The sequence below is a fragment of the Haemaphysalis longicornis genome, unplaced genomic scaffold (assembly GCF_048455015.1).
Source record: "Haemaphysalis longicornis isolate Haplotype H1 unplaced genomic scaffold, Haemaphysalis longicornis Haplotype H1 scaffold_30, whole genome shotgun sequence".
Lineage (NCBI taxonomy): Eukaryota > Metazoa > Arthropoda > Arachnida > Ixodida > Ixodidae > Haemaphysalis > Haemaphysalis longicornis.
In genome coordinates, this window is record NW_027526336.1 from 2,294,475 (window position 1) to 2,364,686 (window position 70,212).

The window sequence follows — 70,212 nt, forward strand, 5'->3', positions numbered from 1 at the left end:
GGGGCAACCAGGCTGCACATGATGCAGCACGGGAGCGCCTTGACCTCCCCTGGTTGACAACGCGTCGCCCTCCTCCCCCTGCCCTCGCCTTCAACTTGATCACGCACGCCAGGCACGGAAGTGCCGCCTTGCTTCCGTCACCCCTCCTGGCTACCTCGCTCTGGCTCCCCCGATGCCTCGCTCTGCGGAAGTATTCATGAACAAAGCTAGGGCCAACGCAGCTCTCACACTCCACATCACTAGAAAATGGATTTACCCAATGGGGTCTCCACCTCCTCACTGTCCCCACTGCCGGATGACCGTATTCTCCACCCTTGACCACCTAATCTGACGCTGCTCTGCGTCTTCACTGTATGCCTCCCGATGCCTCCCGACCCTCCATTTGAAGATCCAAATTTTATCAGAACCCTTGGGCTCTTCGGCGTAGAGAGTGGTCTGTCAAGATTAGTGTAGACTGGGGCCTACTCCAGTGTGAAAATCCCCGAATGGTAGATCTTCACCTTAGCCTGACCTCCGCGGTCTGAAGGGAACCCCTGTGCGGTCCTCATGGATGCACAATTTTTTTAACTGGGCTACTCCTCCCTTCCCCTCCATGCACCCCTATTTGGGCTGCATGGTCTTCCCTGGATTAATACAGGACTACAACAACAAGGCTCGAAGGCGTGCGAACAATTTTTATTTTTTGTTGGCACGCAGCGTGCGAACTAAAAATAAAAATTGTTCCCACGTGACATGCGAATAGGGCCACCCTGGTTGGTGACCCTTCTTGGAGGTCAGCTAACGCCCCGCCCCCTTCATAACCTCCCTGAGTCATCAGCACTACCAGTTTTCTGAACCGTGCGAGGCCATTCCCAGTTTCAGGTTACTGCTTACGTTCACCGATTATTCAACATCGTGTACAATATTGATCTCTGTCGGAATGGCAGCTTCGTAGTCTTTCAGGTACTGCTTATGGTTTCTTTATATGCTGTGCACACTTTATGCTTGCAGTATGAAACTTGATTTGCAGCCTTCCAAAAACCACAAAAATGTCTCCCCGGCCACGGGTTGACAAGATTTCACCCTTCCATCCACAGACTTGTGCATCAATGCGAAGTGCTAGGGCAGTATGCAATTGGCATAACACATTCCTGCTCCATTAAAAAAAAAAAAACTGCAACTGTATGTAGCGGCTACATTGCAACTACAACTGGCAGCATTCTGCGTCTTTACTGCACACACAATGTATACACCTCTTGTTGTCAGTCTCGAAGAAGACTTGGCAATATCTCTTTCATTTCGTCAGCCACTTGACCACGTGCTGCCCTGTGCAATGTGGCCGACACCTGAGATTGTTAAGACCGAGTGTCGCGAAATTCATGTCCCTCGACTAGCTCCAACTCCAACGGGCCGGGTGGTTCTGGACAAACTGGGCTACCCCATCCCTGCACCATCTAACGCGCCTACCCGGATCCCTTTAAACATATGAACCAACATCAAAGTAGCCCCCATTCCAAGACACATGCACCCGGAATACAACGAAGGGAGAAGACAGGCGAGAATGAGATACTTAAACGATAAATTCACCGACAACCCGGATGTATATTATACAGACGTCACAAGAAATCCCCACCGCCAGGCCCACGTTGCAGTGGTCGTGGGTTCCGAAGGGACATCAATCTCAGCTGAAGGCGGCCTGGACTGAGGCCACCACCCAATTCCTCCTCCTCCCTGACTGCTTTTTGCCGCTCGCCATTTTTGGGCCGAGAGGAGGTGTACAGCGTATCGAGGGAGTGTTTTCGCCTCCATTGCCGCACCCGGGTCGGCTGGCCATGTGTTTTGGGGGGAGAGGTGGGCGAGAGTGCCGCGGCCAGCAGAAGCCTACGCCCCGCGGATTCTCGGAAGACGCGCGGCCCGAGGGACTGTGCGCACGGAGTAGCGCGGGGTTTGCGGGGAGAATGGGCTGAGAACTGGCGGTGGCCGGACGGACAGCCGGGACGCGGCGTCGGCCTTGAGGGCTGTGCTGGGGAGGCCGAGCAACGACGGTGGTGAACTCCGGGACCCCGAAGAATGCCTCAAGGAGGTGAAAGTGCGCGGCCGAAGTTCGCCCAAATTGCGTCGCTGATGAGCGGCGCCCCACCACAGACGGCCAACAGCCTGCGTCACCCCGGGGAGACCATCAGCCAGACCGCAGCTAAGATGTTCTCCCCTTTTCCACCTTTCTTCGGACTCTTTCTACTCGTCTTCTCTGTTGCACTTCTCCAAGTGGACTGCACGGGCCTCTCTATCCGCCTCCTGCAGTGCACCATGCTGTATGTATTCCTCGTGGGCCTTTCTTAGCAGGTGGGGGAAGCCTCCAACCCCGCCTATTGTACACTTTACTATACTACCCCCTTCTTCGTCTACTGTCACCTCCTTCTTGGGCTTGTAACCGTTTCCTTCATTGTGATCAATGTCGGTTTCTTGGCAGCTTTGACCCCAACGGGGTGTCAACTGCAGTGCGTGTTTGGTCATCATACCCCCCCTGTCACCTGTCCTTGGCTTCCTGTGTATGTGGAAAAAGTAAATGTGCTTTGTTTCGAAACGGCTATGCCATGCCCCGTCTCGTGCCTCGCGCCAGTGGCCAATCAGGCGTGGACCTGTCGCCGCTTAGCAGGTCCGAACCACATCCTCAAATTTGCACCTAGGGGGGAGTTGTTTGTCGCTCCTCCCGTTCGAGACATTGGCCACTAAATTACCTCGCACAATTCTCTGACATCCAGGGATTTATACACACCCCCCTAACACCCCCCCAGAAGGACTTCGACACCCCTCCAAAAAGATTCCACAACCACAAGCATCCTGGCTAGGGATTTATACAACACCCCCCCAAACATCCCACCGACACCCCCCCAAAATCGAAATTCGCATAAACCCCTGCTGACACCGAGACACCACTTTTTTTGTTTCTTGTTTTTTTATTAACGTCAAACAATAAAATTTGTTGCCAGCATGACCAGTTTGTTTGCAAACTTTGGACGGGTTCTCTCTCACCCAGGAAGAAAACAATGCTGGGACACCGTGACAAATGGCGAGAATGTCCCCTTGTTCAAATCCAGTTAGGAAAAAAGAAGAAAGAGTGGCAGCATGCGAGATCATTTCGTCTGATTATTTGATAATGGCTTTGTACAATGACTATACACACTTTGACAAATCCCTAGCCGTAGTAAGAGAAGTACAGGAGAGATTGGGAGAATAGGGTCGATCCAAGGAAGAAAGAAAACGCCCAACTACACGCGCAGTGATGTCCGATGAGAGGGCAAACGTGACACAAAGTGGGTGTGTCTCACCATTCCAAGAAAGTCCGGAAATGCAGCACTGCACAAAGGTGTCTCCTCCCGCACCGGGAAGGGGTCCATGGAGCCACCGCGCAATGACTGTGTGTGTGCAAGCGTGCCAGCCATTCCCACCATGCGCTGTCTTCAGGGTAAGCACGCTGGCATCCAAGCTAGGCGCCAGACATTCCCAGAGCGAGTTTTCATCAGTGACGGGCCACAGGGCAGCAGCAACAGCAGTGAAAGCACAGATGGCCGAAACGCCCCACGGTGGCAGCACTGCTGTGGGGCATCGGGGTGAACTCACCGTGCAAATTCGACCAAGTGCTCAGCTGGCCTTGCGTGGTGCGCACTGGAGGCTCCCGTGTCATTCTTGCTGCTCACCTCTAAGTAGCCGTGTTCCCACAAGGCAAGAGTACAAATCAAGCTGCACTGGGGGTTTGGCAACTAAAACTAACCTCGTCAATGGTGCACTGAATCTCTTGAAACTCGGTGCACGAGGACACTTCACTACAACAAAGTCGGAACTTGTAGCTACCTCGTATAGTTTTCAAGTTACAAAAGCATACCGCTAATTAGTTCATCCCTTAATAAAGAACCAATTCGGCTGAAACTACTTCCGATTCTTGTGCCAGAGTTCTCGCTGCAAAGGTGTGCTGTGCACAATAAAGCTGTTCATTTACTTCTGTGGTCTCAGTAGATACCACCAACAAGACTGGCATCACAGGCCCTATATGCTGAAATGTCTATATGCTGAAAATATGTATATGTTTTTAAAATTTTATTAACGCTACAGAGCCCAGAAAACAAAAACGGCCTTATTGCACGCAATGCTCCTTTGCAAATACAGTGGCCCAAAAATTGTAACAAATTTAAGCATTACTACTTCCCTTTAATTAAGCAACGAACGAAGTAGCAGCATGCATTCATAACTTGAAAGCTATACAAGGTAGCGACAAACTGATTTCTGTTTTGTCTCGGTCCTAGTCGTCTCTACTTGCCCAACAAGTTAAGGGCAGATCAGTTAACATGATTTATTTGCCACGTGCCCCCTTAACAAGGCAAGCGATGAAAGCCCACCAGCTTTGAAATTGTAAACATTTCTGCAGCCTTCAGGAAGGGTGAGAAGCTATCGTGCTTCGACTGAGATGGCAGCAGCAGGCTGCAGGGACAATGAGGCAGAACACCGCTTGAGCCACAGGGTAACTGCACATGCTCTGCGGTGAGGAAACAGCGCCCTGGCTCTGCTCGCATCCAGCCCCGAGAGAGGGCAGGCGTCCTGCCAGCGCTTCCCACAGGTCTGATTGATTGATTGATTGTAGGGTTATAACGCGCCGACGCAATGCAGGCGATGAGGCGCGCCGTAGTGGAGGGCTCCGGATTAATTTTGACCACCTGGGGATCTTTAACGTGCGCCGAAATCTCATACACACGGGCGTTTTTGCTTTTCGCCTCCATCAGAATCCCACAGGTCTGCTCGTCACAATCTAAACTGGGAACCTGTACAGAGTTAAAAACGGAGGCCACAAAGAGGTGGTTTCGCCCAAGGCGAACCTCCCTGCCCAGCATTTCTTCAACATGCGCGCGCGGTGCCAGACATTGAGGACACCGTGACTGAACCAGGTCACATTTCAGGGGTGCCCTGGGCAAACGAGATGAGATCACAAGCAGTGACTATTGCAGACTTCCCGCTTGTCGCCCGCGCTTTGTGGCACTTGCAGAGCAACTGAACACCAAGGTGTGCCCTGTTGCAGTGTAACTACTCCTTCGCCTGGCAGTGGACAAAACTTCCGACAACATGCGTAAAAGGCAGTGCGGCTCACCGCGGATAGTTCGCAGGTGCTACGAGGATGCAATGTGTGCAAAAAACAAACGTCGGATTGCTTCTCAGGGAGTGCATGGTTAGTCTGAGACTGATCTTCCAAGACCGCAGCAGTTGCGGAGCATATCTTCCTCACGGGAGCAGATGCACGGCGGGGTTGCTCAGCCCTTGGCCAGGCTAGCAAGCGGCCCGGGATGTGGGCACAGTCAGGTCGAGGGGACGGTCGGCGGCCGCTGGGCCGGCGGAGCTGGAGGCCCCCGGGGCCCCCTCGTGGCCGGGCCGGCCGCTGGGCTCCTCTTCGGGGCAGCCGCGGCTGGCGAGCTCGATGAGCGCCAGCGCCCCCATCATGCGCTCTTTCCCGGAGTAGTCGTGGCACGCGGGGGACGACGGCTTGCGCCTCTTCTTCTGCAGCAGTTCCTCGGAGTCGAGCCGGGCTTGGGCGTCCAGTTCGCGCCTGAGCTGGCGTGTTTTCGGCATGCCGGCCACGTCGGCAGCCTGGCTCTGCTCGGTGTGGCTGCAGGGGAGAGAGGGGTCGGGAAGTCCAAGTTAAACGCGCTGTTGGAAGCCACAAGTTGACGGGAACAAAGCCTGGGAGCTCTAAGCACCACAGCTGCACCCTAGGGCTACAAAGGCTACAGCCACAGAATAATACACACTACCAGGGCCACTTGGCAATGCATGCCGCCACAAGCTAAGCTTTGCGGTTCATTGCGTTACCAGCGCGTAGTCACTTATCCCGTGTTCCAAGCACTGTGCCTGTTTCACTCTTCTGGGGCGGTATTCTCGTAACTGTCCCTTTTGAAAACGTCCCTTTTATGTCCCTTTCATCGTGACGTACTTCCGGTTAAGCAGTGGGCGTTGGCAGTAGGTTTGCCGCGCTTGCGTTACGTCACTTCCGGTTATTTGCTTTTAGCCAATCAGGGCTCGCCAAAAGGGACACTTTTGAAAGGGACGCAAAAGGGACAAAACTCGAGAATACCGCCCCTGTTCTGCTCGGCAATCAGTGAGCTAGAGTGTTCTCGTTTGATTCTTGGCCTGTTTCGAGGGTTCTGAAAGGAACAGTGCTTTGAAATGTGCGTGTCACTTGGTGGAGTGCCTCTTTGACGGTTCTTGATTGATCGTGAGGTATAACACACCGATGGCAGAGAGGCGCGCCCCAGTGGAGGCCTTGGGATTAATTTTGACCGAAATCTTGAACACACGGGCGCTGAGACCGGGAATCGAACCCGCATCCTCGGGCTCAGCAGCACAATGCCTCAGCCAGTGAGCCACGCGGCAGGTACCTTTAAAGGAGCCATGAAGAGAAAATACAACTTCGTTTAATTTGAAAGAACTAGGATACAGTATCTCACTCAGCTCCATTGCAGCCCCAAAAGATGTTTTTTTAACGAAAAAAAAGCAAGAAGTGTTTAATAAGTTTCAAATTTTGCGCCACAGTGACGTGTTATGAGCGAGAATGACGTCATACGGGCCAACAATAAAACATAATTTTCAGTCCGTTAACTGCACGTTAGCATTCAAGTGATGCGGTAAAATGAAACTAGAGACCCCATTACAGACGTTCAGTCATGTGTCGTCGCGACAGGTCAGTTAGGGAGGCGCCAATTGCACAAACAAGGTTCCGTGACGTCATAGAAAAGTTGCGGGAAATTGGCTAGGGGGTCGCCACGGCTTCACACGTTTTCGTTAATATCTCCGTTATTTTTTCGAAGATCGCGATGATATTGGTATCATTGTTATCGGGACTAAGCAGTCTTTCTAATAAACCCAACTTGTATTTTCTCTTCATGGCTCCTTTAACTATTGTGTTCTCTCCTTGTTTGCAGCAGGGCACAAGTTCGATGCAGTAAACGCCAATTTCAGCAAGAACCTCGCCTCGTCCCTCAGTGCGTGACAGTGTTGCACTTGGGCAAGCTCGCCTGTCCTGCAAGTAGTGTGCATTGGAACGATAGCCGTAAATGCAGCGCAAGGGCTGCCGTACGCCCTGTGGCGGGCCCAGGTGTGGTCGGCAACAAGCGAACGAGAACGTGCCACGCAAGCCAAGGGGCCGCACGAGTGGCGGCAGCGGAGCGTCAACACCGCACGGCCTCCCATCGGCACTCACTTTTTCAGCCAGAGGGCCACAGCTTCGCTCCGGTTCTCGCAGTCAGCCCGCTCGTCGTCTGTGCCCCGAGGCGCCGCCACCGTGGCGTTGGGGTCGTCTCGCCGGAGCACCGAAAACGGGTGGCGGCTGCAGCGCCGGTTCGGATGGGTGTACCGCTGGGTGCACCCTGGGTGCAAGAGTGGGACCCACCGTTGTCAAAAAATTGCCCCTGCCAGTCAAGCCAAACAGTGGGCTGGTGGCCGAACATATTACGCACATGTGGAAGAGTGGGATTCGGACCCCTAAGGCACACAGCAATTAATTGTTAAAAAACCTGACCTAGCCTCTCCAAAGCATACAAGCTGTTTTTGGGTGTTGACAGTAAAGTCCCCAAAGAACGCCCACCCAAATTACAGCGATAAGTTCATCGGCAGTGCTTGAGGCCATGGTACATTTTGCGGAAGGAGCGCCCTGGGCTCTCAAAGGCACCGAAGCCAGCGCGATTTTAGGGTGTGGCCTATGTTTTTTGGGGGGAGCACTCTCTCGGAACTTTAGAGTAACTTTCTATCAATTTGTTGGCTACGCCTAATTCCACATCAGCCTAATTTATTTAGAAACATTGTGTGGTTAATTGAATCAGATTCTTTCCTCAGGTCTGGAAATCATCCGTCAAATTCTTCACTCCAATGTTTTTGATTATTTTATCGTCGTTTTTGGAAGGCATATTGGGCTTTGCTGATAATATTATGCTGTGCAAAGAAATTGGAGAGCCTATTGTGGTACGGGTCTGACTCTGACGATCCTCCTCACGCGACTGCCGTGTAGACGGCGCCAGCTTGAGAGGCAGGCAAGAGACGCCAACCTCCACGGCGGTTTTATTCGCAAAACCCTCCTCTAGCTGGCCCCGTCTCCTCGGTCACTCGCATTGAAACGGCACCGCAATGCACAAAAGTCAATCCCAAACCTCAAGTTACGAAATACGCCAACAAACGTCATCCCCATGCCAGTTGACGCTCCGCTCTCACCCTTCAATGGGAGCGATTCCGATTCCCGAGGAAGTGAGCAGCGGATTTCCACCAACTCCTGTCACTGGCAAGAAAGCCTACTCGGGTGCAGCTCGTCTGACATAACACGGGTGGTGGCTTCGAAGATGCCCTTGTAATGGCTGGTTTTTGCCGCCTTTAATTTTTGTTATGGGCAGTTGGATATTTCTCAAGTTCTCTTAATATATCTAGGTTCCCCAAGCAAACAGGACAGCAGGGTATCACAGCAAACACAGATAACGAGCAAGCAAATGCAGTAGCGCCTTTTCAGAGGGGCCATGAAGTCAAGACACAAGTCTGGTTCATTGGAGAGAAGGAAGAAAAAAAGCTGCTTTGTCTCGATAACAATGGCAGCAATTTTATCACAAACCTCAAACAGGTAATGGAGCTATCAAGGAAAACACACTTTCAGCCAATTTCTCTCTGCTGTCACAGAATGTTTTTTGTGTGTCTAAGCCAGTGCCAAGAAATTTGCGTGGGCAATTGTGGTGTGGCCTCCACTTTCAATGGATAGCATCACTTGAATGCTAACACGCAGCCAACACGCTGGTATCTGCGGCTTTAGTGCTGCCTGGTATGACGTGACTCCTGGCCACATTGTGGAGCTGCAGCGTGAAATCTGAGTTTCTCGATATTTGCCATGTTTTCTCGGTTAAAGGAAGCGTCTCTCACGGCTGGAAAGGAGCTGAGTTGGTTGCCGAAGGCTAGTTCTTATACGCAGGACAAGGTCGTACTTGGTGGGCCTTTCAGGCAGCCCATGCACGGCTTGCTGTGATCATAACATTTGTGGGCGAGCGGAGGGACGGCGCCAAAAGGAACCCGTTCAGCCGACGTGGGCCATCTTACCAGGCTCGGAGCAGACGAACGGTTTCTCCCCTGTATGCAGTCGTTGGTGCGTCTTGAGCTGGCCGCTCTGGGCAAACGCTCGGCAGCAGCTGGGGAAGTCGCACCGGTACGGCTTTTCGCCTGCAATGGCACAACAAAAGCACCAGTCGCAGCTGCCCGGCTGCAGTGCCTGGCTTCCCACCCAAATCTCTGAGGCAGAAAGACTCGTGCACGCTGCCTGGCCATGTTGCCTGCGGTGCTAGCAGACCTCACACAGCCGTCATCCACCAACGTTCTCATGAAATCTGGACACGGGTTGGAGGAGTTCATTATGTTTCTGGTAGCACAAAATCTGATTGTGTTCATTCGTTGCTGTTACGCTGTCTTTCTCAGATTTCCCAGCATGAACACATGGCTTTGTGGTTGAAGGCAATGCCAAAAGAATTGCAGCATACGACCCGCTTAGCTCAAACATTCCAAAGTTGCTCATGTGTTCAAAAAATATAACCTCAGCACACAAGGACCCATGTTCTTTTGCTTATACAGGGTGTCACGACAATAATTGGAACACTTTTGCGTTCAAACTTCACGCAAAGGACGCATTTCGTGGCATATTTTGTTTGGCACCGGGTACAACAACGGTACTTAGAAACTCCACGGGAAAAGGAGCGTGAATCCCCATCTTCCGTTTCGCTCTGCCTACCTCAGGTGGCGCCATTGCTCCAAGATCCGCTTGCACTGGCTCGCACGTCAAAATCGGCCGCCATTTTCTGATAGGCGAAATTCCTTTCCATTTATTTTCAGAATAAACAGTAAGTGCCGTCGTTGTTCCCGGTGTCAAACAAAATAGACCACAAAATGCGTCCTTCGTATGAAGTTTGAGCGTGAACCAGGCAGCGATTCGCCCAGGAAAAAAAATTTAAAGTGTTCCAATTATCGTCGTGACACCCGGTATATCACACGAGCTAACAACTTGCTTCGTCAAGATTCCCATGATTTTTTTTTCGAGTATTCTGGATATGTGGTGATGAATAGTAAGCAGGGCTACTCACTAAGCGAACCAATAGTTAGGTGCGACGTAAAGGCACAACGCGTGCGGCGCGTGGTTACGTGCCGGCAACACTCGGAGCAAAAAATATTGCAATCTGCAGCCAAGCACCAACGACAGCACACTAATTATGGAATAGCTGAATAGCGATACACAGAAATAAAAACGAGCGGACGGCCCTTTATTACTCCGAACACAAAAGAATGCAGTTTATTGCTTCTGTATATAGTTTCCCAAGCCGACGCGTAATCTATCGGGATTTTGTCCGAGGGGGACGAAGTATGGCACACGTTCTGCAGGGTGATATATAGAGGAAAGGAGAAAAACAAGTGGATGAAAAACGAAAAAAAAAAAAAAAAAAGCGAACTAGGTAAATGCGGACTGGTTCAAAGAGTACTCCGACGCGGTACGCTGGAACTAATTCAGAGCGAACAATTCACGCCAAATTAGCGGCACAATCACCGGGCGAACAGTTCGAGAACGCCGAAATATTTCTCTCTCCATGTACAAAACCAAATGCCGCCAATCGGGGGTTTGCCGCCACGTCAAACTAATACGAAGATGATAGACAAAGGCAATACGGTGTTCGCCAGATGTTAATACGGAAACAAACGCATCGAACTGCACAAGAGCCAAACGCAAGAACGACGCGCCGAGTTAAAGAGCGCAAAGCTGTTGCGGAAAAAACAAAACAAAAAAGGCGCGTAGCAGCACCCGCCGGACGAAGGTCATTGCGCTATCGACGATTAGGAAGAATCCGACGAGTGTGACAACAGATCGGGCAACTGTGCGCCAACGAACGCTTCACGTGCAGCCACTAGTGGCTCTAGCTTCACGGGAAAGCGCGCGCTTTCTTTCGCGCTCGTGCAATATGAGGTTTGCGCGCGCGCGCGCTGGTCGCACGACCCGTTTAAAGGGCCCGCGAGGAGAAATGCCCGCACAGCCCCGCGAAGGCGGAATGTTATGCGCCGAGCGCGGGAACAAGGGGGCCAATTGATCGCGCGGATGACAAATTATTAGAAGACGGACAAGTGATACGCTCCAGTTGCTCATCGCCGCCTGATCAAACGTGGCGGCCTTTAAACTTCGCAAGGCATACGCGCATAGTGATTGCACACCCGAGAGCGTGAAACACGAACAGCGCAGACTAGCGTTGCCAATTAAATACCTTGATCGAGCATCTCTGTCAATTATTTGTTCCCAAACATGGAGCGTACGAGCAAGCTTGCTTTCATCGGAATGTGAGCGCGGCAAAACGCAGTTATTCATTCTTACCCGTGTGGGTTCGCATGTGGGCTTGCAGCGACTTCTCGCGCGGGAAGACGCGGTTGCAGACGTTGCACTTGATGCTGCTGGGCGACGACGAGCCCTCGCGGATCAGCGACGTGATGGCATCGAGCCTGGGCCGACCGCGACGCTGCCCGTCCCCGTGCGCAGACGTCGGCGTGTGCGGCGACCTGGCCTCGCCCGCGGCCGTGCCGGCGCGCGGGCTCTGGAGATCGACGGACACCGCCACTTCGTGCCAGTTCCACGGGAAGTAAGTCTGGTCCCGGATCGGGGGGCTGCACGGGGCGACGGACGACATCATAGCGGCACACGGCGCTCACGCTAGCTGAGACGGCACGCGATTAGGTGCGCCGCAAAGTACCGGCGAAAAGCATGGAAATTTCGCGCCAACTCCCGCCGCGCGCAAACCTCCTCGCCGGACCGATGCATCACGGGCAAGCGGGGCAAGCGCGAAGCGGAAGCGGCGGTGCAGCACCAAGTTGGGACGGCACATAGCCCCATACAGTCCTGCACCTTCATCAAAATTAGTTTAATCTGAAAAGGCAATATTTTCTGAAGTCTTTGGCTACGTGAGAGCTGAGCAGTAAAAATTCGGTGTTAAGGTTGTCGGCAAGGGAGAGGCGCAAAAGAGGGAGGGGGCGAAAGTTTGTCTTCCCGGCGTGCCTAGCGGTTCGTTTACCTCGCCATTTTGCATGTATTCGCGGGAAGAGCAGTAAAATTGGTCAAATTTTAATCGAAAGGCATCCTCCGATCGGAGAGGCCATCTGATCATGGAGAGTTCGTACGGAATCGGCGTGAAGAACAGGTATGAACTCTTCTACGATGACGAGGAAGACCCGACAGAGCTGCTGCGGCAGCAAGAGCTGGAGAAGGAGCGGCGAAAGGCCGAGAAAACCACGACGAAGGACAAGAGCAAAGGCACCGCCGGCGCGCCGCAGAAGGGCGTCAAGGCACCCGCCAGCGCAGCCGGCAAGAAAACCGCCAAGGAGATCCCCGTGAACAAAGCCCAGGAGAGGAGCATCGCGCCCAGGGACGGTACGTAGTCGCGCCCGTCGAGTGCGTTCTTTCTCGCGCACCCTTCCCCCGTAGGCCTAAGCGGTCGAGCGCAACACAAGACCAGCGCCGTGTCGTGCCTCGCGAGCACGTTCGCAAGGCCGCCGCGACTTGCGTCTGCCGCTTCGGTTGCCGCCGAGATCACACCGGCAGCGAAGCCGCGTGCACCGTTGTTGGTACCGCCGGCACGCCGTCGCGCCAGCAGGCCCGATGCCGCCCTCTCCAAACATGGCAATGTGCAGCGTATCGGGCGATGTCATAACTGGGTTAGCGCGGTCACGCTCGCCTTCGCTTCGATTAGCGTCTCGCGCGATAGCGGCTGGCCGGGCGTCGTCGGTGTGTGCCTCTGCTCGAAACTTGCGTCCTGGGAGAGCCCAGGGCGCGTCTCTTCGCGAGGTGCGCGCCCGCCATTAGCACTACCGTGCCCGCCGGCGCTGCTGCATTTCGTGAGATCGCTGCTAGCAGCTGCTGGGTGCGAGCACGTGACTGTCTTTTTTGTCAAGCGGCGCGCGGTTATTCGGAGCGCGCCGCGCGCTTTCTTTAGGCCGGCGTTTCACAGGGCCGGGTGCTGTGTCCGCTTCTTTTTACCACGTGCCGGCGCGGTAGCTCGCCTTTCCGATGGTGATCGGCCGCGCTGTCATGGCACGGCCCCTTTCTCCTCGCGTCTCGAGTAAACAGAAGCAAGGTCTTGCGTGACGGGGCCGACGTCCATTCATCGCGGCCAGGCGGCTTTTGTGTTGAGCAGCGCGTGGTGCCGGTTAGGCCTGCGTGATCCCTAGGCCTTTCCCGTGTGGGGCTTTCGCTTTGCCATTCGGCGCGCGTTCGCCGAGTTCAGCAGCAGGGGAGAAAACGGCTGGCCTTGACAGTGCTCTGGGCACGTGACGGCGGTCGCCGTGGACCGTCCCGCCGTCGCGGCCGATCATATTTTTGGTTCATTAGTGCTGGGGTTGACGCTTCCGTAACGGCCCATTCCTGGAGCTTCTGCAGATTGGTCATGCTGCAAGTGGCAGCCAAGCTTTCGTAGTCGCTCGTTGGGACTCGTGCATCTGGTAACCCTGTGGTCGGGATGGGCTGCTGTACCCAGTATTTGCACCAGATTAGTCTCGTGGCCATGGAAGAAGTGCAGTGCGGTCATATGCACGGTATTTGTGCCAAGCATGAGGGATAGTATCCCACCTTGCCTGACTAGCATGTCTGAAGCGTTTACGCAAAATTAAGGCCTACTGCACTGATTATTTTGACCTCTTGAAATTGCTGGTTAGTCGGCTGACTGCAAGGTACCAAATATGACAGGTGAAATATGCTGTTGACAGTGCAGACCAAAATTGAGAGTGCACCTATTACGGCCAGGCCGAAGAAGCGTCTCAGCTGGCGAGTGATCAGACAGCTCGTCGGAGCAAATGTGCGCGCGACGGGCTGGCAGCTGCAGCGTCGTCTGCTACAGAACTTGTTTAAGTGCTACGGATTAGCGAGACGGTTTTTTGCTCTTTTCAAATGCAAGCTGCAGAATGCTGTCAAAATATTTACCCTGGGGTGCAGATACGTTGGTGAAACTTGCAACAATGTTTAACTCTTTCGGGACCGCCGGAAAAAGTGACGAAAAAGAGAGGTCGCGGTACAAATTTTTTATTACATAAAGCAAAGGCACCATCCTGCCTTAGCATATACCAAAATGCAGCTAATTATATGTTCTTTGACATACAGTACCAAGTTTTACTTCAACACTGACGATAGAACCATGAAAAAATCTGAAAGTAAGAACTTCGTAAAAAAACTACAGAAAAAGATAGAAAAAAGTGTAAATATAAAAATATTAAAAAATAATAAAATTATTTCAGGATATACAAAATCTAACACAATGCTTTGTTTCTTCATCGCAAAAGTTTGATGCGGCTAGGTGTAACTGGTTTTTTGTTTTGTGTGTGATCTCTTTGGCACTAAGGCGATGGCTACGTCGTCGCCCAGGTACACGCCGGGCTCTCGTCTCGGCGAAAACTTCATCCGTTTCTGCACTGGTGGCAGGAGATCACCACCATAGGTAGTTAACACCCTAGCGAACAAATATAAACCAGCCAGAACATATTTCGAGCGCACATATTTACTCCAGAGCCAATTGAAACCGAAACCAACACCCACCTTTGAGCGCGATTTGATGTTCCAGGCTGATCGACACCCGAATCCTCACTCGAGCTGAAATCCGATCTCTAAAGCCACATTCCGACTCTTCACTGCCTCTCTCATCGTTAAAATCCACAGTAGAAGGCGAAGATATGCGAGATGAGACGAGGCGGATTTCTTATCGCGCTCGCGCGAGTATGACGCCATGTTTGTTTACATTTGAAACCACTGCCCGTCAGAATAAAATATGATACGTTGCCGCCTGGCGATAAAAAAAGAAACTTCACAAAAGAGAAAACTCCAGTTTTCAAACTATCTCCCAGATGTCGCTAGGTGTTCCATCGAGCGAAAATTTGTATTCTGCAGGCTCGCGAAACCATCGATCATATGGGATCGATGGCCTATGGAGCGGTCCCGAAAGAGTTAAACTTTCAGGAAAAATGAATTGTATGAGACAATTATTCAAAACTGTTTGTGCTCACTCTATAGTCGAAAGCTGTGTGGAGTTAACTCCTTGAAAGTTTCGTGGATGCACTGGGATGAGGGTACAAACCTTTGCTTCACAGATGTGTCCATTCCGTACAACAGTTCAGCTTGAGGCACATTTGAACCGAATAAATTGTCCAAAAAAAGGTGCTGCACATTAATGTTCTCTTGGAAGGCACTCGACGTGCCATTGGAGCACAGGTTTCTGATTTGACTCAGTTGTGGCTTCATGCACCTTATATTGCTTGTGTGTGGGTGGGTTTACCTTTTTTATTTCCATGTTAAGATTTACTTTGACGAGACTTGTAGGCTGGCTGTCAAGGCTGGTTTGGAGTGAGTTCCCAAGAGATTGCGCATTTTTGACAATTCCGTTTTCCTGTGCATAGCTGCTCCAAAACAGCCTGAAAGGCAACGACAGAGTCCGTCAGTGCTTCTCTGGTCGTGAAACTTCGCCGTCACGCTATGGGAGAGCTTCGTACGCTGCTCAGGGAGGCCGCGGCGCTGGCGTTGATCGGAGGGCAGCCGGCGAAGCGGTCGGAGGGGAGTGCAGCGCGTAGCAGACGCTCCTTGCGGTGTTAGCAGGGCTCATGGGGACTTCTAAAAAATCAAGCACAGATAGCAGTTGGCAGTTTTGAGCGTGCGTTCTGCCGCATACGGCTTCCCTGCCAGGGCTCCAATCCTGACGGCTTCGTTTTGTAGCCACAATTGAAGGCACAACTACCAACATTCCGTTTCTATCCAGAAAAGTGCCGCCAAACACGTACGCAAGTTCTGCCGCGCACGGCTGAACGCGCGCTGCAGCGGCGGCGGCCCGATACCCTCCGTAGGTAACCTCGAAAACAGACCGCTGTACAGGGTGGAGACACCCTTTGAACGATCCCGTGCCGCCCCTATTGGGTCGAAGTGCTCAACGCGCTGTTCTTTTCGTTTCCCACGAGACCCAGCAACGCGATACAGATACGATGGTTCAAACTTCACCAGTGAACCGTGTTGTGGAGATAATTACGGTGCGGTTTTGTTACAATGACTTGCTGTGGCGGCGAGCGAGCGAACCAAAATGGCGGCGCAACGCATACGTGTCTCCACTCTGCACGGCGGACGCGCGTCAATGTAGGTACTCTAGCCCAATGATCTGCGGCGGCGCCTCTCGCGGGAGCCTTTGTCCTCAAACAAAACTCGGCCGGGAGTTTCATGACCAGAAAAGCATTGACGGACTCTGGCAACGATTTCGCTGCTCACGCCAGTTTTGGTGGGGAAAAGGGTGCATTTGCGCACGTCTGTACGAGCGGGGAGATGGTGATCACATCGTGGTATCTCTAGATCAGCCGAACCTTCGTCTTCTGCCTTCCTGTCACACACCTTATTGTAGCTCACTCTCACACGCAAGAGTGACGGAAAAAGGTTGTGAAGCGACGCAAACGATAGCGTCTGAAGCGTGCTTCGCTTTCGGGCTGCGTTTTCTGAAACGGCCAGTTGGGCAAAAGTGGCGTCCCGTCTCACAGCTGCTGCTGATTCTCTTTCGTACCCTGGCAGCAGTGATGACTCTCATGTGGATTCTTCAGATTTTAGTTCTGATGAAGGCTCTCCCGTTCAACAGTCTGATTTTGACAGGAGCTGCGAGGGAATGGTCATTTTTGACTTGCACTGTATTTATAAACGTTCCTAATATCTGACGACTACGGCCTCGCTTTCATGTGTAGGGTCTGCACAATGTGTGGCGGGGATATTTTGCCAAATGCACCGTGCTGTATTGTGTTTATGACCTTAAAGGTGTTGTGCCACCAAATTTTAACTCTGTAAAAAGCCTGCTGTAGGCTTCCCCTGCATCCAACGACCCTCAACACGAAGTGCTGGGTACAGCAAGCGCTTAATATATATTTTAATTCGCTTCTAAAAATTACCTAAATGCTCTTCTGGAAATCGGGACCCATCGCTAGCGCCACTAACCATGACGTCAGGGAATTGCCAGCGTAACAAAGTTTGTGACGTCATACAACGTTAGCGACTCGAGCGACGTCAACGTGAACTCCAGTTACCACAGTTTGTTTGGTCGCTTGGTCGTATCAGACACACTATGCCGACACGACGACGACGCGACGCCAACGAGTCGCCAAACCATCGGCCAACTGCCGAATATCCAGACCGCGTTGTCACACTACGCCGACGGCGACAGATACACGTCGACCGAAGGAAAGTCGCCGTAGTGTGACTGACTCGCCGACCGAAGACGCCAACAAAACCGGTCGCCTGACTGGTCGCCCGACGCGTCGTCGGGAATCGACCGAGAGAAACTGCGCCCCGACAACATTCGTGCCGCAATGAACGCGGCTTTATTTTGTTAGTTTCTGGAGTGTAATAAACTCAGTAAGTTCAATGAAGCCCATACAACTCAACACTAGCGCTAATGCGATCCGTATTTTGGCGTTCGACGCTTCGGCCGTGCTCTTCGGCGACGTTGCTACCCCGGAATGCGTGTGCGATCTGCTCGCCTGTAGAAAATAGTTTCGTGCAGAAGAAGAGTTACGTAGGGTAATTTGGGTAATAAGAGATCAGTATCGGAAAAGGTTTTTAACGTAAAACGTAAAACCAAAGTACGGCAAGCACTATCCCAAAATCGCAGTCGCAGCCGGGCACACTTATTTTTGTGAGCGCTTTCGCAAAATAGCAGAGTTGATGGCGATAAGCTGTTGCGGGGGCATCGCAAAACCTTGCTGCGCAAGCGCTATTTAAGAAATTTGAGTTTACAAGTCAGGAATTCTGTAAACTAGCTAGTAAACACCGACGTGCGACTCCAAGGATGGGCCTCCATCTAGTACACCTGCTATATCGCATTGGCAAATCGGTTGTTCGGTGGCTCAGTGGTTTCGCGCGTCGCGCCCGCCTGGTCAACGTTGCGAGTTCGATTCGCGGGGAGGGTGACTTTTTTTTTTGCGTTTTTTTTTTTTTTTTGCATTTGTATGGTTTGCATATCCATGTTTTTCATTTGTCTGCATCCGAAAATGCAGACAAAGAATCTGTGTCGGAGCTGTCGCGGCTTGACGTGACGAGTCGGCGTGTTTACTTCCGTGGTGAAGCACGTATGTGGGGGAGCAGACGCCGCAGTAAAGTCGCAACGTACCGCAGCGCCGCATGGTAGACACGCGTGGCAGAGCGTCCGCGCAACCATAGCCTCCTATGTAACCTACTAAAGGAGGCTATGGCGCAACGCTGTGACGTCACTGCTTGAATCGGCGCCCAGAAACCGAAACCGAATCCTGTTCCCATTAATCGTGCGATAATAAATTTTTTACTCAGAATATGTGCATGTGAGAGCATGTATCATGCTTTCTAATGAAATATGAAACGTTTGCAACAAAGAATGCACAAGCAACAAATTTGGTGGCACAACACCTTTAAAGATAACCTGGCGCTTGTGTCAAATTAGCACTGCGGTGCAATGCTTCTCAAGAGCGCTGGATTTTTTTTTTTTTTTTTTTTGCATTTTACCCCTAAAGTGATAATGATTTTGTCAGAACTCAAACAGCTATATTGGATGCATATTTTATTTAGAGACCAACTGACTCAAGTGACTTCGCGGAGTGGCACAGGCGTCAGGGCTGTCAAGTTGGTGGGGCCTGCAAAAATCTACAACTCTGTGTACTGCATTGACGTATATGTTTGATAGCTTAGGAACATAAGAACGTTTTAAAATTTTGTGTCAGTACCCCTTTAAATCCGAACTGCTCCAAATCAAGGTTCTTCTGCCCGCAAAAGTGCCGCCAAATCTGTTTGGGCTGTCTCATGCTTGTAATACATGCTAGAGGGCAATGTGGCACTGGTGCTTAGGCGAATAGGCATGCTCCACTTGTGCTTGGAACAGGCAAAAAGGTGTCGGGGGGGCTGCTAAAAGCTTACCTAAAGTTCTTTTATCATTAAAAAAATGAAAGATTTTTTTGGTTGCGGATTATTGAGGGGCTTCTTGCAAGAGAAGCATCCCAAAAAAATGGGACCCTTTTTGGCTCCAAGAGCAAGAAGCCACGTGGCTAACCAAGCCAACAGGCGAGCAGTGTCGCCAGTTGCTATGGTAGTGGCCACGACGGCAGCGACAGGTTTCCCTGTAGTGAATGTTAGCACAGAATGGCATGGTTGAGGGCGCGTGCTCTTTTGTCGCCCCCTCCCTGTGCCACAGCGAGGCTTGGGTCCGTGCCAAGACCCGAGCCTTCGGTCTCCAGGGAGCACAGTACCAGGCTGGCGGTCTAAGGGGGTGCCTGGACACATGTGTCCCGCCTCCTAAGCGGTCTGAGCGACACGCAGGCTGCTGCTGGCAGGTTTTCCAGAGCTGTGTTTCTCGCATGTCCACCCTCCTGGCTTTGGGCCAACGCTTGGCAGTCGTAGCTGCCCAGAAACTGAACACCAGGGGCTGCTGCTGCAGGGATGCTTTCTTAAAGGGGCCCTGAAAGGCGTTTTGAGCACACTAAATGAAGTAGCGCAATCGTTAGATTGGGTCGTCAACATCATCTGTGCCAAGTATTACTCTTTTACGCGCAGCGGAAAGCTCACACTTTTGTTGCAAAGTTTGTCGCTTTTTTCTCACCCTTTCCTTCGTGTTTTTGGACGCTGCCATCTTCACATGTCTACATCATCGATTCCCAGATGTTCGTCATGAGCTAGACACCCTGCTATTGGGCGGCTTTTTCACGCACTTCCGGCAAAGAGATGAGTCGTCTGCTTAGCGTCGGCTTGGCGGCTGATCTGCCAGCGGACTGTCGGAGTGCTTGGACATTTTACGACAAACGAAACAAGTGTAAACAAACGCTTAAGGGGACACGCGGGTCGAAAAAACGCGATTTTTTCGAAATATGTCAATTTTTTGTTTTCCCTTGCATTATCATCTTTGACTATCCTTCTTTCATGGGTAAAAAAATGAAAACGAAATACGAACGAGAACTTAGTCAAAAATGTGTCCAAACGACTCGCGGTGACCCAAGAAATCGCGCAATCAAGCCAAATTTCGGCCATGTTTGAGAATTTATTCCGCACGGCAGCGTGGCTCGCCGCCATTTCGGTCACTTGAGAGACGTAGATCAAGCCTTCTTCTCTCGATCGAGCCGCTCGCCAGTTTCGTATCTTCACGTAAAAAATAAAAAAAAAATATTTCTTCCCGCTTGTTTTACGAGCTCCTACTGGGTATTTAAATCACGTGACGCGAAATCGCGACCGCCATTGGCTGTCGCCGTGTGCATCGTTCTGCTTTCAACGCTTCGCACTTCGCTTGAGCCTACAGCTACTTTTTCTATCTCCTTATCGTGACTTTTCTGTCATGAACGGCGAGGACAAGCGTGACTTTCGTCGCCGGAAGTTCCGGACTTCACGCCTGTACAAGGGAAAGAAGCGCAAGCGGCGCAGCATTGCGACGACCACGGCCAACGCCGGCACGGCCGGCACGGCGAGGCCTAACGGCGACGGGCCTTCAAGCGTGGCAAACGCGGCTCAACCAGGCGGGGCTGATTTTATCAGCGACGCTATCGGCTTTGTAAGCGCATCGGAGAAGAAGTTATCAGCCTTCCAAGGTGAGGAGACAGCCAGCAACGGCAGCGGTGCAAGCGCAGTCATCTGTGAAGTCGGCGCTCTGACTGACCTTGTGAGCGGCGCGGTGTGCGCGACGTGTGGGAAGTGCGAACTCGTCGTGGTTGAGGTTGCGAACAGGCGGAAGGGCCTCGCATCGGTACTGGAACTCAAGTGCAAAAACGAGAAGTGCCCTGCGGGAGTGATTTCTTCTGTTTACTCATCGCAGCGCGCTGCCGCCACCGGTCGCGGAGGCCGCGACCCGGAACTCAGCAGGGGAAGTCCCCGTGATAGTTTCGCCATCAATGTGAAAGCGGTACTCGCTGCACGCGCTGTTGGCATCGGACACGATCAGCTGCACAGGTTTTGTGCCATTCTTGGTCTACCGAAACCCCTGCACCAAAAGACGTTCCACAACATTGCCAAGAAAGTTCATGCCGCGGCCACAAAAGTCGTCTCTGACAACCTTGCTGAAGCAAGACAAGTAACTGCGTCGCAAACTGGTCAGACTGACATCGGTGTGATGTTTGATGGTACTTGGCAGAAGCGAGGACACAAGAGCCACAATGGTGTTGGCACTGCCATTTCTCTAGACACTGGTCTCTGCCTGGACTTCGAGGTGCTGTCCAACTACTGTCAAAGCTGCAGCCGCCACCAAAAGCTTGATGAGCAAGAGGAGGAAGTATGGCAAGCTTTTCATTCCCCGGTGTGTGAAAAAAATGTGAACTGCTCATCCCATGCCATGGAGACAGAAGCAGCACTGCGCATCTGGCACAGGACGCTATCGTACAGCCTGCAGTTCACGACATTCCTGAGTGATGGAGACAGCAGCGCCTACACGGCAGTGTGTCAAGCAGGAGTTTACGGGCCAAAGGCAGTGACAAAGGAGGACTGCACAAACCATGTTGCCAAACGTCTTGGTACAGCGATGAGGAAGCTGAAGACTCCATTGCCACGTGGAGAGAAGCTGGGTGACAAGGTCATTGAGAAGCTGCAGCACTACTACCAGATAGCAATAACCAGCAACAGGGGTAGTTTACGTGGTATGTACTGCGCCATCTGGGCATCGTTTTTCCATTCTTGCTCAAGCAATGAAGCAAATGTGCACAAGTTTTGCCCCAGCGGGGATGAGTCGTGGTGCAAGCACAAGAGAGCCGAAGCCTTGGGAGAACCAGCTCCAGACCACACTCCACTCCTAACCAGAGCTCAAGGAAAGGCGCTGCTGCCCATCTACAAGCGCTTGACAGATGCCCAGCTGCTTACCCGCTGTCTGCAAGGAAAAACGCAGAATGCTGCCGAGTCCCTCAACAGCAAGATTTGGATGCTGTGCCCAAAGACCCGCTTTGCCTCCCGGACTGTAGTGGAGACGGCCACCGCTCTCGCAGTGTTGTGGTTCAACAGGGGCCACACTAGCTTTGAGCAAGTTCTCCAAGAACTGGGAATCTTCCCTTCAGAAGAACTGGTCAGACTAGGCAGTGCAAGTGACCAGCAAAGGATCAGGCAGATGTCTGCTAAGCTCACTGCCGAGGCTAGGTCCCATCGCCGCAGCCTGGAGAACCGGGCCCGTACCGAGGACTCCGCCCGCAAGAACCGTGAGGGTGAAACTTATGCAGCAGGAGCGTTCTAGTTTTAGCACCTCAGTGTGGACATTTCAGACTATATCCCCACCAAGTTTCATGTTGTTTGAGCAAGAATTTTTGAATCTGCCAAAGAAATAAACTTTCAATTGCGTTTTTCTCAGTTTGTTGTTTTTGTCCATTTTCTGAGTTTGTGCACACTTATTTTACCACTTAAAGTTGTCGTATCAGGATGAAATTTTGCACAGATGTTCATTATAACACGTAGAGTGCACAAATCTTGTTCATTATGCAATTTGTGTCCTTAGATATTTCTGACGGTCATAAAACAAAAATATACAGAACAAAAAAAGGCACACTACCAGTCTTTTTTTTTTCGTGGTGAGGAAAATGATGATGAGGCTTTTTCAGGTAGATTTGTGCACTCTGCAGTTCATAAGGAACCACCTAGGCTATTTTAAAAGTTTCAGAAAAAATTTTTACTATAAAAAAAAGTGTGCACAAAAAAGCCATTTTTCTGCAAGTCATGCTGCGTAACATTTTATCCGGAGCAGCTATTCAAAATCTGATTGCATATATGACCAGAGGAGCTCAATCTCTACAAGCTGTGAAAATTTCAGCCTCCTAACTTCATTATTAAAAAAAAAGTTGTTTGGAGGAGCACGTCCCCTTAACCGTTCGTATTCAGTGCAACACGGCCATAACACGACATGAATATTCTTACCTGAGTACGTTTCATAAAGAAAGCGTTGAAGCCCCGTGGCACTTCTTTCGTGCAATCGCAGAGAACTCCCTGAGCCGCATGTACGGGTTATACGGATACATTTTATTCCACTTCAAAACAATCCAGAGATGCGTTTCTAACGAACACAACGTCACAACATGCGTTGCAAGTCTGAACCGTGATTGACAGACGACGGGTTGCCCCCTCCTGCCCGTCGTAAATTCGGCACTCACCTCGTGTGCGGTTGTGGGGACGAACAGCAAGTCACTTAACTCTGGCGCACAAGCCGAGATGGCTTTTAGCCACGCACACTGCACATACCCCATGCGAAGTTGAGTCGTACGTCGCTCGAGAAAGATAATCCAGACCATGGGAAGCACTATCCACCCGCAGAAGCACAACGTCGCATTTCATCGCGAAACAAAGGCGTCCACAACACGCGCACCATCGCCTCTTGTAATGCCAAACGCATCTCACACTTCCCAATGGGAGTGAGTGGTACGCCTGCAGTGCCCACATGTCGCGAGGTGCGGCCCCGAGCTGAACCGGGATCACGCGACCGTAACTGACTTCTGGGGCGGTTTGTGCCTTGTTACCAAGGCAACCGATGTTTGAGATTGTCAAAGAAATGGCGCTCACTCCAGCGCTAGAAAACTCAGAGCCGCGCCGGAGCATGTTTTGGCAATGTTGCCGCTCTCCACCACGCGTCGCCCCAAGCTGAACTGGTCACATGATTGAAGCGTTTTGTACACGGGTTCTGTATCGGTTTAAAATGTCTTTTTCACATGCCGCCGGCAGGAATTACCACCACCGCAAAATAAGACCCGACACCAGCGGGGCCACATCTGATACGGCGCTTTTTGGATAAACAGTGCGCGGTGCATGAGGGGCATGAGGGACCGAGCGCACGATCGTCCCCGAGCGGCTGCGAGTTCGCCGCCGATTAAAAGTCACGTGCTGCCCTGCAGCAACGCACACTGCGAAAGGGCAAGGCCAAGCCGCCGCACAAATGCGGCCAGATTTTTCGTTCGCTTTTCCAGCTTTGAGTGGAGTGAGGGATTCAAGGTGTCAACAAAGCTTGCCCGTAGCAGACGGCAGTATGAGCAGCGCGATAGCGAAAGTACGTCACCGCCGAAGAGCGCAGCATCACGGGAGGGAAGGCTGGTGCGCCGTCAACAGCGGAGAGTAAGTCGAAAGGAGGAGGAAACGCGGAGCGACGATAATGAGCGGTTTTTGATTTACGATTTCTCAGCTAATACCGTATTTACTCGCATAGTCCTCGCACTTTTTTTTTTCGGAATAGTCAATGCAAAGTTAGGGGTGCGAGAATTATGCGGGGAAAAAAAATTTTCGGTGCACAGTGTTGTCAATTTGCCTTATGCCAATCCCGCTAAATGTAGCGGTCGTTTTTTGTATATGTAAGCTCAGTGTTGCCAACAGCAGCTATTTCTTTTTATTTATTATTTACAACGTAAACAGTCTCCCGTCGATCAGCGATCATGAAATTGCCGCCTTTGCTTTCTGGCGCCCGCCTTTGCTTTCAATTTGAAAGCGGCAGTGTAGCTGGTGTTCCTCCCCATGGCGAAGCGGCACCAAGCACAAAACAAAGAGATCAAAAAGTTCTCAAAATGGCAGCGAGCTATCCACCACTGACGCGAGTGACTCACTGACTGCTGCCGCTCAACGACGGGACCACGACGGCGACACGACGACATGACAGAGGGCTGCGCGAACACCGTCTAGTTAGGGCGCCTGTTAGGGAGTAGCCATGTAGGTTGTTAGGGCGCCTGGATGGCCTTGGATACACAGCGCTCCCCGCCGAACGGAGAGGCGGCGGGGGAGGGCGCACGTTGGAGAGCGCGTGTGCCATGCGGGTTTCGCGAGCAGGCAACTTTCGCCGCTGCAAAGTTGGGGGTGCGAGGATTATGTGAGGAACCAAAAAATCCAAGTTTTGGTGGCTCACATTAGGGGTGCGAGGATTATGCGAGTAAATACAGTGCTCATCGCTTTAACAAAATTCTTGCGGGAGGAGATTGCTAATACATTGTCTTATTTGGTTACATGTACATCCATGCATCGGCGGAAGGTATTTCAGGACCCCTTTAACAACCCGCCATGGTGGTGCTTCTGAGCCCAAGGACAGTTTCCAACCACAGTGGAGGCAGCAAGCAAAGGCTGGGAAGATGCGAGTGTGGGGCGCGGTGCGCAGTTGAATTGGATCCTCGGATTCATTGCGGTGTCATAAAACGCTGAGTTATTGCTGCCTTTGACAGCGAGCTTGCGAGCAGTGGGAATGGGACGATCGACACCGCAAAAGTGGCGGCGCAAGCTACATCTCCGCAGAATGTTCAAGCAGTGTCCGAAAGCGGGACTATTGCACGCTAGTAATAATGGTTCACTTATCTGAAGTGAAATTCAAGGCCAAAAAGGAGGTGGCTAAACATAACGTTACTCAAATTGCGATCGTAGTGAACGTGCACCGTGGGGATTGAAATGGGAGGGCTGGTGGGGGGCTTGGCACAACTTCTGCCGTGGCTCTACACTAGTGCATAAAGCCTAGTCTGGGATTTCAAAAATAATAATTTCGGTATTCAGATGATAATAAAACTGCCTTATGATTGCTTAGGTTTTCAATTCGATATTCTTACTAGAACTCTACGCTATCTTCAGCCTAAGAATTGAAGAAAAATGGTTTGTAAAAAGGTAGTGCAGTTTGTACCTTGTGATACTATGGTAGAAAAACTATGGAAGGGCTGTTTCATTGTTATGTACATTCAAAACAGATTAAAATGTGCACTTTTCCCCTTGTGAGTTAGCCAAAATTTTGATTTTTTAAGGCTCCTTAGATGACATAATAAATGTCGTTCTTCTGCTCCAAATAAAGGTTCTGCTCCAAAATCTGATTCAGCAGTCTCACCCCTGCGTTTTCAATCTTTTCGTGGCCGTGTTTTGCTCACACTCGCTATGCGCCCTTTTCACCTGGGATTACTCTTGAAATAAACCGTTTAGAGGGTTGCCCAGAGCAAATTGACTGCGCAATTTTATTGGCGCGGATAGTGCGCTTCGAGATAGGAATACATACCTGCCAGGTTTCCCAAATTTTCCGGGAGACTTCCGAATTTTCATGGTTTTGTACGATTGTACGACTGAAACAAAAATCTCCCGAAAACGCACCCGTCTTCGGCTTAATATTTTTCCCAGTCTGGCCACAATGCGTTGGAGGTATACCTGACAATCCCAGTTAGTGAGAAACTTTGTGACAAGCCAACCCGACACCATTTGGCATCGTTATCAGTGAAGTGCTTAAAAAGCGTAGTCGGCCATGTACAGACGGTAAACCTGTTCGTCCTATTTTTAGTTTACTGTTTATAGAAACGCAGCGCCGCTGCTGCTTTCATTTACGCACGAGCACGGCCGTTCTGAAGATTTAGCTAGTCTCCAGTGGTGTAGCTTGTTGTTAGTTTAGACAAAACAACGGAACAGTTCAGTTCCTGCTGTTTTGTATTTTGCTTGCATGCAGTACTATTTCCAGGACTTTCGGAAAAGGGCGGCATTAGCAATGTCGAACATTTAAGTGGTGTAGCTTGTTGGTAGTTTGGACAAAGAAACAGTTCATTTCTTGCTGTTGTAAGTAAATAAAGAAATGTGCGTCGTAAAGTTGCCCATTCTGTGGCTGCTACTACCCCCCCGGTCAGATCTCCCTAATGCCATCCCGGCAAACCTGGCAGGTATGGGAATATTTGCTCACGCTAGCCAGTATTTTGACAAATGGCAACGGTTTTTTAAGCTTTTCTTTCAAACTGGACTATTTTATTTATGTTTGCAACTGCTGTCAACATTTTCAGTGTTTCTTTTCTTTTGTAGAATCTGAGCAAAATAGCATAGACACTAATAAAAAGTTATGAATGGCTTCAGGCAAATTTGCGAGAATTTGTTCATTTCGTAAAAGAGTCCAGTGACGATTACCGCTTTGGAAGTGACATGTCAAGACATGTTCTTATAATGGCCGAATACATACATAGGAAAAAGGGAGACCCCATTCCTGAGACAGGTAAATTTTAGCTCAAATCAGTATTTCATGCCTGAAAATATTTATACATGCTTGTGAGTTGAGGAAGCAAGTGGTGATGGCAAGTGAGTGTGAGTGGCCATTGCAAGTGGTGAGTGCGAGGGAGTGTAAGCGGCGAATGCGAGTGGTGAGCATTAGTGAGTGCAAGTTGTGACGATGAGTGGTGAGCACGAGTGGTGAGGATGACCGGGAGTGAGTGCGAATGGTGATGACTAGTGGTGAGCGTGAACAGGAGTGAGTGCGAGTAGTGAGGCCCGAGGGGCGAGCGTGAGTGCGAGTGGAGATTGTGAGCTGGTGTGAGTGGTGATGGTGGAGGGGTGAGCGTGAGTGAGTGCGAGTGGCCAGCATGAGTGTGAGTAGTAAAGGCGGAGTGGCGAGTGCGAGTGAGTGCGTGCGTTAGGATAAATATATTTTTTTGAGTCGGTGGCATCCAGTTTTGCCGAGCTGAGGATTGGTAGCAAGAGCCTGCATCTAATGAAATGAAAAAGTAAAACATGGCGGCTTGCCTCAACAATTCATAAACTGGAAAAAGCATTGTTTTTCCACTAGCAGGTTTGTCGAAGCATTATCGTGTTGCGTGTGGCCTTTTATCGACACCACAAAGAAATGAATACCTTGCAAAGTTTGTTTTGCTACAATTTTGCTGTTGGGTGGAGTGTACCTAGGGGATTTAATTGCATCAAACTTGTGGCGACATCTAGCAGCTGTTTTGAAATATGTGAAAAGAAAAATGCCATTGCGTGATTCCAGGGATGGCAGGTTGGGCTGTAAATAGCCAACCTGTGGTTGGCGGGAATTTTTTCTTCGAACCGATTGTGAAGGCTGTCTTTAGCGCATGTTCGAGCCTGCCAAGTGGGAAGCGTTTTCAGTGGCTCCTTGGAAAAGTGTTCCCCTAGCAAGAACAAGAAGACCATTATTCTTCACCGTTATTCTTCATATGTGATCGCATGGTGTGAAAAGCACCTTGAAGCGTGTTTGATGCAATCTGACACTGTTAGGCGACCTCCACGTCAATCACTAGATGATCCTGGTGAATTTTTAGTGTTGAGAGGTGCTTTGGACACATCTAGGAGATGATGTTTACTTGCTCCAAGGTGCTTCAAATTGCTCCAAAGATAATAATTTGCCAATACAAAAATCGCTCAAAATCACTGTTCATCAGTGGCACCACTGTAAACTAAATTTGGTGCTACAGTGGGTACGAGTGCTGTGATGTGTGCAGTGCTCCCACTCCTGCGCCAAATGCACCAATTTGCGCCAAATGAGGTATCCTGCGCCATCCTGATAAAAAAACCACGATTTTGTAAGCAAGTGCGCCAAAATTTGTCGCGCCAATCGCGTGCAGCCTGTTACAAGCACTACTTCGCAGTGGTCTCTAGACATGTATAACTCAATCGGGTTGATAACTTGAACTCGCTTGCACCCGTAATCGTGTTTTCCGCGGTGAGTTTGGTTGGCGCTGTCACTGTACCGCCGATAGTGTTTTCGTCTAGCAAGTCATTGCAGCGCTGGCGTACCACGGGTAAAAACTTTCCTTCTTGTTGTAGTTTCCAATAATTCCTGCTATAAACAATAGGTAGTTTTAGGTGGCGTTTATTGCCGGCCCTCTTAGCTCCGAGAGCCAGCGGGCGCGCCGTTTCGCGGCATGCGTGACGCGGTCGGCTGCAAGCTTTCACTTCGCTTGTTGGACGCGCGGAGGGGACCGCCGCAAGTGAAGCGGGCCGTGAAAAACAGCCAGTCTCTTTAAAGCACGAACCTCATGGAGCATTTTGTGCTTGCGAAAACGCACCGCGTAAGCACCCGCACGCTGTGCGCGGCGCGGCAACATGGCGGCGGCTTTGGCCGCGAAGTGGTGTGGGGAGCTCGAGTGACCACTTTTACGCTCTCTAAAACACCGCTCAAGGCGCGCACGAAGTTGCTTGTGTGGTAAAGGAGCTTATAATGTGGGCGAAATCGGTACTATAAAACATCATCCGCGTCGCTAGTGAAAACGTCCATGCAATACCTGCCGGGGCGGTAAGCCTAAAAACCGTCGACGAAGCCAGCCGGCCGTGACCCGGCTGTCTCGAGCGCTTCAAAACCGCCGCCATGAGGCACGCGCCTCCCCATTGGCGCAAGTCGCCAGGCTCCTCCCACTGCCGCGCGCGACGCGCGTCATTTTCTTAGTGTGGTAGAAGCTGCTGCGTGCGGGCGTGAGAAAATCGCACGCGCAACGCCGACGCGCACGAATCGCATGCAAAAGTGCTCCATGCGCATTTCTCGTGCACATTTCTAGCTAGCTTGGAAATGCGCACGAGCACTGATAACAAGCGCCTGCATCTAATAAAATGAAAAAGTAAAACACGAAGGCTTGCCTCAACAATTAATAAACTAGAAAAGAGGCGCGTTGTTTTTGTTGCTAGGCAGGTTTGTCGAAGCCTTTCAATATTCATTATCATGTTGCATGTTGTCTTTTATCCACACCAGAAAGGAACTAAATACCTTGCAAATTATGTTTTGTTGCATTTTTGCTATTGCGTGGATACTTACGGGATTTATTTGCATCAAACTTCTGGCGACTTCTAGCGACTGTTTCGAAATAAGTGGAAAAAAAAAATCCCATTGCCCCAGGAATGACAGGTTGGGCTATAAAGAGCCAAATATGGCTACTTTTTGTTGTGGTTGTAGAACTTTTCTTTATTGGCTGTTTCGCTATTCTTGGGCTATTGGGAGAGCTGACTGTGAAAGCTATTTTTAATGCATGTTCGAGCCTGCCAACTATGAAGCGTTTTCAGTGACTCCTTGAAAAAAACACTTCCCCTAGTAGGGACAAGAAGACCATTATTCTTGAGCTGTGCCGTCCATTTGTGATCACATGTGGGAAAAGCACCTTGAAGCGCATTCCATGGCGACCTCCACATCAATTACTGGACGATACTGGTCAATTTTTAGTGTTGAGAGATACTTTGGACACATCTAGCAGTTGATGTTTAGGTGCTCCAAATTGCTCCAAAATTAATAATTTGCTGATACAAAAATTGCTCCAAATCACCGTTCATCAGTGGCACCACTGTGTGCAGGGGTGAGACAGCTGCGCATATTGCGCCTTTTTGATACAATTCCATTTTCCTGTGCCAAGCTGCTCCAAAAGCATGAAAATTGTGAAAATTGCGCCACACTGCTCCAGAAGAGCCTGAAAGGCACGGATTTTAAAGCTCCTGTCAGTTCTGGCGGGGACGAAAGCCTCGCGCATCCTGGTCACTACTTTTATTGTCGGTCAATTGCAAACACAGAAATGGCAGAAATAGAAAGACTGAAATGAAGCAAACGATAGCTTCTAAAACACGATTGGCTTTCCGTCCGGGTTCGCTGAAACGGCCTTCCTGATTGGGCATCGCTGTGGCTACAAACATGGCCACCGCCTGATCCGGCTGCTACTGCCTACTTCATGCGCTTAGTGCGCATCGCCGATATTTTCCCTGGTTTATTTTAGGCAATCAGCTGGGTTCCAGTCTATTAATTGTATCAGTTGTGGCTCTGAACAGTGACGTTAACCTGGGGTTATGGTTTGGGATTGGTGCGAGATTACGAGAAGTTGCGCAACTTGAAAAAAAAGTTAGAGGGACACTAAACAATGTGGGATTACGAGCGCAAACTGTAGTCCGGAGTCCCTGGGCCCTGTTTCGACCACTCTGTGCGCGTTTACGCGAATTTATTCAGTAGAAAAAATCAATTCGAAAATGCTGTCCTCCTCTCTTTACGCTCGCCCATTTTCTGTGGCGTTTTCGTGTGACGTCAGCAGGAGAGGAGCTGGCAATTGGCTGCGCTACTGCACGGCTCGCCGACCTTCCGCGACCGAGTCAGTCGGCCCACCGTTTAGTCTGCCGGCCGCCGACGGGTCGTCGCAATTCGCTCGATCAGTTGAAACTAAGCCACAACACGTTTGGGAATGGAAGAATGCGCCTTTCTTTACTTCATTAGTTTGTACACTGTATCTAGCTCCAAGTCAAGGTCGCTTCACACAAGCGCTGCACAAGCGCACATGCGACGCTTCGCTGACTGGTACGCCAGTAGGAAAATATAAGGCCTCTTGAAGGGGGAGAAGAGTGAGCGAAGTCAATATAGGTACTAAGGAAATAAAATCAACTGATATTTTTACCGTACAGCGTAAAACTAGGGTGCGGGAAGCACTTTTTTGCGCTGGGCGAACAAGCAGAGCGGTCAGGAGCACGACTACGCATCTGCGAACGCTTTCCCATCTATGAAATGCAATTGCTAGGCGTGAGCTATTGTGGAAACTCGGGGGACGCTTACTGCACGAGCGCAATACAACAAATAGTCACCTAAGCTGCTTGAAATACTAAAACTAAATAGAAGTGTAAACTGGTTATACATTATATACCTTATCTTTTCCATCGCCACCAGCGGCCCTCTGTGGCCTAGTCGTCTGGGGTGCTAGGTATGTCACCGCAAGTGTTTTGCCAGTCACAAGTTCGAATCGCCGCGGGTACATGGTTTTTTTTTTGTTTTTTTTTAATGAGGTAACTTTTTCGTTTTTCGCCGATGTTTCCTATACTGAGTTCACCTTTTTTTTGGCCGCAACGTTCACTGCTCCACGAACTAGTCCGCAGAACTCGCGCAGCCTGGCACTGGCGCGCTAGCGAGTTCTCGTTGGTGTGCAGTTGCCATAAGCACCGACTGCTTGAGGGCAGTGGGCACAGGCCAGAATCAACAGACCCTTGGCCTGGTGCGAACACGCTTTTTACGATACAGGCATGAGTGAGGCAAGCTCCAAATATGGGTGAAAAGCACATGCATTTGAGCGTCTGCTGGGACGCGGAGGGCGTTCATGCACTGCGAAGGCCTCAGATAGTGAATGCTACGATTCCAAGCCGTCCTGGGAGGCTTATCTTAGGCATTTTACAGCCGACAACATGGCAGAAGCGCGGTACTACGATAACTGGGATATTGAGAATGCCCATCCAACGGCGCCATCGAATGTCAAACATGTTGTTTTACAGACCGAAACCAAAACTTGTTTGATTGCTAACCTTGGGCATCGTCCAATCACGGCGCCCCCTCCTCCCAACGTCACAGCTTAGTTTGTGCGGCCGCCGCAAACTGCACATGGTAGTTTTTCTTCTTTCGCGCTTTGTAAAATAATTACCGATTTGTCAACCGGATAAACGATGAAAAGTGTGCTAATTTGAGCCAGTCTACACAGTGCAAGCAAAAACGGGAGCTTGACAAATTCACTTCAGTGTCCCTTTATTTGAAATGTGGGGCCTAAGATTTCCGCATGGCTTGTCCTGGAGTGCGAAACGCGGTGCATGCATCTATAATCGGGTTCGTAAAGTGAACTTTTTTGGCTCACTGTGGTGTTAAAAAAATGCTGAGATGTTGCTGTGCTTCGAAGCGTGATTGCGAGCCTCGGGGGTGGAATGGTCGACACGAAAGTTGCAGGCTGTGCTGCGGCGCCGCGACCTGTTCAGGCAGTGCCCAATGGCTGCAGGACTGCATGGTTGCCATAGCACGCGACTAATAACACTTGATGTATGCGATGTGAAATTTAATGCCAAAATCTAGGTGGCTAAACAGTAACGCTACTCAAAAGACCATGGGGGGAACGTGCTGCCACGGACTGCGACGGGTAGGCTGGTTGGGCTATGCGACCGTTAGCTCGAAGTTGCTCAACTGCTGCCGTGACTAGACTCGTTCATACAACGCAGCCTGGGATTACGAAAATAATAATTTTAGCATTAAAACGGTAAAAAAAAACACGCCACAATTGCAGATCCCTTAAATTTGATAATGTTAACGGCAGTTTTGTTATCAGTGTTGCGTGCAGCCACAACACAATATCACTAGTTAGGAAGAAGGTAGTGAGTTAGAACTTTGTGATACTCTTAAAAAATTCTTTCACGTAAGGCTGTTTCAGTGTTCTGTGTATTCAAAACTGATTGGAATGTGTACTTGACCCTTCGAATTGCTAAAATTATGATTTTTTAAGCTCACAAGATGATGTATTAAATGTCCCTAACTGCTCCAAATCGAGATTCTTCTGCTTCAAAATGGAAATTTTGCTGCTCCGAAAACTGCTCCCAAATCTCTTTGGGCTGTCTCACCCCGGTGTGTGTGGCAGCAGTGAAAGCGAAGTTATTGGTGTGTTGGCTTTCGTCGGCATTCGAGTTGAACTGGCGGACCCACTGCAATCTTGCAGTTGTGTTCCCTGCGGTTGGTGGCCGCCGATCCCACAAGCAAGGCTTTTTGACGTCTTGGAGGAACTGCTTCAAAGTGGCTGGGGAGTTGCTGCTGTGAGGTCGACATCTCCATGTCTGCCTGGAGTTTGCAATTGTATCATGGCCCTGGGGGTTGCTTGTGTGTGTGTGTGTGTGCGGTAATCTGGCCGACGAGGGGCCTGTAGTGGATGGGCGGCGTCGGTGGCACTGTCTCAGCCGCGGGGTGCCTGCCGTGCAGACAACAAGCAGCAGCGGACGGCGAGGCCCGACCGGGCGGTGAAGTTCGCGGCCCCCACTGGCCGCGAGAACCAGCAGGACTTTGAGGAGCGCAAGAACCGGCGCAACCGGGAAGACCGCATCACCTCGGGGGGGCCCGACAGCAGGTTCGAGTACGGCAGGTGAGGCCAGGGCTGTCCCTGCTGCGCATCGCTGTTTGGTGTCGTCGGGTGGGGACACGGAGCGAGGGCCCTGTCTGGATGCGCAGCCCCCTGGTGGCCGCAATTCGTTTTGAGGGCCGATTGCGCCAGGTGGCGAACCTGTGCCCAGCGCTTGTCCCATGATCCGGCCTCCCTCCTGTCTGGCTCTCGCTGCGTGTGTGCACCGGTAGTCGGCCACCCATCCAGCGAGCGCCAGGATGTGGCCCCCACGGGCCCAAGGTTGCCTGGCTGGAGAGTGTCAGCCATTGGCTGTGGGCTGCCCTGGTGACGCGAGCACTGCGTGGACGCACGAGGGTTGTGTGCCTGCTTTTGCTTCGGTTGTTTGAGGCTAGTCGGCAAGGGTCGGGAGAGTTGCGTGCACGTCTGGCTAACATGCTATTCCAAGTGCTAGTCTGCAAAGACCCCCCGGTTCGTGTCGACACGAAGCGGTGGGCGGCCAAGTCCCTGCAGAGTCCTGTATGCTGCCCCTTTGCGGCTGGCACTAGAGCGCCACTGGTGGCCTGCATGGCGGTGCAAGTGCATCTGTTGCGGGAAGCGCGAGTGGCTCCTCGTGGGCAGAGTTGGGAGCAGGCGACCGCAGTGCGTGTGCATCTGTGCCGCTCCTGACGGCCGACTGGCCCCCCGTTCATTGCAGCAGGGACCGTGGTGATGGCGAGATCCGGAGAGGTGGCCGGGGGGGCGGCCTCGGAGGGCGCGGCGGCTTTCCTCGGCGGGGCGGCGGCCGGGGTGGCTTTGTCGGTGGTCCCGAGGGTGGCCGACCGGGCCCTGGCGGCGGCCGGGGTGGAGGCTTTGACGGACGTGGCAAGCGGGAGTTCGAGCGCCAGAGCGGCAGCGATCGCAGGTGACCATCGGCATCCTTGCAGGTTTCCCCACGTCTGCACCGCAGTTGCTCCCTCCGAGCGGGCTTGTGGAGGCCGTCTGTCGGTGGCCCAATGCAGCCACGGGGGCACTCCAGAGGCCTGGTTTGAGGGAGGCGCCTGTACGCACAAACCCACGTCAGTGTTCTTGCGTGCTTGCCAGTAAATGAGGAATGTGACAGCCTTGTGCCTGCTGCCTGGGCACAAGGCCCTGGCCTGCTTCCAACCCTGTCTTTAAGGGAGTGGCTGAACTGGCAAGGCTACGAAACCCAGGGCTCGGGCGCGGCATCATGTGGGCTTCGCATGTGGGCACTCACAAAGCCGATAGCGTCACTGACAAAATCAGCCCTGCTCTCAATGTTTGAATGCGCGCCGCCGCGCCGGCCGGCGTTGGTTGTGGTTGTCGCACTTTCCCGTGCACGGGGTGTCACGCTTCTCCTCACCGTTTGTGATCAAAAACTCGGGAAAAGGAAAAGGTAGGGGAAGTGATGCGAGCGGAACGATGTACGCAGCTCACAAGCAGTGGCAGTCCCAATGCTGCGTCACGATTTAAGGGGGGACGCGGCTTTCAACTTCGGAAAAATGACCAAAACATCGTTTTTTTGAAACCCGCATATTCGGCTTCTATGTTTCCTATTCTGTGCGTCTGCAAAGTTTTTACGCTGAAAAGCGTCGCAAAGTGGCATAAAAAAATACTTTTGTCAGGCGCGGTGACAAACTATCAGCGCAAAAGGGCGAAAAAACCGGCAATTTTCGGAGCGCTCTATCTCCGCAACGGTGCCACCGGGCGCGGCCATTTTGATATGGTTAGATCAGCCGAGCGACCGTTTTTCCGGTTCCGCTCGTCTCTTTTATCTTCGTTCATTCACAAACGCACAAACGGCAGAAAAGAAACGACGCACAAACGAAGCTAGATATAAATGCTGAAGCGCTATTGGTCCTCCGGTCGGGGCGCAGAACGACGACCCTCCTGATTGGATGTCGCGGGCGCAATGCAAGATGGCGGCCGCCTGAGCTGCGTAGCGAGCGGATTGAGTTCATTTTCGCCGCTTCGCTCGGCCGAGTTTCTGTTCAATCTGTGGTATTCAACACGGACGTTATCGCGATGGGAATGCCAGAGATAACGAGCCAGATTACGGGAAGTTGTGTGGCTCGAAAGGCGGAGGTCATCGAACGCTTCGTGGTGCGCGTGACTCTACCGTCGCCAGACCCCGGAGGGTGACGCGGTGTGCGCGCTTGCGATAGCGGTTCGTGAAGTGAACTTTTAGTCGGATTTGCGATGTTTACACGCTTAGTTAGTGCTGTGTTTTGACTGTGGGCTCGCTAGCCTTGAGAAAGAAACGGTCGACGCGTCAAACGCTGCGGCGCGCACGGCATAGCCGACGCGCATTGGAGCATCACATGACTGGGCAACCGGTTACGATTGAACGCCAGTAGTTGTAATTAATGCCTGCGACGTTAGTTTTAATCTTAAAAGCGAACTGACCAGCCATATCAGGTATAATCAAAGCTCGATATGTCGCGGTAAGCGTGCGCTGCGATGCGCGCGAGCCATATCGCCTTTCTTGCGCAATGTTTCCCGTGCACTTGTAATTTTCATGCAAACAGGTTTGAGTTAGTAATATAGGAATAAAATATGCTCTCTGCGTTAAAAATGTACGTTACTGTGGCAGCATTTAACAGTGATTTTTTTAGGGAAATTATTGATACCATTGCTCAGGGCATACTGGCTGTGCTGCGAGAAATATTGGATGCCTTGAATGTCAAAAGTAGTAAAAAAAATATGCTCTTGCATTGAAGTTGGGAGTTATGCAGAATACTCTACCAAGCTTCAAAGTAGCTCATTTTCAACCTTGTGGTATGCAAACTTTTGGCAATGAACACCTGCACTATGAGTACTAAGTTGCTGTGCCAGGCAAGATAAAACATGAAAAAAAAAGCCAAAAATGTTCAAATTTAAGTTAAAAAAATGCTTAACTTTGCCATGGTTACAACACTGCAAAAGGAGGTTGTCCAGTGCGATACAGCCAACCAACTAACCCACTTTGCATTGAATGCCCATTGAAACCCATCTCCCCTCCGTTTGGTTTGCAAAGGGGGGTATGTACTCTTCACGGAGGAGCTGAAAATGATGTTTTCTGGAAAGAGAAAGGCTGAAAAGGCACTCCAATTTCAAGGCAAGGCCTTCCAGAAGCCCCATGTTCAAAAGGACATGAAAGGCTACAACCGTGACGACTTTTGATATGTGAAACCTATGTTGCAACTTCGGAAGCCGTTTTCTCAAAACAGTTTTTTTTGCCACCTGTGTCGCTTGTCCCAGGGATTTCTTCGTGACTGCTGGGTCTATTTTGATTCCGTTTCTTGCATTACATTCCTTGATGAACTGTTCAGGTCGTGACACTTTTAGTTTTCCAGATTTGTTTTTTGTGATTTTTTTATTCAAATAATCGTTCACAGTTGACATGCCTGTTGCACATTAACCTCTAAAAAAATGAAAACTAAAAAACATTGTGTTGTAAAAAAAAAATTCTAAAACTGTCACGACCTCGTCCATTCATTTGAGAATGCAAAGCACTTCGAACAAGTTTTCTATCGTGTTTTATAAGCCGCTCAAGCTCGGTACAAGCGGAACAGAAAGAAAATTTCATACATAAAAAAGTTATCAAAATATTAACTTCAAATTTTTATGGTGTTATCACAGAAGCATTTCCAGTTGCTGTGCCAATTTTCATCAAAATCCACAAAGAAATAAAAAAGTTGATTTTGAAAGCCACGTCCCCCCTTAAATACCCAGTAGGGGCTCTCAAAACAGGCGGGAAGAGATTTTTTTCATCTTTTTATGCGGAGATACAAAGCTGGTGGGCAGTTCAATGCAGAGAAGGCTTTGTCAACCTCACAAGTGACCGAAATGGCGGCCAGCCACACTAATGTGTGGCAAAAACTCTCAAAGATGGCCGAATTTCGGCTTGATTGTGTGATTCCTTGGGTCACCGTGAGTCATTCAGACACGTTTTTCACTACATTCTTGTTTGTATTTCGTTTTCATATTTGTTTCATGAAAGAAAGTAAAAAATGATGACGCAAGTCAAAGCAAAAAAATTGACATATTTAAAAAAGTTCTTTAATTTTTCGATTCACGCAATACAGCGCAGTGCATTTGGCAAAATTTCCCCGCCGCACGTCGTCCACACCCTACACATGACAGGGAAACCGCAGTCGTCGGGTGGGAAGCAGGTTTTATGCATAAATACAGCGCAAAGTCAAAAAAGGAACCTTGCCTGTCAGCAGCCGTGCGACTCCATTGAATGCACACCATTGCTGGAGTTGTCACTGCTGCTGGGGTAAAGAAACAATCAGCAGCAGCAGTGAAACAGGACACCATTTTCACCCGACTCGCCACTACCTTGGGTTCAGGTTTCACTGCCGACGCTGTCCACGTTCACGAAATGGAAACAACAATCGAATGGAAAAATGAGTTCAGCTTTCGCGGGAGGTTTGAAAATCTGAACGATTGCCTATGGCGCGGTCACGAAGGAGTCGTGCAGCTCTGCTGTTGAAACGAAGTAACTGTGCTCGATAGCGTTCACGTGAAGTGGTCAGTGGGAACGGGAGCCACAACTGTCCCGTCGTGGCTCAGGTCAGCGCCATTGATCGCACAAAATTGTGTGTCGCCACTGCGATGATAGTGGCATCGTCGTTACGGGAACAAAGCAGTCTTTCCAGAGGCTGATTTTTGTTGAGCATATGTTCTGTGGCTCATACGAAAGCCAGCGTTTCAGCCACAAGGGGTCTCAATACACGGGCGGAAATAAGTTTACACTGAACTTTCTCGGGTCGAAAGGTGGTGTCTGGACGTGACACTGCAGACCATGTCCGGACAGCTCTGTGGATTTCAATGCGCGATTGCAAAACCGACGCAGATTACCAGCGTCAGCCTGCCCTGCACGACCGCTGGCCAAGCAGGGGAGGCTGCCGTTGCCCATCTCTGACTGACTACCACAGATGCAGCTGTAGCAGATGGCATGCTGGAATTGCCTCCGTGGAAGAATGCCCAGATGTGCCTTAAACATTCTGCTCCCTTCACTGGCGAGCCATAGTGCTGTGGTTCTCCAACACTGTGCGAGCGCTAGCCCACCGGGCACCACGAGGGATAGAGGCCCAGTGCTCGCCTACAGTCGGCGCTGCAGGCGGGGTTGGCCCCCCGGGAGAGATTTGCTTCCCCACTTGACGAAGTGGCGCCCAACGTGCCCGTTTTGCAGCGAACGGGGCACGCTCTGCCGGGTGGCTGACGAGCCCTTTTGCTTCCCTTGCAGCGGAGTGAAGCCTGTGGACAAGAAGGGCGGCGAAGGGTCCTACAACTGGGGCACGGTCAACGACGACTTGGAGTGAGTGCCGCTCTGCTGCATGCGGGAGGCCCGCTGGCTGGGGCACTTGCGGGCTCGCGAGGTGGCATTGCAAGAGTAACGTGATAAATCATCCAAACGGAACTGAACGTGGAAAGTGCCGTGTGAGCACAGCCACCACAGTTCAGTTCCCATGGCTGTTAGGGCATTCAACTGCCGTTTGCGTTAATGGCCATTGCAAGTGGCCATGTAGCAGGGCCACAAAAGCGATGGCTGATTTGCCGTTGATTATTGCTGCAGTGGCGGTGCACCAGCGTCACAGGCAATTTTTCATTCGGATTTTAGTAGCCTAACTTGTCGTTAACGGAGGCGTTTTGGTTGTTTGCGACAAACGTGTCGTGAAAGGGCACGATTCAGCCTGGTGCTGCATATTGCTTGCCAGAAATGGCTGCCCGCTGCCTTTGTAAACAATAGCGCTGCTATCGGTGGCTTGCCGTTTTAGACCTTTATGGTGGCAGCGCTGACGCTGCTCAATAGTGGTGCATGTGCAACACGGGGAGGGGCGTGATGTTCAGTTATGCAGTCAAAGCCATGGCGCTACTGATGTTATTGGTCAGCACTCCCACGATAGTCTTCCAATAGCGCTCGATTTTACATAGCATGTTCAGTGTGACTAGCAATTTTTAGTTTGTTCATGTTCATAGTAAATCTGCTATTGTGTTAAAATGGGAGCTTTTTTGCAGGCCGATGCACAAAATTTAATGCAGACGTTTTTCAGGAGACTGATGAAAATGGGGACAGAGTATCTATGTTCTGGGTTCTTTGAATTCTTTATTGTCGTTGAAGGGTGTGCTTTTAGCAATTATCTATCATGAATGCCATACATGTCTTAAAATTGCTTCTATCAACACCTGCTCCGAAAGCTGGTTTTGCTGCTCCAAAACGCGTTTTTGCCTGCTCCAAAAGCTGCTCCAAAGCGGCCTAAGCCGGTAGCATCACTGGAATTAACACGCGATAAGGAAACAGAAAAGATAGCTCGAAGTAGCGAACGGAACGACAGAGGCGATGGCGGCTCACAAGCGGCGAGAGCCAATGTCTGGTCGTCACACGAGCAGAAAATAGTATTTCAGGCGCTTTTAATAATGCTTGTTCTTCCTTTCGCTTATCGATAGACGTGTTTACTTTGTTTTTACGCCATGCGGGACTTTTGTCGGTCCTCGCATAGACGAATACATGAGCCATTGCACTGTGATGGAAGTGCCGAGCAGACGGCCCACGGCGCCCAGCCAATGAGGTTGCACCCTGCAGTCACGTGCAGTCAGTAGCCAATTAGGCGGCGCGATCCGTCTCTTTTCTACCCCGGTTTTACTAGTAACCAATGGACGAAACGGAGTGGTTCTGGCGGGGAATTGAAAACGAAAAGACGTGCTTTCGAATGAGACCAAGATGGAAGCCGTAGCGCATGTAGGACCCGAGGGGCGAGTCGTCGCAAAAATGCTATTTTCGCGTCGAATCTTGCCCGATTTTAGCGGGTGTCGGTGCTATACATTGATATTATGGTTCTAATGCGTACTCCTGGGTCTGGATATTTTGCTAACCGGTAAAAAAATAGCTCTACTTTCCGAAAATGGCGATTTCTAAAAATCGATTTTTTGGCTAAATTTCGGGATTCCAAGACCCGCGTCTCCCCTTAAGGGGGGACGCGGCTTTCAACTTCGGAAAAATGACCAAAACATCGTTTTTTTGAAACCCGCATATTCGGCTTCTATGTTTCCTATTCTATGCGTCTGCAAAGTTTTTACGCTGAAAAGCGTCGCAAAGTGGCATAAAAAAATACTTTTGTCAGGCGCGGTGACAAACTATCAGCGCAAAAGGCCGAAAAAACGGCAATTTTCGGAGCGCTCTATCTCCGCAACGGTGCCACCGGGCGCGGCCATTTTGATATGGTTAGATCGGCCGAGCGATCGTCTTTCCGGTTCCATTCGTCTCTTTTATCTTCGTTCATTCACAAACGCACAAATGGCAGAAAAGAAACGACGCACAAACGAAGCTAGAAATAGATGCTGAAGCGCTGTTGGTCCTCCGGTCGGGGCTCAGAACAACGACCCTCCTGATTGGATGTCACGGGCGCAACGCAAGATGGCGGCCGCCTGAGCTGCGTAGCGAGCGCATTGAGTTCATATTCGCCGCTTCGCTCGGCCGAGTTTCTGTTCAATCTGTGGTATTCAACACGCACGTTATCGCGATGGGAATGCCTGAGATCGCGAGCCAGATTACGGGAAGTTGTGTGGCTCGAAAGGAGGAGGTCATCGAACGCTTCGTGGTGCGCGTGACTCTACCGTCGCCAGACCCCGGAGGGTGACGCGGTGTGCGCGCTTGCGATAGCGGTTCGTGAAGTGAACTTTTAGTCGGGTTTGCGATGTTTACACGCTTAGTTATTGCTGTGTTTTGACTGTGGACTCGCTAGCCTTGAAAAAGAAACGGTCGACGCGTCAAACGCGCTGGCGCGCACGGCATAGCCGACGCGCATTGGAGCAGCACATGACTGGGCAACCGGTTACGATTGAACGCCAGTAGTTGTAATTAATGCCTGCGACGTTAGATTTAATCTTAAAAGCGACCTGACCAGCCATATCAGGTATAATTAAAGTTCGATATGTCGCGGTAAGCGCGCGCTGCGATGCGCGCGAGCCATATCGCCCGTATTGCGCAACGTTTCCCGTGCACTTGTAATTTTCATGCAAACAGGTTTGAGTTAGTAATATAGGAATAAAAATATGTTCTCTGCATTAAAAATGTACGTTACTGTCGCAGCATTTAAGTGATTTTTTAGGGAAATTATTGATACCATTGCTTAGGGCATACTGGCTTTGCTGCTAGAAATATTGGATGCCTTGAATGTCAAAAGTATTAAAAAAATATGTTCTTGCATTGAAGTTGGGAGTTATGCAGAATACTCTACGAAGCTTCAAAGTAGCTCATTTTCATCCTTGTGGTATGCAAACTTTTGGCAATGAACACCTCTGCACGTATGAGTACTAAGTTGCTGTGCCTGGCAAGATGATAAAACATAAAAAAAAAGCCAAAAATGTTCAAATTTAAGTAAAAAAAATGCTCAACTTGTTGCCATGGTGACAACACTGCAAAAGGAGGCTGTTCAGTGCGATACAGCCAACCAGCTAACCTACTTTGCATTGAAAGCCCATTGAAACCCATCTCCCCCTTCGTTTGGTCTGCAAAGTGGGGTATGTACTCTTCACGGAGGAGCTGAAAATGATGTTTTCTGGAAAGAAAAAGGCTGTAAAAGGCACTCCAATTTCAAGGCAAGGCATTCCAGAAGTCCCATGTTCAAAAGGACATGAAAGGCTACAACCATGACGACTTTTGATAAGTGAAACCTATGTTGCAACTTCGGAAGCCGTTTTCTCAAAACAGTTTTTTTTGCCACCTCCGTCGCTTGTACCAGGGATTTTTTTGTGACCGCTGGGTCTATTTTGATTTCGTTTCTTGCATTACATTCCTTGATAAACAGTTCAGGTCGTGACACTCTTGGTTTTCCAGATTTGTTTTTTGTGATTTTTTTATTCGAATAATCGTTCACAGTCAACATGCCTATTGCACATTAACCTCTAAAAAAATGAAAACCAAAAAACATTGTGTTGTAAAAAAAAAAATTCTAAAACTGTCACGACCTCGTCCATTCATTTGGGAATGCAAAGCACTTCGAACAAGTTTTCTATCGTGTTTTATAAGCCGCTCAAGCTCGGTACAAGCGGAACAGAAAGAAAATTTAATACATAAAAAAGTTTTCAAAATATTAGTTTGAAATTTTTATGGTGTTATCACGGAAGCATTTCCAGTTGCTGTGCCAATTTTCATCAAAATCCACAAAGAAATAAAAAAGTTGATTTTGAAAGCCACGTCCCCCCTTAAGGGGAGTGCAGGTCAAAAAATCGCCACTTTTTGTGGGAAAAATTGAGTTTTTTGTTTTTGTGTTGCATCTTCATTTTCAGTTCATAATTTTTTATTTCTGAAAATCACAGGTCGAAATTCGCGCGAGAAAATGGGTAAAAATGTTTATAATTGCGGCGCGAAAAAGCGCCAAAGCTGCGAAAGTGTGCCCCATGTACGTCCGCCCTACGCGGGAGCATGGCACCGCACGCCATGTGTGATCCGCTGTGCGTGCAGTGGTGGCTGCCTCCGTCATTTTTTACCGGCCGTGCTTTCGACTTCCACGCAAAATAATAATAAAAAAAGAATGCGTATGTCGAGCGTTTTGAATTGTGCGGCCGCCATTGAATGGCATCTGACGGTTGTCCGATTGAATGGCCGCGCGTCTGTGAGTCGTACTGATCGATCATTGTGCGAATATTTCTCTGCTTTTTCGCGTGCTGGGCAGCTTGCAAAAGCGGCGTGATTTGTAGGCCCAGCAGTATAGAACTGTAAGCAGGTACTGCGGAAGGCGGCAAAATGCGCTTGAGAAAGCGATCGGGGCGGTCGCCGTCCACAACGCTCCTACAGCCGCTAGGCCTAATGCCACCGCCAATCACCGTGACCGTGGTTGTGATGTCAACCCTGATCTGGAATTCGTGCGATGAACGGCCAAATTTAGTGCTGGGGCATTCTAACGACTTGCTATGCTTTGTACAAAAAGTTCTCTTCACTGTGACGAAGTTTCGTGCAGGGACAATTGCATTTCCGCAACTACAAATTCTCAAACTTTGAAACTCCATTGTCTCATTTTCGAATTTTTGGTAAAATTTGTTTCTTGGAAACATACAATTGATATACGAAAATGTAAATTTGCGTTTGTACAGTTAAAGATATTTAGAGTGCACTTCTCTATTTGAAAGTAAGATGGTTCACAAAAGAAAATACGAAAGCGGCAGGTTATTGTTCCAGGGTATTGCAAAGAAGAAAAGCTATACTTCCTCAACTTTTTGCATATTTCCAGGTGTTTCACACAGTTTTTACCTAGATAACTGGTATCCAAAGGAAAAAATGTGCTACAGCGAGATTCTCGCGACTTTTGGCGATTGTGCGCCACTGCTGCCCACTTGCGGGCATTTTTTGCCTGTTTCTCTTCGACCTGTGAGTGCTCATAGTCCAAGGATGAGAATGCAAGATAAGAAAAGTGGTTTATGACTGGAACTACGCACAGAAAAACTGGACCAAGAAAAGAGGACACACACAACGCAGTGTGTGTGTTTCTTCTTGTGCAAAGTGGTTTCTTCTTTTCATAAAAGTTGCCCCTTTTCGAGCCCCGAGGTGTTCTTTCTGGCGGCGTGGGTTTCGCCTTTGCTTTCTTGCGTCGTCTCCTCTCCGACTGCTGACGCTGTGTGTCCCTCCTCCGCCGCAGAGTCCAGCTGAGTCCCTTTGGCGAAGAGAATGCGGTGGAGGCTGCCGACAAGAGCAGCGACGAGGCAGCACTGGCGGGCGACAATGCCGCGGACGCCAGGTGGGCTTGCGGGGGGCTGCACACTGTGGAAGGCATCCCCAGCTGCTGGGCGAGTCCCTTGCCAGGACATCTGCAGGCTTGAAGTCGGTGCCCGTTTTGGTTGCAGGGGAGGGAAAGAGCTGGCCTGGAAAAGTTCGCTGATGTGATGTGGAGAATTGGGCGACGTGCTTGCTAGTTTTCATGGCAGATTTGTTTATACGAACTATTTTGAATTCAGACTTTTTTATTGAGTTTTGTTGCAGTTTTGTAACTGAAAAAAAAAAAAAAATGCTTGACAGAGGCCGCTGAACCCAGTGCCAGGGAAGTGTGCAACTAGGCTCGCGTCTGTATTGAAGCAGAGGCTATGTCTGTTGAGAGGTTGAAAGAAGTGTTGTCGTAAAGGTTCTGGTCTCCTCTGCAGTGGTAGGCTTTGTGGGTGGGAAGCAGTGAGCATTGCCAATTTCGCACTCGAAGAAAGCCCGTCCGCTGTTGTCCAGCTGCTTGTTGTCCAAGGGAGACCCCCGCCTGCCGAGTGCTGCGGGGGGGACGTGTGTGCAGTGCCTGCTCGTCCCTTCGCAGCGCCAGCAGCAAGGACGGCTTCCCGCCGGGCGAGGAGGGCTCTGCCGAGACTGCCTCTGAGGACGCCAAGGAGATGACGCTGGACGAGTACAAGCGCGAGCAGGAGCAGAAGCGCTCGCGCGCCTCCTTCAACATCCGCAAGCCCGGCGAGGGGGGCGAGGAGAAGGCCGAGTGGAAGAGGATGTTCGTGCTCAAGAAGAAGGTCTCCGACGAGGACGGTGAGGACGCCGAGGACGACGACGAGGATGACAGCGAGGTGGGTGCATTGACAGGGGGCAGGCTAGCCCCGTGCCTGGTCGGGGCGGGGGTATTGGAACGAATGCTGCTACGGAGGTGCTGTTAGTAGATTTCAGGGCCTTGGAATTACCTTCAGCTCCATTCATATGTTGGTTTCGCGAGGCTGGACTGTGGCACACACCTGGTGCTTATGCGGGCCAAATTTACTACACTAACATCGCGTCGAAAGCATTTACACTCTCGTATATACACAACATTTGCTAGAAAAGTGACTGCTCCACATAAATATGTATTTCCTACACATACAAACGAAAAATATCAGTCGCAAATGTGCCACAAAAGCAACGGCGACAGTGGTATGCATGATACGCTCGGCAAATAAAGCAAGACTATAACTAGGCGCAATTATTAACCAGCTGTAAAATTGCAATCAGAATTAGCTAGGCTCTTTGAATTCAGACTTTTTTATTGAGTTTTGTTGCAGTTTTGTAACTGAAAAAAAAAAAAAAATGCTTGACAGAGGCCGCTGAACCCAGTGCCAGGGAAGTGTGCAACTAGGCTCGCGTCTGTATTGAAGCAGAGGCTATGTCTGTTGAGAGGTTGAAAGAAGTGTTGTCGTGCTCCTCCAAACAACTTTTTTTTTTAATAATGCAGTTAGGAGGCTCAAATTTTCACAGCTTGTAGAAATTGAGCTCCTCTGGTCATATATGTAATCAGATTTTCAATAGCTGCTCCGGATAAAATGTTACGCAGCATGACTTTCAGAAAAATGGCTTTTTTGTGCACACTTTTTTTTATAGTAAAAACTTTTTCTGAAACTTTTAAAATAGCCTAGGTGGTTCCTTATGAGCTGCAAAGTGCACAAATCTACCTGAAAAAGCCTCATCATCATTTTCCTCATCACGAAAAAAAAATGACTGGTAGTGTGCCTTTTTTTGTTCTGTATATTTTTGTTTTATGACCGTCAGAAATATCTAAGGACACAAATTGCATAATGAACAAGATTTGTGCACTCTACGTGTTATAATGAACATCTGTGCAAAATTTTATCCTGATACAACAACTTTAAGTGGGAAAATAAGTGTGCACAAACTCAGAAAACGGACAAAAACAACAAGCTGAGAAAAACGCAATTGAAAGTTTATTTCTTTGGCAGATTCAGAAATTCTTGCTCAAACAACATGAAACTTGGTGGGGATACAGTCTGAAATGTCCACATTGAGGTACTAAAACTAGAATGCCCCTGCTGCATAAGTTGCACCGTCACGGTTTTTGCTGGGGTAGTCCTTGGTATGGGACCGTTTCACCAGGCTGTGGCAATGGGGCTAGCCTTAGCAGTCAGCTTGGCACACATCTGCCCGATCCTCCGCTGGTCACTTGCATTGCTTAGTCTGACCAGTTCTTCTGAAGGGAAGATTCCCAGTTCTTGGAGAACTTGCTCAAAGCTAGTGTGGCCCCTGTTGAACCACAACCCTGCGAGGGCAGTGGCAGTCTCCACTACAGTGAACTGCAGGTTGTACGATAGCGTCCTGTGCCAGATGCGCAGTGCTGCTTCCGTCTCCATGGCATGGGATGAGCAGTCGACATTTTTTTCACACACAAGAGGCATGACAGGCTTGCCACACTTCCTCCTCTTGCTCATCAAGCTTTTGGTGGCGGCTACAAGTACAAGTAGTTTGACAGCACCTCAAAATCCAGGCAGAGACCAGTGTCAAGAGAAATGGCAGTGCCAACGCTGTTGTGTCTCGTGTCTTTGCTTCTGTCAAGTACCATCAAAAATCACACTGAGGTCAGTCTGACTAGCTTGCAACGCAGTTACTTGCCTTGCGTCAGCAAGGTTTTCAGAGACGCCTTTTGTGGCCGCAACATGAACTTTCTTGGCAGTGTTGTAGAACGTCTTTTGATGCTGTGGTTTTGGTAGACCAAGAATGGCACAAAACCTGCACAGCTGATCGTGTCCGATGCCAACCGCGCGTGCAGCGAGTACTGCTTTCACATTGACGGCGAAACTATCACGGGGACTTCCCCTGCAGAGTTCCGGTTTGTGGCCTCCGCGACCGACGGCGGCATAGAGTTTCATACAAATAACTAGAGGGGAAACTGGCGCTAGTGTCAACGCGAACATGGCAGCGGCGCTTACGCTTCAATGGGAATGATGGGTAGTTTTGGAACCGGATTGTGTAGGATCAAAACGGGCTTATGGCTGCGCAAATTGTGTTTTCTGACAAAAAAGCTCTTATTGTCCGGTTCTCCGTTTACAAATTACACGGCGAACAAAAAAGTTAGAGACGAAAAACCGGTTTTGTACGAAATAAAACGGTGTGTTTAGATAAAAGCAGACGCGGAGTCGTGAGAAGGTTTGTGGAGCAGGTTTGCCATTTTCCGCCAACTACAGCAGGACGCGGACTTCTTTAAAAACTACTTGTAAAAGTTTCGGCGCTGGTGGTTTGTAATAGTAAGAGAAGTTTTGTGCTCATAAGAAAAAAGAAACCGATTACCTGTCGAGAAGTAATTCTTGAGTGAATTAGTGACATCCATCAAGCTGCGTTCCTATCAGCCGCCGGTGCAGTAACGTTGGCCGGTGCTGCTGGTCTACGCCGTAGGAGCCGGCGTTCGCACGAAAGGTGTGGCTGTTCCAAGCGATTCACAACCGTCGTCAGCTTTGACAATACATTGCTCTGCCGAATGAGCAGCGCCGCAACTCCTAATTAGCAGACAACTTCGCCGCACAGAGCGCCGTCATTTGTATTTTCATGCTCGCTGTGCGGCAATGCATTGATAACCCACCCAATTCGCAACTCCGGTTGTAAAACATTCCACTCAGGGCGGCGTCAGTGCACGCGAGGCATGCAGTTCAAGGAGAAACGTATTTTTGATCACTCCTCCCAACACCCCGCCTAAGCAAATGCATAGAGATAATATCCAAAACGAAAACGAAACTGCCTGCAATATATAGTGAGTTCCACGAGCCATCAAGCGCCAATCCGAATCCACAATTACCCATCACGCCCATTGAGGCGTACGATCGCAGCGCCAGTTTCCCCTCTAGTTATATTGTAAGAAACTCTATGGACGGCGGCAGCCACTCCCGCAGGGCACTTCTTGTTTTTGCACTTCAGTTCCAGTACCGATGCGAGGCCCTTCCGCTTGTTCGCAACCTCAACTACGACGAGTTCGCACTTCCCGCACGTCGCGCACACGGTGCCACTCAAGGTCTGTCAGAGCGCCGGCTTCACAGATAACTGCACTGCTCCCGTGGCTGGCTGTCTCCTCACCTTGGAAGGCTGCGACTTCTCCGATGCGCTTATAAAGCCAATATCTTCGCTGACAAAATCAGCCCCGCCTGGTAGAGCCGGGCTTGCAACGCTTGAAGGCCCGGCGCCGTTAGGCCTCACAGTGCCGGTCGTGCCGGCATTGGCCGTGGACGTCACAATGCTGCGCCGCTTGCACTTTCCTTTGTACCGGCATGAAGTACGCTGCTTCCGGCGTCAAAAGTCGCGCTTCTCCTCACCGTTCACGATTAAAAACACACGATAAGGAAATAGAAAAGATAGCGCGAAGTAGCGAACGGAACGATGCGGGCGATGGCGGCTCACAAGCGGCAAGAGCCAATGGCGGTCCCGCTTTCGCGTCACGCGATTTAAATGCCCAGTGGGAGCTCGCAAAACAAGCGGGAAGAAACATTTTTTTTATTTTTTTACGCGGAGATACGAAGCTGGCGAGCGGCTCAATCGAGAAAGAAGGCTTGATCTACCTCTCCCAAGTGACCGAAATGGCGGCGAGCCACGCTGCCGTGAGGAATAAATTCTCAAACCTGGCCGAAATTTGGCTTGATTGCGCGATTTCTTGGGTCACCGCGAGTCGTTCAGACACATTTTTCACTAAGTTCTCGTTCGTATTTCGTTTTCATTTTTTTACCAATGAAAGAAGGATAGTCAAAGATGCTAATGCAAGGGAAAACAAAAAATCAGTATATTTCGAAAAAATCGCGTTTTTTCGACCCGCGTGTCCCCTTAAAGGGTTCATAAGGCACAAACGCACTTGCATGTTCAGGAAAGGAGCCACGGCAGGCACAACATCGTCGTTGCGGCCGTGAAAATACCGCGCACGAATCGCGTGCAGAAACTCGCCGTGCGGTTCACGCAGCTCGCTTAGGTTGCTGGGTGCACTTGCACAGAGGGACGATGTAGGTGGTGCCGAAATCGCACGCGCAACTTTTTTTTTTTTTTTCAGCGAATTTATCAAAGACTGCTTTTTGGGAGCCAATCTTGAAAGAACTTCTTTCTTATGACATCAGGAGCCAGAAATGCATAATCAAAAAGGAAGATGACATGGTTTAGCGTGAACCACATGGGGCGTTTTCTGCTCGCGAAAACGCACCGCGCACGTCACAGGTGCGCTGACACTGCCGCGGAACCTCCCGCACGCTGCGCGCGGTGCCGCCGCTGGCAGCAACATGGCGGTGGCTTCGACCGTGGTGTGGTGACGGGAGTTCGAGCGACCGCTTCTAAGCGGTCCCTAAACTAATACCCCTGACACACGGGCGCCTAAAAGGCCTTTGCAGAGAAGGACTGCTACTGAAACGGCGTTCGCCTCGGTGACACACGACAAAGGAGAATCTCCTTCACCGAAACGGGCATTTCCCGTAAGGGGTGTTCGCCTATCTCCTTTCCCGCATGAAAAGGAGCAGCTAGCAGCGCAGCCTCGTAAGCAGGCGCTTGCAAATCATAAGCTTCCCAGAACTTAGTGAGACCAAATGCGATTTCATAATACTTTCATAAATTGTTAAAACTGCAATTAAATAAATTGCACCAAACAAGCCCAACCGTAATGTATTTCTGTAAACATCTGCCCACTGTTGCCAGATTAGGCACGGAACATAGGCTAAAAAAAGCACTCTATCGTTGCTGTTTAATACAGATATGTGAAATTACCCATTTATTCTTTCTAAACAGCAATAAAACACACAGTTCGTATCTAAAATAATAAAGAAGGTCTATTAGCCGCATTTTATTTTTGTTATCGTGCATGCTTTTTCCACAGAACTGCTAGCGCCACTTTATTGGTGTGTCAGTTACAGCAACTACGTAAAGGAGATCGCGGGTTGCTGTGTGTCAGGAGCGCCACTCCTTTCCACAAAATGTCTTTTGGCGGAGCGAAAGGGGTTTAGTTTAAAGGAGATCTAGCGTTGCCGTGTGTCACAGGTATAAAACCCTAAAACTACTTGACTTTTGCAAAAACTGATTGGATATTTGGAATCAGCACAAAAAACTACAAGAGTGCATAGTTTCACCAAAAATGGATAAGAAATAAAAAAAATGGTTAAAGACCCACTTCCCCCCTTCAACTCCTGTCACGACGAGGCAGGTTTTCCCGAAACAGTTCCAACAAACAAATCGGGATCGCTGCCTGATGTTCAGGCAGCTTCCACATTTTTTAACGATTTTAGTCTGGTCATTGAAACACCTGTTATAAAATAACCTGATGGCAGGCTGCTGTGAAATTGAAAGTTAGACCAGGTGGACTGCTCACAGTTACCGGCATATTGCACACAATGGATGGGAACCAACTTGAGGCATTTTTCACCGAACAGAATGGGAACGATGCATGCGTAAGAATAATGAAGACCGAACTCCACTGAAACCTTCTTTTTTTTAAATAAACTTTGAGTATTCTATAGCGCTATTTTCAATCTCACCGGAGTCGCGTTTATCGGTAGCGGCCTTGTTCTTACGGTAGATGGTAAACCGTCTGCTTGGACAGGCCTGTTCTTGCCCATGTTCGGCTGCGTTAATTACGCTTAATTTATCTGACAGTGAAATCAGCTACATGTTCGCACAAAAAAAAAGCCTCTGGCACTGGCTTGGCTGCGACCCGGGTGCTAGCAATGTTGCCAGACATAAGTTTTTTTTTTTTTTTTTTGCCAAACTAAACAAAGGAAAAGCATATTGGGTTCTGCCGGCCCCGCGGAAGTCGGCTAGAAAAATGCAGTCGCAACAATTTTCGCCTAAAATTTAGTCTGTTCTAGCCGGGTCCGTTATGAGCGGAGTGGACTCCATTTAAGGGGGGACGCGGCTTTCAGCTTCGGAAAAATGACCAAAACATTGTTTTTTTGAAACCCACATATTCGGCTTCCATGTTTCCTACTCTATGCGTCTGTAAAGTTTTTAGGCTGAAAAGCGTCGCAAAGTGGCGTAAAAAAATACTTTTGTCAGGCGCGGTGACAAACTATCAGCGCAAAAGGGCGAAAAAACGGCAATTTTTGGAGCGCTCCATCTCCGCAACGGTGCCACCGGGCGCGGCCATTTTGATATGGTTAGATCGGCCGAGCGATCGTCTTTCCGGTTCCGCTCGTCTGTTTTATCTTCGTTCATTCACAAACGCACAAACGGCAGAAAAGAAACGACGCACAAACGAAGCTAGAAATAGATGCTGAAGCGCTATTGGTCCTCCGGTCGGGGCGCAGAACAACGACCCTCCTGATTGGATGTCACGGGCGCAACGCAAGATGGCGGCCGCCTGAGCTGCGTAGCGAGCGGTTCGAGTTCATTTTCGCCGCTTCGCTCGGCCGAGTTTCTGTTCAATCTATGGTATTCAACACAGACGTTATCGCGGTGGGAATGCCGGATATACGCCTCGAGCGCGGCCTGTAGGGGCGCCACTGAAATCCCCCTAGCGGCCCGTTTCGAAAGCAGGAGCGGGAGTCCCCGGCCCGCTCCCCCCTGTCGCCGTTGCTTTTGGGGCTCGTTCAAGACAGCGATTTACCGTTTGTCCCCGTTCGAAATACCGAATAATGTGGAGCAGGCACTCTGTTTGCAAGCCTGGTGGGTTCACGAGAGTATAAACGTTTATGACGCGATCTTAGAAAGATCTATATGAGCGCCGGGCATGTGCTCAGTACCCTGAACAAGCCAATGCGGCATAAATTTCGCAAACATTGTACCAAAGAAGTACGATGGATAATGCAAAATTACACTCCGGAGTCAGCACACGACGACAAATTTAATGCTGGGTCGTCTTGTCCCGAGGTGAGCGCTCGCAAAGACTCATCTGTTACATTTATCCTCCACGAGAAGCGCGAAGATGGGCTTATAGAGTAATCCGCGACCGCGACCAAACGCTTCTTCGAAACATCGTCGTATGACACAGGGAGACTGCAGAATCTAGCATAAACCGAAATCAGAGACCCTTATCATATACGACACTCTTCAAACGAGCCCGTGTGTACGAGATTTCGGCGCACGTGAAGGATCTTCAGGTGGTCAAAATTAATCCGGAGCCCTCCACTACGGCGTGCCTCATCATCTCAGTTGCGTCGGCGTGTTAAACCCTGCAATCAATCAATCAACTCTTTCAACGACACCTCGTATTTCTTGTGAACTGCCTACCCTGTATTCTTCGAAAAATGCGTCCGCCGAGTGATCAGCCGATCGTTGAAGGCGAAAAACAAACGAAAAGTGAACACGCAGCTTGTGTGTGTGATTACTAAAACGTTCATTCGTTGATTTCGCTCCGCATTTGTAAACAAACGATAGTTGAGCGCCCTCCTCCTCACCCCCCCCCCATGTCTAGCGAAATATCAGTGCATTTCGCATCTAGTTGGTCTGGTAAATACTACCTTGCTCAAACGAACGTCTTTAGCATTTCAGAAGCTGCTCTCGGTTTTTTTTTTTCATTCCCGTACGAATATTCTATTTATTCCTGACTTGCAGACCATTCCTTTTCCCGTGGTTTCATTAACATATACCTTGGTTCTTACTATACGGCATGAGTGGGCACATATCTGACAATGCACAGCCTTTGAGTGTACTTAACATTTTCGCGTGGCTTATATTCCCATAAAAGGCACAAGTTTTTGTCAGCTATTGGGTTATCACATCCCCGAAATATATTTTTCTACGATGTACATATTCGAAGCAAAGCCGCATTTGTTGTTTGCGCTCCAAAACGAACCAACCTCTTACAGTGCCAATGTCTGCAGGTCTAAACGAGGTGACAATAAATAGAATTCACTTGTGCTGACGTGTTCGAAGGCGACAGCGGTGATATGCTGCTGCCGTCGCCGACGACCGCAAGAGCGGCCAATTAAGCGCGCAGAACCGCCTCCCCGGGTAGCTCTTGTTGGCGTTCGAGCGCTCTACCAAGACTCAGCTGTTTGTTTAAGCGCCCTAAACGTTCAGTTAGCTTACAGACGTCATCATAACAAGTTATTTAGTGCGCGGAAAGGCAAAGAGAAGCGAAAGAGAACCAAAACACTGCATGACCACCTATCAGCCACGCAGCGCTAATCCCGCAAACGCCGCGGAGAAGCGGCGGCAGGCGGCGCAGCGATCGCGAATCTCGAGGCGTATAACGAGCCAGATTTACGGGGAAGTTGTGTCGCTCGAAAGGAGGTCATCGAACGCTTCGTGGTGCGCGTGACTCTACCGTCGCCAGACCCCGGAGGGTGACGCGGTGTGCGCGCTTGCGATAGCGGTTCGTGAAGTGAACTTTTAGTCGGGTTTGCGATGTTTACACGCTTAGTTATTGCTGTGTTTTGACTGTGGGCTCGCTAGCCTTGAGAAAGAAACGGTCGACGCGTCAAACGGTGCGGCGTGCACGGCATAGCCGACGCGCATTGGAGCATCACATGACTGGGCAACCGGGTTACAATTGAACGCCAGTAGGTGTAATTAATGCCTGCGACGTTAGATTTAATCTTAAAAGCGACCTGACCAGCCATATCAGGTGTAATCAAAGTTCGATATGTCGCGGTAAGCGTGCGCTGCAATGCGCGCGAGCCATATCGCCTTTCTTGCGCAACGTTTCCTGTGCACTTGTAATTTTCATGCGAACAGGTTTGAGTTAGTAATATAGGAATAAAAATATGTTCTCTGCATTAAAAATGTACGTTACTGTCGCAGCATTTAACAGTGATTTTTTAGTGAAATTATTGATACCATATTGCTTAGGGCATACTGGCTTTGCTGCGAGAAATATTAGATGCCTTGAATGTCAAAAGTACAGTAGAATCTCGATGATACGAATCTCGCGGGACCGCGAAAAATATTCGTATCATCCGAAATTCGTATGAACCAACACAGACCAAAAAATTGAGCGCTGAAAAAAGTTTTCGTTTATTTCTTTTCTTACTTTCGCGTGAACAAATCCGTGATTTTTTCTGCTTTTTTTAAACCCCCACGTCACAAAGCAGTCCTTTCTGGAGCGCGTAACGCATCGCCTAGCTTCGCGCTTGTCTCCTCACTCCCGGTGTCCAAGCTCGCTACACGCCGCAACAGTCAAGCGTGAACCGCATGGTGCGTTTTTGCACGCGATTCGCACGCCTCGGCTTTGCGCGCGCTGTATTTTCACGCCCGCATTGACAATTTCGCGCCCGCGGTATCTCCTACCTCGGTCAGAAAAAGACGCTGACGACTTGCGAAACGATCGAGACAGCCCGCTGGCTCCGCCCGAGATGTTTAGGCTTAGCACTCCGGCAGATAATTTATGGGCGCTTTCACTAGCGGCGCGGATGGTGTTTTATATTACCGTTTTCGCCAACGTTATCAGCTCCTTTACTGCACAAGAAACTTCGTGTCTGCTTTGAGCGGCATTTTAAAGAGCGGCTAGAAGCAGTCGCTCAAGCGGCCGTGCCACTTCGCGGCCGAAGCCGCTGCCATGTTGCCGCCGCCGGCTGCGGCGCGCGCAGCGTGCGAGAGGTTTCGCGGCGCGCATGGGGCGTGCGGGGCGCGTTTTCGCGAGCAGAAAACAACAGCCCGGCCGTTTCTGGAGAAATAAGAGTGACAAATGGGGAGAGAGAGCCGTCACTTGCTTGTTCGGCACTCGGGCGCCTCGCCGGCTCGTTCGTATCATCCGCCGGGCCGCGCAGGTCCGTTCGTAACAGCCGAAATTTTTCCCATTGCAAACAATGCAATTTTGCCGGGACTTTTCAGAAATTCGTATCATCCCGAAATTCGTATCACCCAGATTCGTATCATCGAGATTCTACTGTAGTAAAAAAATATGCTCTTGCATTGAAGTTGGGAGTTTATTCTGATGCAGAATACTCTACGAAGCTTCAAAGTAGCTCATTTTCATCCTTGTGGTATGCAAACTTTTGGCAATGAACACCTGCACGTATGAGACTTACTAAGTTGCTGTGCCAGGCAAGATGGTAAAACATAAAAAAAGCCAAAAATGTTCAAATTTAATTTTAAAAAATGCTTAACTTGTTGCCATGGTGACAACACTGCAAAAGGAGGCTGTTCAGTGTGATACAGCCAACCAGCTAACCTAGTTTGCATTGAAACCCATCTCCCCTCCGTTTGGTTTGCAAAGGGGGGTATGTACTCTTCACGGAGGAGCTGAAAATGATGTTTTCTGGAAAGAGAAAGGCTGAAAAGGCACTCCAATTTCAAGGCAAGGCCTTCCAGAAGCCCCATGTTCAAAAGGACATGAAAGGCTACAACCGTGACGACTTTTGATAAGTGAAACCTATGTTGCAATTCGGAAGCCGTTTTCTCAAAACAGTTTTTTTTGCCACCTGTGTCGCTTGTACCAGGGATTTCTTTGTGACCGCTGGGTCTATTTTGATTCCGTTTCTTGCATTACATTCCTTGATGAACAGTTCAGGTAGTGACACTCTTGGTTTTCCAGATTTGTTTTTTGTGATTTTTTATTGAAATAATCGTTCACAGTCAGCATGCCTATTGCACATTAACCTCTAAAAAAATGAAAACTAAAAAACATTGTGTTGTAAAAAAAAATTCTAAAACTGTCACGACCTCGTCCATTCATTTGAGAATGCAAAGCACTTCGAACAAGTTTTCTATCGTGTTTTATAAGCCGCTCAAGCTCGGTACAAGCGGAACAGAAAGAAAATTTAAGTTTTCGAAATATTAGTTTGAAATTTTTATGGTGTTATCACGGAAGCATTTCCAGTTGCTGTGCCAATTTTCATCAAAATCCACAAAGAAATAAAAAATTGATTTTGAAAGTCACGTCCCCCCTTAAAATGAATGGGCACCAGACAAGCCAACGGAAATCGTTTGTTGTAACTGCAAGTCCATTGTTGCTGGATCTGCTGTAACGAGCGCCATAGACTGTGTATTGAGATCGAATGTACATGCTTTTATTTTGTATTGAAGTTGATGTCAAGGTTTTCCTTTATGATGCTCTTGTTTGAAATGAGGATTGTGCCGTGCATATCACAGCTGCATAGCTTGCTTGATTGCCCCCTTGCAGCACGCGCGCGCACCTTTGCCGGCAGTGAGGAGAACTGGTATTTTACCATTGACTGCCGTGCTTTTGCCCAACGCAGGAGGAAGACGAGTACATGCGCCGCGGCCGGCAGCGCCAGCTGGTGGACATCGAGATCAACTTTGCAGACCAACGGCGAGGCCGCGGGGGCCGCGGTGGCAGGGGCCTTGGCCGCGGCGGTCCCGGTCGGGGCAGCTTTGGCGGGCCCCGCGGACCGCCACGCGATGGCGACCGTGCCGGAGACCGGCCTCCACGCGGAGGCGGCTATGGGGCTCGCGGTGACCGCACTGGAGGGGGCGAGCCGCCCAAGCAGTCGGCGCCCAAGGTGGACGACTGGAACGACTTCCCCTCCCTTGTGGCCGCCTAGGGGAGCCGCCACCAGCTGCCCCCTCCCCCCTTTCACTGCGACGACATGCCCTGCTGTGCAGGAGGAAGCGGACATGGCTGTGGACGATGCGCGAGTGGCGAATTGCCGCGCCTGTCGGTTCTCCTTCCTGTGCTGCACAACCCTCTTCCCTTGCTGCGTTGTTTTCAGCCTTGTGCGGCGGGTCTTGCGTTGGGGTGCGAGTGGGCCGCGTTTTCGGCGAGCACTGCATCTGATGCGTGTGGCCCTTTTCCTGGTCTGTGACCTCCTGCTTTGTGAAAATTGCACGGGTGGGGGTGCACGTTGCCCGGCTGTCAGGTTTTGCCAGACCCCTGGGACGGGTGGGCACCCTCTCACCCCTATTGGCTTGTCCACGTGTAAATTCCGCATTGAGTGTCGGCCAAGCTAAATTCCTGGCGTGTGGCAGTTGTCCTGCCATGAAATGCACAAATGCAATCCATGAAATGCAACTGCTTGCCAAGGACTTCTACCTTGGAATTCCCAAACCCCATGGGCCCGTTCAGGAGGGACCAAAGTCTCCCTCTCTAATTTCCCTGTTGACTGTGTTGGCGGCCTGTACGCTGGCAACGCTGCATTTGTGTTTGTGCGTCTGTTCCGGATGCACTGTGCGAGATTTGCCGAGCGCAGCTGCCTCTGCAGGAGTGCTCCTTGGGGGGTCCTTTTTCTTTTTGCAGTTCCACTTCACGGGAACCTTCCACCCCTTCTGTGTCATCAGTGGTGTGGTTTTTAGTGTTGTGGTGAAATACCTTTTTTTCTTTCAGGCGCAGTGTGCGTGTGTGTGTGAGTGTGTGCAGGAGTGTATCGTGATTGTAAGGCGCGTGTGGCTGAGAGGCGTGCTCTGCTGTGGCTGCTCCCCCAACACGAGTGCTCTGCGTGCATTTGAAGCGGCGTCTTTGCTCCTCGGCTCTCGCTCTCTCTTGCCCTAGCGTATCCTCCTCGAAACTGCCGCTTGCCCCACTGCGCGAGTCGGTTGTGGTGGGCCATCGGCGGCTAATGTAAACGTAAATGCACGCGCATTTCTGGCACGTGACACAGAGGCAACACACAGACCATGGTGAGGCTGCTTTCGGGTTGCCGGCTGGCCTTGTATTTTTCTGGGGAAGGGTGTGTTTGGGGCAGTGCTTTCTTTTCTCCCCCCTGAAGGGTTGCAAGCTGCGGGGGATCATGTCGTTGAATAAACGTCATAGACAGTTACAACTCGTGTGTGGGCTCTTTGCTGCTTTTTGTGTGGGCGCGTTGCAGTCCAAGGGCCGTGACGACACAACACAGTTTAAAACAACTACCATTACTTACGCACTCAGCAGCTGTGGAAGATGTTTGTGACAAAAGAAAGCAACAAATATTAACCTCAAATTTTGTGCCTCAGTGATGTGTGATGGGCTGTAGTGATGTAATGTGGACCAGCGTTTAACTAATAATTGGGACGTGATGATCATATGTGCGTAGGGGTCGTACTATGCCCAGTCATGATTCTTGGTGGTGTCTTGGGTCATGAATCGTGCACCAGATTCTGCGATGATACAAAAAAAAAGACTCCCGAAAGTGGTTAGGCAGAGGCCACCAATTCATCTTTTGCTTAATAATAGTGTATTTAAACTTTGCAGTTACATTCGTATAGGCTCTTATCAAAAAGGGCTCATCTCCCCGCGAAGGGGACTCGAGTAAATGCGTCGCATAGGGGGTGGGTGTATTGCGTTAACGTTTAGTGTTTGGGGAGTTGGTGGTAGTGAATGTGTTGTATCAGCAGCTTCTTGATGTAGTTTGAATGAGTCCAAGGATATACGGCGCGTTCGTAGCCTTTCATTCTGTGTCGGTTTTGTGGCGCAGTGGGAAGAGCACCATGTACCTCGCGTTCTGCCCACAGGTAGTGAATGCGTTGTATCAGCAGCTTCTTGCCGTAGTTTGAATGAGCCAAGGATATAAGGCGCGTACGTAGCCTTCCATTCTGTGTCGGCTTTGTGGCGCAGTGGGTAGAGCACCATGTACCTTGCGTTCCGCCCGCAGGGTCGTGGGATCGAAACCAGGCGCCGGCAAGTATTTTTTTATATAGTGTAGGGGGAGGGTAGCGTGAAGGAGAGGGCGCACCTGGAACGGCTGTTGCGGACGCCGACAGCGCCGGGTGACATCGTGAGTTAAATGCTCTGCATTTAAAAGGCGGGCCACGTTGGTGGTTATGCGACATGATAAAGGAAGTGTCGTGAAAGAGCACCGTTGTGATTATGCGTTTGGCCCATCGCTTAACCATTCCGCAGCCTTGTGAAGAGATGTTGGTTGTTTTGTACACGCTGCTAGGGCTGTTCTGGCATTGTAAGGCACAATGCCCATGCACTGTTGCAAACCCCTTGAAAAGCGGCAAGTTTACGTGCAGTGATGATGGGCAAAAGGCACTTGCGTAAGGTGGTTAGTTTCTCCCGTTTTAATTTGGCAATCACCAGGGCAATGAGTATTTTAGACACTCATGAGAGCTGCATTTCGTGCTGGTCATGACAGCTGACTATTTTGGCAGCAGAGTTGTTTCGGTGCAGGCAAATTCAAGCCTGAATTTGTACTTTGCTAGCTGCGCCGGCAGCGATAGATTTTCGACATCTGTGAACCGCCAAAATGCTCTTCTGTTTTGAGCTGTTTTGTGGTAGTTTCACGTACGGAACATGGTTGCCTAACTTTAATGGGCACTTTCAGGAAGGGGGTTGTCGGTGCAGCCAAAATTTTGAGCCTGCAGGTGTGGTTCGCTCTGCTTGTTTTGACATTTCAACGGCAGTAGATCAGGAATGTGGTGTAGGGGTTCTTTGTTTTGACTTCACATTATGCGATGTTCCTTCTCTTATGTTTAAAGGAGCCATGAAGAGAAAATGCAAGTTGGTTTTATTCGAAAGATTTCGTGTTTTATAGTGCCCCCAGCGCTTATCCGGATACAAACGGTGCTTTATTCACTGAGAAATTAAACACTTCAGGTTAAAATTTTGATTTTCCCACTCAATCGTGCGTTTTCGTGGTCCCAAGTGACATCACGAGAACCGACCGCTCTGCAGCCTAGAATACCTTCATTCACGCATCTGCCGTACAGGGTAGAGACATGTAACGCTGGCGCCGCCATGTTCGGTTGCTCGCTCGCCGCCGAAGCAAGTCATTGTGTCAAAACCGCGCTAAAATTATCGCCGCAACGCGGTTTACTGAAGAAGTTTGAATCGTATTGTCTGTTTCGCGTTGCTAGGTCTCGTGGGAAACGAAAAGAATAACGCGTTGAGCCCGTTGGCCCCATTGCGGCGGCACGGGACCGTTCAAAGGTTGTCTCCACCCTGTAGCGGTGTTGGTTTGTTCCCGCGTTTCTTTACGTTCCGTAACCTATATGGCGCCACCATACCGTGGCAAGCGTTTGGTTTGTTTTTGCCCGCATTTAAACCTGGCTTGTTTTTGTTCTGGGAGAAAATATTCGTTCCCTGAAACAGTGCTCGCTCGACAAATGGGGTCGCGTAAGACACTGTTGCTTGCATCAATCGGCCAGTGTCGTCTGAGACAACCCCAAGCCCCATAGTGCTGTGCAGCTAAACCAAAGCATGCTGTGCGCAGTACGAACAGCAGAACGCATCAGTACTTCTATGTTTACATGTGCTTTCGTAACTTCCACTGTTTGTCCCATCATTCCTATTGCTTTGTAAAGAATGTGCCCTAAATTTAAGCGCAAATCGCTCGTTCGTCTGGTTTGTAAGCTCTACCTAATTTGCGTCTGCTTCTGCCAGCCTCCGCCAATCGCAGAGCTTAGCCCATGTGACATCACAGGTTCTGTTGCGGGAAATGAGCTGGTGGGTCGCATGACCATTCCCGTTTTTCCTAATTATGTAGCTTATTTGAGCGAAGTTTACGTTAAAAGTGGTGTCAGTATGATTCTAACGAGGCAATCTTTTGAATGAACCAAACTTGTGTTTTCTCTTCATGGCTCCTTTAAGGCACATACTGTGCAGCCGTAAATCTCTATGCAAGTACGAACCCCCTGACGCAATGCACGAAGTGTGCTGCTTATGAGAGACAGGGGGAAGGTGCATCACGTCTATAACTTGCATATTTGCATATGCCCTATCAAGTGTTTGCAACTGACATGCAGACGAAAAAACAATTGATCACAGCAATCAAGAGAGATGAGGGACTATATTTTACTGCCTACAAGACGAAAGTTTGTTCGCAACATTTCGTGGAGACAAGAGCAGTGTCTTTATGTATGCTTTCGTCCTTTCCGCAAATGGCTTGGAAAGTAAACAGTTGCAAAGTGGGGGCTCAGCAAAGAACGGGCCCTTCATAGTCTGTTCATAGAGGCCAGTCGCCGCTATGACTAGGCTAGGGCACATCGAATGAACACATAACTCGGCTAAATGAGTAGGCAGCGGTAAGGCTGCTCATTCTTGTTAACAAATCCTGCATTCGTTTGCTGCTGATCATACCAGGCGACGGTATTCTACGCTAAAATTGTACGAGGGTCTCGGTCGCCTTCTGGAAGCAGCAGGCAGTGCTTGGATTGCATCAAACAAGGTTCTGGTATAGAGAAAGAAATATTGGTAAGAGTGGACACTCCCATAGAGCCCTGCGGCCGAATGACTAGTGTAGTGCGCCGAGCGGGTTGCCAAAGTACTATACGTAACGTTCACTTTCGGTTTCGCGGACACCGAATTCGGCGGATAGTTTGCATGACTGGAAAGTGCTGCTCACGGTGACGGGCATCTGTACGATATTCGGACGCTTTCATGCATTAATTTGTGTTTATTTGAATATATCATTCTCAGGCTTAGTGCCCGCTTGCTTCTACAAGAAAAAAAAACTTTTTACAGTACCATTCACAGTTAAGAATTCTGTCGTGTGTTCACATCTTGTCAAGCCACATGAGAGACAAATTTATTGCGTGGCACTAAATGGAACAATCGGTTCAAATTGTCATCATTCTTTGCAACACGCACAATAATTAACAGTGGGTAATACACCACAACAGAGACAATACACAGTAGTGAGAGGAAAATACGTTTCCAGGAATGAAAAAAATGCAGAAGTAAAGGTATCATGACCACACAAAGGATTTTTTTCTGCACGGTAATTGAAAATGCAGAAAACCCACAAGATTCAGCCATCCACAGGTTTACTTTTATCTATGACACCCTCAGACTGTGTGCTGTTGCAGTCGTACAAAACTAAACCATAACAAAATCTAGACACTGGGATACTTTCAACTGTTTACAACCACAATCTCTGCAGATAATTTGCAGTTATTTTTTTTTTGTCTGGAAATTTCTCCAGTTAGGATGTGAAAGAAGGGAAAAACCTGGGGTTTGATGGCCTTGCTTATTTGATGAACTCTAATGAGGTCTATTGCCTTGGGGCAACTTCAAATCAGTAGCAGTAATTGAACAGAAATCCCATGACAACATTTTTGGGACCACGCGCCACATTTTTGCCATTCCGAACACTCGGCAGAGCACAATTTCAACAGTGCCCCGCACAAATCCACGACTGCACTTTTACTATGCTTTCCATCTCGCAACCAGACAGTGAGGAATGCTACTACAGTACATTTTACATCAGGTGTGTTTCGCAATGCACCATGTGCTATGGCAGGTTAAAAATGTCTGTGCCGCCTATATGCTCGTCGATTACACCGCATCTGTGTTTTCAGATTGGCATTGTACACTTTATCTGCCTGATTACAACAAGAATTGCAGTGCAATTTGATTTACGAGGCACATCATGGGAGCACTACGTATATTTTCAGGCTGTGCTTTACCTGAAAACAAAGCGTCCACCCCACTACACAGTCGGCGTACACTGCACTTGCAACAGGTGCATCTATTTGCCACAATGCGAGTACACAATTCGCCAGAAAAAAACTCCTGACTAAAGTTTTCCCTGTTGAGGGGTTACACTAAGTACCGACGAACTTCTAAGGCGCAACAAGGAACACGAACAAAGAAACAGAGTTGATGAGACAGGCGCTGGAAACTATTCCTTAACAAGTCCAGCAAGAAGTTCTCAGCTAAGACAGGCATCCTTGCTGAGGACGTTACGAGCGCATTTGACGACGTAGGTCCTAACATGGTTCTCTTCATCTAGGCCACTCTGACAACACGCAGCACGTACGGTGACAAATGACATTTAGCATGACCTCTTACCCTGGCAGTCTTCATAATGTAAAAGGGTTTTTGTGGATGTACTGTTTTCACAATATCACAGCTAGCAGCAACAATAATTTGCGAGTGGAGTTTGGAGACTACGCCAGGGGTGAGACAGCTGCGCATATTGCACACTTTTGATACAAATTGGTTTTCCTGCGCCGGGCTGCTCCAAAAGCTTGAAAATTGCAAAAATTGCGCCAAAATGCTCCAAAGCAGTTTAAGAGCAGAGGCTTTTAACTCTTCTTCAGTTTCAGTGGGAAAAAAATGCTTACTGACGACATAATGCTCCCGAAATGGTGATGTTTGTAAAGGTTTAATTGATTGATCATTCAACAAAAAAAACCCACGTTGTCCCTGAGATAGTTCTTTGAAAGTCACAATGTCGGTTTGCACATGTTATATTCTGTGCGTTTTCAAAGTCTTCCCATCGAAAAACATTGCAAAGTCCTGTAGAAAAATATGTTTTGAGGCGACAAACTACTTTTGCAAGTAGGTGAAAAAACGACAATTGTTGGAGCGGCGTATCTCCGGAACGACGGTTGTGGGTGCTGCCGTCTTTGTGTGGTGAAGCAGTTGCTCGTGGTTCAGGCAGGGTGCTCTTTGCCGATTTCTACCGTGGTTGTGGTTGTGGGGATGGCTGGGTCTACATTCAATCGCCTTATCTGTTGCGGAAAGTTGCGTGACCCGAAAGATGGAGTTCGTCTAAAACAACGTGGTGCCCGTGAATTCGCCATGTTTCGGCCTTAATTCAGTGTGAGGCGCAGTGCGTGCTTGAAGTGAAATTTCGGACTCATTGCGGTGTTAACACTGACTTATTGCTGCCTTGCGAGCGGCGGGAATGGGACGATCGGCAATGCTCAAGTGGCGGCGCAGGCTACATCGTCACAAAATGTTCAAGCAGTGTCCGATTGCGGGACGGGCTATTATTGCAAGCTAGTAACATTGCAATGGTTCCTCTATCTGAAGTGAAATTTAATGCCTAAAGCGAGGTAGCTAAACATACCAACGTTACTCAAATTACGATCGTAGTGAACGTGCATTGTGGGAATTGAAATGGGAGGGCTGGGGAGAGGGGGTGGGGGGTGCGCCGACTGTCACGTCGCTTTGCGCAAGCTTTGCCTTGGCTCTGCACTTGTGCCTAATTAAAGCCGAGTCTGGGATTACAAAAAAATAATAATTTCGGCATTCACATGATAATAAAAATGCCTTACGATTGCGTAGTTTTCTAATTCGATATTTTCAGCGGAGCTCCACGCTATCTATGCATAGAGCCCAAGAATTTAAAAATGGTTTGTAAAAAGGTATTGCAGTTTGTACCTTGTAGAAAAAACTTTGTTGAAACTTTTTTCTGCTAGAAAAAACTTTGTTGAAACTTTGTTTTGGTAGAAAAAACTTTGTTGAAAGACTGTTCCAGTGTTATTTACGTTCAAAACTGATTAAAAAGTCCACCTCCCACCCTGAGTTGCCAAAAATTTGATTTTTGAGGCTTCTAAGGTGACATAAGATAAATGTCATTCTTCTGCTCCAAATCAAGGTTCTTCTGCTCCAAAATCAAGATTTCGCTGCACCAAAAACTGCTCCCAAATCTGATTCAGCTGTCTCACCCCTGCTACGCTGTTGTGAGTGGTTTTAATGAGATGAGGCATGCCGGAGATAAAAAAACAGTTTGTTCCTTGAGTCAACGATAGGCTTTTCAGTTGTCACGCCTTATTGAGTGCCGAAACTTGCGTTAGATTTCCGCCGCTAATGGCAACTTTCAATAGATGGAATAAAGTTGCGGTACCAACAGTTGGCACGACCACTTTTGTGAGTCGTGTGAGGGCATGGTGTGAAGTGCTTACACCATGTTTGGTATGACGAATGCAGCTGCCTGGTTGGCTGTCTTGAGGGCACCTGTAGACCTGCAGAGGTGATAGGTGATATAGTACACACACTGCTTGCAATGACAGATGACCTGCGAACAGTCTGTAAATTTCACTGCAACTAGTACTCAAGTTTTGCCTCCAGTGCATGCCACCTATTTAAAACAAGTTCTCTTATTCAATCCAGCAATCACGCTGTCAAGCTATTAGCAACACTAAAAGTATGGGTCTTTGTAATTTCGCAACACTAGTGAGGCACATTCTTAATGCAATTCAGCTACAGTTTAGGTGAACAAAAATGATAATGCTGCTCACATGGCCTGAATCCCTTTGTCTTTTTTGTAAAATCGGCACCAAGGGCGACCAAACCCGTTGCCCCACGGGCTCGCGAAGGAAACGCATTCCGAGAACGGGCACCTGGCGAAGGTATATTTGGGCGCTGTGTGGGCACCATGGCAAGCATCGGGGAGCGTCGTACTGATGGGCGCCAGAGGCCGTGGACATGACAAGAACACACACAGCTCCCACTGAATAGGTGCAATCTGCGCAATGCGAGTTTTATGAAACTGGCCAAAATTCGACTAGAGAGAAAAAGAGCAAACACTTGAAAAAAAAAATACGGCAAGTGGGGAACAGCTCAATGCAATGCCTGCGATACCGGACTTGATATACGATGTAGAACGAGGACCAAATTTGAAGGATTCAGTTCACTGCGCACTCATCCCGCCTCGAGCAAAGCTGTTACCTGCCGACGAAAGACGCGTTTTTACCCACGGCCGGAGTGGAGGAGCGGCGAGCGCGCACTTTCATATGAAAGTGCGCACCCGCCGCTCCTCCAGCCCGGCCGTGTTTTACCGCACCTGACGCGCCAAAGTGAGCCGACGCGCGCGCGTTATCGGCGTCGGCGAGTGGGTTTGCTAGGTACGCAGGCAGCTTGGTATGCACCCATGTGTAAAACTTTACGATGAGTGTACGGCTGATTGATTGATTGTATGGTTTAACGCGCCGACGCAACACAGGCGATGAGGCGCGCCGTAGTGGAGGGCTCCGGATTAATTTTGACCACCTGGGGATCTTTAACGTGAGCCGAAATATCGTACACACGGGCGTTTTTCTTTTCGCCTCCATCAGAAAAGCGGCCGCCGCGGCCGGGAATCGAACCCGCGACCTCGTGCTCAGCAGCGCAACGCCTTAGCCACTGAGCCACCGCGGCGGGTGAGTAGTGTACGGCTGCTGGTTATGCCCAGATAAGCCAAATAATTCAGATACGGCTACTTCGTCGTGTACGTTCGCCCGGACGGCTTTGCAGTGCATCACGGCCATAATAAGTAATAGCAGTAACAGTTGGCCAAGCTAGCAATTATAGTGAACTAGAATACTTGGGTAGTGGAAAAAAATTCAGGCCAATCCACCATGTGGTTGGAAAGCAAAGCTGTAAACGGCACCCACAACGATTACCCGTGAGGCGCCACTTCAATTCCCTCGGGTCGCTCTACAAAAAGTCAAACCAGATAGAAGTGAAATGCACTTAACCACACCCGTTGTTCCTTCAAATTTGGTAAGTATTAAATCAATGCATGATGTATGAACGGTGGTCGGTTGAGTTGTATTGGTGTAGCGCATGAGTGGAAACTTTTTTTACAAAATTAAAGGAAGCTCAAACCCGGTGTTAGACGATCTCACTTCTCCGTTTCTGCCGCCGCGGACGGAGGCGACGAGATCGGCGGCATAGAAGGAAGGAGGAGCAGGATGAGGGGGAAGAAATACTTCTATTCACAGTTCTGAACGGCCCAGAGTGCGGCCCAGGGGAGTGGTTCTTTCTCCACAGTGCGCGCCGCCCTTATGAAAATTTCTATGTCCAGTCAAAAGACAGTCTGCGTCCCGAAGGAAACAGACTGCGTGCGTCCTGTGTGTTTCCTCTGTGTTGGAATTTCGCCACCGACTTTCTGCGTACTCCAAGTGTCCCGTGTGTTTCCGTCCTCCATGCGTCCAGTCTATTTCCCAAAGGCAACACAGACACCATACGGCCTTTGTGTGTCCCCTATATGTCTTGAAGGCAACAGACCGCATTCGTCCCTTGTGTGTCCCCTGTATTGAAATTTCGCCACCGACTTTCTGCGTCCTCCAAGAATCCTTTATGTTTCCGTCCTCTACGTATCCCACAAGCTTCCACCTTTTGAGTGCCCTTTGCATGCTGTCAAATAACAGTGCCCCACAGCCAGCTGCATGTAGAAAATGTCAGCCAGCTCCACAGTCACTGTTTCATGCTGCAGCTGTTTCTGTAAGAGCAAGCTGACGAAAATCACATGAATCACACGACTCTTGCAAACCTGACTATTTTATTCAGGTTGGATCCATACGTGCTGCTGCCGCCTGCCACACCAGGTGTCGCCTCATCTTTACCCCTCACAGGACGGGATAGCCACTGCCACGCTTGAACCTGAAATGACAAACGCATTGATCGCATATGAAGGGGTTTAAACAAACACGTCTCAAACATTTGCTGGTTATGCTTATAAATATAAAGGAGTGTTCCCATACAAAACTGAACCAAGTATCCTGAAAGAGAAGGTATAACTTCTAGGTTGCAAAATTAGCCACAAAATTTAGACCACATAAATTAACTAATGAGCTTACGAACATCAAATATGACATACTGTTACATAGGCAACACAACCCAGAACTAAGTACTGTTTAGATTCATGGCCTCCTCATGACGGGCATTTATACAGCCTCGCAAGAACATTTGAAATGAGATTATTGCAGCAGCACTGTGGGAACAAAGCAATATGGGTGGGGGGGGAGGGGGGCAGGGAAGGCAACATAAAATTGCATGAACATGCTAAGACAGGCATTGATCAGTCGTCGTCATGAGTAGTTGCTTGTGTCTACGCGTTCTTTGGAACCTATAAAGCCAGCAGTTTTATTGTGCATTTCGTTTACGAGACAGCACTTGCAGTCTAGTTTGTTTGTCTGTGCTTGCTTACAAAAAGCAAAATGTACATCACCATGAACTGACCAACCTCTAGGTTGGCTCCTCACTTTTTATATTTCCTTGTGTCGATGGGTAGCAGACACGGGAACAGAAATAAAAAACAACCCTAGAAAAACGTGGTGGATAGCACACTTGCACCCATCATTGCACTCGTGCCACGTGGTCACTCATCCCAACAGATGTACAGTGCACGGAGTGACCCCCAAGCAGCGAAAGCTGGGCGTGGTCGCTCTGTACTTTGTGAAAATACAAGCTACTAGAAAGATTTGACAGATAGCACAAACAGTGCAGGTGCGCCAACTTTGCACCATGGCACGAATTTTTCAACGCACAACAGAAAACGCAACGGTATGTCAGTGACACCGTGGAGGAGAAATTCGAAGACAAACCAGGACATCAGTGACAGTGAAAGGGTTAAAGCGGTCGAATACAGCAAATTTAATTTCAGGGTTTATGCTTACCAGCAATGAGGAAAGCTACCGCAGTAACTTGAGCTGACTACTCTGTAACGTGCACTCAAATGCTAAAAACACCCAAGCATTTTTGCATATGTTTGCACACAGAGCATTCATACTATTCGGAAATAATGCAGGTTTTTCCTACTATAAACATCATAATATTGCCCCCAACCACGCCATTTGATTTGTTTACAAAATATTTTGTTACAAGCACCTGGCCACACCCTGCAATCTTATCCTTTTTTAAGGGAACCGTCTTTTTCCCCTTTTTCCTTTCTATGCTGCACCAGCAGTCCTGTTTGATATGGAAAGGGTGTTGCTTTGCGATCCCTATCCTAGCTTTTCCTGTTTTTATTGAAAATGTTCTCGATCTAAATGAATGAGTGCAAAAGAAACCCTGCAGCATTCAATTCGCCAACGCTCATCCATGCACGTCCCTTTGCTGACTCCTTCGAGGTTTGTGTTTTTTTATGTTTACTGCGGAGCACAAGTTTGCTCCGATAATCTATATTTTTACAAAAACCCTGCATTATCCGTGGCTACATAACAATATTCCAAACAAAGTCTGATACACAAACCAGAACCCCCCACAGCTCTTTCTTCAATTGCTGAGTACCCTTCTACAATTGATTGATTGTAGGGTTTAACGCGCCGACGCAACGCAGGCGATGAGGTGCGCCGTAGTGGAGGGCTCCGGATTAATTTTGACCACCTGGGGATCTTTATCGTGCGCCGAAATCTCGTACACACAGGCGTTTTTGCTTTTCGCCTTCATCAGAAAAGCAGCCGCCGCGGCCGGGAATCGAACCCGCGACCTCGTGCTCAGCAGCGCAACGCCTTAGCCACTGAGCCACCGCGGCGGGTACCCTTCTACAATTAGGACCATCATTATATTTGCTAGAGTAAATAGCTGTTTGGGGGGGGGGGGGGCTACGATGGCCAGTGAGACTCATTACACTACATGAAACACAGTGGCAAAAAGGCACGCAATACACCCTTTTCACTGCTAGGCACAAGTTGCATCTAGGGCATTAAAGTGAATTCACCTAAATTCTATTTCTGGGTGCATGGAATTGTTTCACTCATGTAATGTAATCCATAATATGACTTTTGAGTAGAAGTCTAAAGATCTAGTTCATCTGTAATAGGCGGTAGAAGAAAAATCCCCACACACTGTCTGTGGGCACCACGCAACTACCACAGTGAACAAGGGTGACAAAGTCGTTATTAATTAATTCATGGAGCAAGGACGCAGCCCTGATGCGACAAAAAAAATAAGAAAGGTACCAGTAAGTTTCTCACCCTCATCGGTTCCTTATTTTTTGCCCCATCTCTGCAATGTTCTTATGTCTTAATATCACTAAGGTACCACAAGAATGCCACAATGGTTTTCTATGTTTTCATGTTCTCTCAGCCTTCAAAATCGAGATTTTCATGCATTTCACAGCCGTAATGAACTTCACTTACAGGTCGTGCAGGATAGATAGAAACAGGAGGCAGCCAATTCTTCTGGTAGCTCACAACGTACATCCTCCATGTCAAACACCTGGCCCTGTAAAAAATGGAAGTTCAAGTAGTAAACAAGCCGTAAATATGCGGTATAATGCCGTGAAATACTCGCTCTGACAGGACATGACAGAATTTGTTTTTTGTAGGTGCAAAAAAGGCACCTTCAGTTCTTTCAAGCTAAAAAATAAGTACAGTGCTCACTGATTGAAACGCAACACTGCGAGCGCGTGGCCGCCAATACATGCAGCGCCGTCCATGGACGCCGCTGTCGCTGACAGCGCACCGCTGTCGCTGCGGGGAACCACTGCCCCGCTGATTGGCAACCGGAAGCAGCAAGCTTATGGTCAAAACACTCTCATCCTCGTGGTATACCACAATGCCACACCTAGCTTCCACGGGCGTCCACTGGCGGCGCTGCATGTAGCGCAGGCCACGCGCTTGCAGTGTCGCGTTTCAATCCGTGAGCACTGTACATACATGACAATCCTTACAAGGCTTTCAGCCATACTTTAAAGGAACACAAGCATCCTTACACT

The 70,212-nt window shown here is 49.4% G+C and overlaps 3 protein-coding genes and 1 long non-coding RNA gene across 5 annotated transcripts in view; 2 read left to right on the forward strand and 2 right to left on the reverse strand.

Annotated features, from left to right (window-relative positions):
* Positions 1-2,949: 2,949 nt before the first annotated feature.
* Positions 2,950-12,040, reverse strand: LOC144177723 (zinc finger protein 367-like). Its single transcript, XM_077705297.1, has 4 exons — positions 11,390-12,040; positions 9,088-9,207; positions 7,220-7,385; positions 2,950-5,629 (listed from the first exon to the last, which is right to left on the reverse strand). The coding sequence occupies exons 1-4, from the start codon at positions 11,700-11,702 to the stop codon at positions 5,293-5,295; spliced, it is 936 nt and encodes a 311-aa protein (XP_077561423.1). The 5' UTR covers positions 11,703-12,040; the 3' UTR covers positions 2,950-5,292.
* A 10-nt stretch (positions 12,041-12,050) lies between these two features.
* On the forward strand, positions 12,051-57,900 carry LOC144177722 (intracellular hyaluronan-binding protein 4.S-like). 2 transcript variants are annotated; one of them, XM_077705295.1, is made up of 7 exons: positions 12,051-12,436; positions 33,429-33,588; positions 34,262-34,468; positions 38,798-38,869; positions 44,187-44,285; positions 44,844-45,099; positions 56,380-57,900. In XM_077705295.1, the coding sequence occupies exons 1-7, from the start codon at positions 12,172-12,174 to the stop codon at positions 56,683-56,685; spliced, it is 1,365 nt and encodes a 454-aa protein (XP_077561421.1). In that variant the 5' UTR covers positions 12,051-12,171; the 3' UTR covers positions 56,686-57,900. The 2 variants fall into 2 exon arrangements, with proteins under 2 accessions (XP_077561421.1, XP_077561422.1); XM_077705296.1 differs by lacking the exon at positions 34,262-34,468.
* Positions 12,443-22,377, forward strand: LOC144177720 (uncharacterized). The gene has a single exon (XM_077705294.1). The coding sequence runs from the start codon at positions 20,358-20,360 to the stop codon at positions 22,227-22,229; it is 1,872 nt and encodes a 623-aa protein (XP_077561420.1). The 5' UTR covers positions 12,443-20,357; the 3' UTR covers positions 22,230-22,377.
* A 9,134-nt stretch (positions 57,901-67,034) lies between the features above and the next one.
* LOC144177724 (uncharacterized) overlaps positions 67,035-70,212 on the reverse strand; it is a 5,573-nt gene continuing 2,395 nt past the window's right edge. The window contains exons 2-3 of the long non-coding RNA XR_013323839.1: positions 69,635-69,719; positions 67,035-67,154 (exon numbers count right to left, since the gene is read on the reverse strand). This is a non-coding gene — a long non-coding RNA (uncharacterized LOC144177724). The remainder of the gene's footprint in view (positions 67,155-69,634; positions 69,720-70,212) is intronic.

Coding starts and splice junctions, on each gene's coding strand:
- LOC144177723 (XM_077705297.1), bottom strand. CDS start 11,702: ATGATGTCGTCCGTCGCCCCGTGCAGCCCCCCGATCCGGGACCAGACT. Junction 9,208..11,389: donor CCACATGCGAACCCACACGG/GTAAGAATGAAT, acceptor GTGCCATTGCAG/GCGAAAAGCCGTACCGGTGC. Junction 7,386..9,087: donor GTTCGTCTGCTCCGAGCCTG/GTAAGATGGCCC, acceptor TCTTGCACCCAG/GGTGCACCCAGCGGTACACC.
- LOC144177722 (XM_077705295.1), top strand. CDS start 12,172: ATGGAGAGTTCGTACGGAATCGGCGTGAAGAACAGGTATGAACTCTTC. Junction 12,437..33,428: donor GAGCATCGCGCCCAGGGACG/GTACGTAGTCGC, acceptor CCTGCCGTGCAG/ACAACAAGCAGCAGCGGACG. Junction 38,870..44,186: donor ACGGTCAACGACGACTTGGA/GTGAGTGCCGCT, acceptor CCTCCGCCGCAG/AGTCCAGCTGAGTCCCTTTG.
- LOC144177720 (XM_077705294.1), top strand. CDS start 20,358: ATGAACGGCGAGGACAAGCGTGACTTTCGTCGCCGGAAGTTCCGGACT.